This window comes from Hyperoodon ampullatus, assembly GCF_949752795.1.
Source record: "Hyperoodon ampullatus genome assembly, chromosome: 14".
In the NCBI taxonomy this organism is placed as follows: domain Eukaryota; kingdom Metazoa; phylum Chordata; class Mammalia; order Artiodactyla; family Ziphiidae; genus Hyperoodon; species Hyperoodon ampullatus.
In genome coordinates this window covers 50,484,405-50,554,244 of record NC_136927.1, presented here as the reverse complement: position 1 = coordinate 50,554,244, position 69,840 = coordinate 50,484,405, and the positions used below count along the sequence as shown (strand labels likewise).

Here is a 69,840-nt window from a genome sequence, read left to right as displayed (position 1 = left end):
TGGGATCCTTCATTGAACCAAAATCCCTAATTCCAGCTGGATACTTTTGAGGAACTCGATAAACTTACCCTAAGATTTGTATAGAAAACAGATTCATGAATGGCTAGGTGACTTTGAAAAAGAGAGCAAAAGGGGGCACTTGCCTGCCCGATATTAGCACATACAACAAAGCCATTGGGAGGAAAACAATATGGTGTGGGTGCAAGGACAAACACATGGGGGATGGAACAGATCAGCAAACTCAAGGACAGAGGTTAACCCACCGCAGGTCCACCGGGAAAGGATGGAGCGTTTAATAGGGTTGAAATGGGCTCATTTTACAGAGAAAAATTACAACCGGATCCCTACTTGGTATCTCGTAAAAAGGTGACTCCAGATGGTTTAAAGACCTCAATGTAAAAAGCAAGGCTGAATTTGCTAGAATGAACTGTTGGAGAATAGCTTTGTAACAGAGGAGTGGGGAAGGACTTAAAACAAAACCCCCAAAGCACAAACCAGAAGGCAAAAACGGCGGGCCTGCCGCCTTATCCAGAGGAAGTGGCATTTCCTCCCGGATGCCAGCCTCGGCCCTGCCCACCTAGTGAGTCACGGGCGCTCTCGAGGCTGGCAGCCTGGCCCGCCCTTCCCGTCGGTCCCCAGGAGGGCGCAGTGTGCAATGCCCGTCTTATCTCACCCTCGCCCAGGCCCTGCAGACATGAGGTCAGGGCCGGGGATGTGATGGGGGGGTGGCGTGGTGGGCAGGGGACAGCGGGGGGACAGGCAGAGGTCAGGGGTCGCTGGCAAAGCTGCCACTGCCCTTTCAAGGTGGGAGTGGAAAACAAAGCAGGCCTGAGGGATCCCGACAGCCTCTGGGGCTAGGGACAGTGCAAGGCTCATGTCATCAGGGGGTGGCGGGGGTGAGGGGAACAGGGACATGTGGCAGCCCTAGCGGAGCAGAGGGCCCTAGAGTCGGACCCCCAGTCTGGGGACCTCTCTGCACCACCACCCTCACCTCCTAGCATCTCCTCCGGTTTCTCCAACGGCTCTTTGGGACCAGCTCTTCCAGCCAAGACTCAGCCAGACTGAGAACAAGCAAGGGTGTGTCTCCCTCCTTCCATGTGTGTCTGTGCTCCACCTGGGCATCTTCCTGGGGCACTTTGTGTATCTGTGTCTCACCCTCTGGTCTTCCAGCACCAGCACCAGCCCTGTCCCCAAGGCACTCTGAGTCCAGGGTGGGCTGGGTCCCCTCTCAGCAGCAGGATAAACATACATCTGGGTGCCCATGTCCAAGCCTGTGCATGCGGGTCCATGTGTGTCTGTGACCATGTATGTGCAAATGTCCAGCCATCTCTCCCCCTTCCTTTGTCCGTGAGTCTATGCCGGCTGTGTCGACCACTCTTTATCCCAGCAGGTCCCTGATAAGTGAGACAAGATGGTGTGTCGTCCACCTGCCTCTGGGCATCCTGACCGTTACTGCGCAGCAGTCTGCAAGCTGGGCAGTCAGTGGATCAACAAATATTTATTCAGGGGTGTATAGGTAAGACATGAGGGGCTTACAGCTTGGTCTGCCTCCGTCTGCCAGCTTACAGGGACTGGAAGGGGGATGTAGTTGTCCGCTCTGGCCAGCACTGCTGTTTGTCTCTGCAGCTCGAGGGCCCCCTGGGACCCCTTCCCCTTCTGGGGGAGGGATGCCAGATCTGGAGTCTCTGTCCAGGGTGAGCAGGGGAGGGGGGACCTGGTCCACAGTCCTTACCTCCCTCCACCCACCTCCCTGCAGGGAACCCAATGTGCATAGAGAAAAAGTATTATCCAAGTTTTCCCAAATACACATAGCTAAACAATGATAGATAGATAGATAGATAGATAGATAAATAGATGCTAAATAGTAGATAGATAAACAGACATTAGATTTGTATGTACACACACATATATACATACATGTATATCAAATACTGTGATTAATTTTTGAACTCTTTAATCACAGTATTATTTATATAGAAAAGCACAAAAATCATATGTGAACTCTCATCAAATCAAATGTGAATTTTCACAAACTGAACACCTTTGTGTTGACAGCAGATTGACCAGATCAATATATAGACCTTTGCTGGGTCCCCCAAAAGCCGCCTTACACCCACTTCCAGTCACGACTCACCTCCCCAGGATAACCGCTCTACTGGCCTCTCTCACCATAGATGAGTATTGCCTGTTTCTGAACTTGATGTAACTGGAATCCTGGAATATGCCCTCTTTTACGTCTGAGGTCCGTCAAAGCTGTCATGTGTAGCTGCCAGTGTATTTTTTGCGTGTTTGTTTGATGCGGGCAACGGTCTGTGCCCCCCTGCATTCTGCCCTCACCTCCACCTGAGCTCTCAGGAGCCCATACCTGTGAGGAAGATCCCAGAAGGAGCCTTTTCAAGAGAACAAACAACACCTCAGGACCCCTGAAACTGTTGTCCTCCCAGAGATGGGGGTGGCCTTGGGGGCGTCCACCCAGCTGCCCAGACCAGTGCCCCTGATGCTGGGCAGTAGGGACTGAGAGACCAGATGAATGGCCCCAAGCCGTTCCTGGCCGTTTCCAGAAACGTGCAGTGGGAAAGCAAGCCGGGGTTGATAGAGGCACATCCTAGGCACAGCAGGAGACCCCAGCCATTCGCTGCCTCTCTCCAAGAAAGGATGTGCTTGTGGGCCATTCAACCAACAGTGCTCCCTCCCAGAGCCCTGTGTCTGTCCCAGGCACAGGGTCACAGGTGTAGGTCAGATGCACTCTCCAGATGGCCCTCCTCTCCTTCTCCTCGAGGCCCAGACTGAGTGACACCTCCTCTCTGAAGCTACCTTGACCCACTGTTGGGGCCCCTGCTGGACCCCACACCGCTTTCCTTGGTACCAATGGGTGGTGTTCTGCACATAGGATGCGATGCCCTGAGGGTCATTCTAGGATGCAAATCTGGTCATGTGACCCTTCTGCTTTGCGCATCCTATGGCTCCCACTTACCTCTATAAAAGCGTTCAAACTCCTCCATCAGGCATTTCATGCCTGGAGAGATCCAGTCCCACTGACCTCCCCACCTTTTTCTTTCCACTGTCCACTCTCAAGCACCCTACTCAAAACCCAGCCTTGGATTTCTGGCTTGTGTGCTTTCTGAATTGTGGTTACCCTGATTGCAATGCCCCTGTCTCCCTTTAAACTAGCAAACTTCTCCTTGTCCTGGAAGACTTGGCTGAAATATCCCCTCCTCCAGGAAGCCGTCTCTGACTGCTGAGGCAGGGTCAGTGTCTCCTCTGGGCTCCCACAGCCTCATGCTCCCCTCAGAGTACCCCATTCCTCTGATGCAATATTATCAGTCCACATGACTTGGTGCATCTGGCAGTGGGAAGATGTCAGGGGGTCTTGGCCAGGCTGCCCAAGTGAGAAACACCTCCCCAGGGATGAGCTGGCCTCTCCTCCAAGGTGGCTCGGCAGCAGAGAAAGCGGTGTGACCCTTTGGACACAGAAGCCAGTCCTGGACAGCACCTCTGATTTAGGCCTCTTGTGACTCCCCCAGTTGCCCCCCAGGATCCCACAGTCCCCTAACAGGACTCTCCACCTGCCCCAGCTAGTTCTCCACATGGCAGCCAAAGGGCACCTGCCCACATCCAGATCTGACCATGATGCTCCATGTCTCAAACCCTCCATGGCTCTCCAGTGCCTTAGTGGAAAGTCTTGGCCTGATTCCCATGGTCTGTCACCCACACCTCATCCCCAGCACTTCAGTCCATCAGCTAGGCCATGGGCAGGTCCCCAAGCTCTTCCCCCAAGCCTTTGCCCACCACGCTGCCTCTGCCCGGAGCACTCTTTCCACACCCCATCCTGGTCCCAGGTATTCTATAAATGGATCCTGTTATTTCCAGAGAGGACTGACTGCTCTGCCTTTTTCTCCCTGCACTCCCCATACCATCTGTTCTAGATCTTGAGGCGCTTTGGGGAACTCCTCTGTATTTGTCTATCATCCCCTCTAGACTGTAGCCTTGAGGCCAAGGCACTGCTTGGTGTATCTCCATGCCTGGGGCCTGGCATGCAGTAAATGTTTGTCGAATGAAGGAGTGAATGCACCCATTTTATAGACAAGGGGCTTGAAGCCCGCTAGAGCAGTGACAGGGGCTCTGATGCATTGTGGCATGCAGACACAGGCCTCTGAGTTTCTTTTCTTTTTTTTTTTTAAATTAATTTATTATTTATTTAGGCTGCACTGGGTCTTAGTTGTGGCATGCAGGATCTTCGTTGAGGCATGTGGGATATTTTAGTTGTGGCATGCGGGAGCTAGTTCCCCAACCAGGGATCGAACCCAGGCCCCCTGCATTGGGAGCGCAGAGTCTTACCCACTGGACCACCAGGGAAGTCCTGGCCTCTGAGTTTCTAAGAAGGTGTGGGCCGGTTTCCAGCCTCTAGGATCTGTCTGCTCCCCGTCCCACCCCAGATCGGTCCCCTGCAGAGAACAGGAGGCTTGACCAGCCCTCCAGGCACCAGGAAAACGGGGGTCCCCTGGACCAGTCTTTGGAGAATTTTGGGGATGCGTACTGAGAACCAGATCACCAGGACATCTGTTCCGCAGAGCTGGGAGCTCTGGGCAGGTCCTAGGCTCACCTCTGGGCCCTCCTCTGCCTCCCCTGCTGGGTGGGACTCAGGGCAGGTCAGGCAGCAGGGGAGGGTGTGGCAGGGGCAGGGAGGTGTTGGGGAGAAGCAGGCCTGATTTATGAGACAAGCAGCGATGGGACCACTTGGTGAGGTGGGCATGCACGAGAGACCCTTGGAGATAAGAGCCCAGAAGTATGTGAGCAAGGTAGACAGCGGGGTGCAGGCACCCCAGCTCCCCCGTACCAGCTGGAGACACCGAGACTGGGGCAGGTCAAGGTCATCTTGGATGGAAGGAGGCATCAGGACCTTCCAGGGCTGGACCCACCTTTCCCCACGAGCCCGCCTGGACCTCTCGTTCTTCGGGGTTCCACACATCACTTTATTCTCTCTCAAAGCAAACCTGCTCCAGAATTTTCCCTGACTTCTCCAGGCTTTCTTTCATCACTGTCCCCTGGTCAGGTCAGTCTCTCCTCCTTCACGGCTCATCATGGCCCTTTTCAAACTCAGCCTTCCCGACTTCCTGCACTTCCTGGGTGTGCCTCACACTTCTTGCCACCTCGGCACCTTTGCACACATGATGCCTTGACTATAAAGTCCTCCATGCTGATCTGCTGGCAAACTCCTACTCAACCTTCAAAACCAGTCCCATAGGTCCCCTTCTTCAGAGTCATTCTTGCCTCCCTAAGGTAGGATAGGGGCTGCCCTCAGCTTCCACAACCCCCAACCCCTTCCCAGTCCTCTTGGTCACAGTACTCAGTACTCTTGCCAATCTGCTCTTCCTTTGATGGGGCTCTTTAAGGCAGAGGCCTCATGCATGCCTTCTCTGGGTCCCTGACCTCCTTCTTGGGCTGTTGAGGACTCAGAATCTCCAAGGTCAAGGCTAGAGGCTCCCTCCTTTTATAAAGAGGCCAAAAGGATGAGGCCCCAGCATAATGCCCCCTCATACCCACCCACACTCTCTCTGTTGTTCCCCCCAACCTAGTCCTGGGCCAGAGACCAAGAGTGTTCTGGCCATTGCCTCTTATCCTGACCACAGCGGTCATGTGAAGGGAATGATGAGATCCCCTTAAAGAGGAGGAAACTGAGGCTAGGGGCTGGGGGCACATCCTTATCCAAGCTGCACTTGAACCAGCCCAAGCAGATTGACTGAAATGGCCATTTGTCCAGAGCAGGTTGAAGACACACCTACTCCAGGTACAGGGCAGGGGACGCACAGCTGGTACTCGGGCAGGACCCCACAGATGGGGCAAGGCCAGTGGGTGCAAGGGCAGAGGCTGCCCCGGCTGCCGGCTCAGGGCTGAGGACTCACGTGGGCAGGGTCATATGGGTTACCCACGTGGGGCAGGGAGATGTACCAGCTGAGTGCCGGGGGCAGGACACGGAACAGGGAGTGAGCTGCGTGACACGGCTGGTGTCTTCTGGCTGCCTGCACGAGCAGGGCCACAGCTGCCTGCCCACGGCTCAGCCACCCGGCGGCAGACACCCTTGGCTGTGGGCACGGCCCTGGGACCCACGTCTGCAGACAGGACTGCGTGCCTCAGCAGAGGCCCCACTCCTGCCGCCAGCCGAGACCCCTCCTCACAGCCCTCCCACAGGAATGCGTGACTTTGAGTGGAGACTATGTCATCCAAGAAACATTCCATGTTTTCCTTGGTGTGTGCTCTGGGAACGTGGCAAGAACGGCTGTCCACACTGCCGTCCACATACTTGGGCAGCTGCCGGAAAGCTGGGCTGCCCGGGGCCAGCTCTGTCTTCAGCCCCAAGAGGATGGGCCCCTGAGAGGCCACCCCTACCCCACACCTGCCTGGAGACCAGGTGGGAATATCCCTGGGGCTGGGATCTGGGTCGGGGGGAGGAAGGGGAGGTGGCAGGGAACGGAGGTCTACTGCCCCCCACCCAGGCCCTGGGCTCTGCTGGCCAAGCACTGTCTTTGAGTCTGGGAGACAGAAACGTGGATGCCAGTTCCCTTACTGCCACAACCATGTGACTTTGGGCAAGCCACACCCCTCTCTGAGCCTCAGTCTTACCCTCCAGACAGTGGGCTCCCTCAAGGCCCTCTCAACTCTGAGGGGTCTGAAGTTAGAACCTGGGTCTTGGCCTGGACCGCTCACACCAGGAAGATAGAAAGGGGCTCACTAGAATCCCCACACCCCACGACAGCAGGGACATACCAGCCTTTGGTCCTGCGGACATCCTACCTGCAAAAGCATCCCTCCCTCTTCCTACTTTGAGCACAGAGGCCAGCCAGCCACAGGGTCCTCTAGTCTCACACTGGTCCCTGCCCTTGTGCTGCGAGTAACAAAGCAAAGCGGGGGTGACGGGGGGCGTGCTGTCTGCCTTCCTCCCCTCTCGAATGGAGAACCCAGGCCCAGCCCTCAGGTGGCTCTGAAACATCTCTGGGGTAGGTACACTACCCTGGGGAACCCAAGGTGGCAGGAGAAAGTGTCAGGGACCCAGAAGTCCTCCAGCAGCCAGCCTTTCCCTCCCTCACCCCCGCCTTCCCTCAGAAAGGCCTCCCACTGAGGCAGTGGGTCCAGCGGGTCACTGGGCCCAGAGCGTGAGGTTGGATGGCACGGAGCGGCCACCTGCCAGCTAGTCCTGAATGTGCCAGCGATGGAGCCTGCAGCAGAGATGTGCACCTGGACCCCAGCCCACAGCCCCAGGCCTGTCACCGGCTCTGCTGGAGTTAACAGCAGCGCTCCAGCCCCTTCTGCTTTCAATTCGGATGTGGTGGACAGAGCTTAAGGATTTGCACATTTCCTTAAACATTTCTGAGCTGGGGCCCAGGGCAGGGACTGAGGACAGAGACTTCAGGGAGAAGCAGTAGGCACAACCTGCCCCTCCCGAAGGCCACATCAGCACAGCAGACCTGATGTTGTCCTGGCCCACGGGCTCACAGGGCACTGGGGTCCCATGGGTGATGGACGAGGCAGCTGAGGCCCGCAGGGCACAGGCACGGAGCCCGGGGCCTCTGCCTCCTCAGCCTTGGGCTGAGCGGCCTCTGATGTGTGTCTGCTGGGACCCAGAGACCCAGGTTGGAAGGGCCTCTCCATCTGAACTGGGCCTCGGGCCCTCACATGGGGGGTACAGGTATATGTCCGCGTGAGGGGTGTCAAGGCTATGCCCTAGGAGGCCTGGCCCTCTCTGACTGGCGTTCTGATTTGGGGGATTCTGGGTGTGTAAAATGACCTTTCCAGGCCGAGTGACCAACCCTGCAGCTCAGGGCCTCAGCTGGGAGCCCTGGAACTGAGAACCAGGCGTAGGTCAACCTTTGGATCCATTTACCTGCCAGGCCTTTCCTCCCTGCCTGCCCCCTGCCCAGCTGGCGTTTGCCTTGGCACGCCTCTCACCAGCCCCAGGGAGGCCCAAGCGCCTGGAGTTCGGTCACATCCGGCCCAGCCGTCTAAACAGGCCTGAGGCCCCAGAGCCCGCCGGGCCCAAGGGGAGCCCAAAATAACATCTGAGTCAGCATCCTTGCAGACGCCCCCACCCACCTGGGCCCACAGGGAGGCGGCCCAGACAGGGGACTGGGCCAGGTCAAGCGGCCACCTGCTGCAGTGGGGACCCAGCCAGTGACAGGCACAGCCCAGAGGGCAGCAAGACCATTAGGGTTAAGAGGGAGAGGCTGGGGAGTAGAAGGGAGACGGGGCCCTGCACTGGGGCTCCTGTCTGAGGGAGACAGAGTATCTGCAGAGGAAGGCAGTCCAGTGTGGTCATGGTCCCAGAAGAGAGAGAAGTAGGGGGCTGAGGAAACAGAAGGGAGCCCTCAACCCAGCCTAGGGTCAGAGAAGGCTCCCAGAGGCAAGCAAGCCCTGAGGGATGAGTTGGATCTGGACAGGACAGGAAGGGGGGAAACACACTGCAGACAGGGGGGTAAGATGAGCAGAAGCCCCGGGCACTGGGGGACTCATCCCAGAGCAAGTGGAGTACCTCCACCCCTCAGCAGGCAGACGCAGGCACCCCAAGACAGCTCCTGCCCCGGCCCTCTAACCAGGATCTGCCCCTCACACCATGACCCAGCAGGCACGGCAGGGCCGTCGATCCCACACTATCCCAGCTGAGCACAAAGGCGGCCCCAGCAGAAGGGACTGTCTGCCCTGAGCTGCCCACATCCTCCTACACCTTCCTCCAGCTGGGCCCGAACCCCAGGAGACTTAGAAGAGGTGAGATCCCAAGTCTGGGGTAGGGTTCAGCCTGGGATCGGGGACAGGAGCTAGGCCGCTGTCATCCAGGGTCCAGCCTGGCGTGGGGTGAGGCCTCAGCCCGGGCTGGAGGAGAGGGGCTCCAGGCTGTGAGACCCGGGCCTGTTGGGGGAAGAGGGTCAGGAGACATCTGGCCTTGGCGCCTCTTTGAAGGTGGTTCCTGAGCAAGCCAGTCTAGGGGGAATTCTGTCCCCATGTCCCTGGGAGGGGGGCAGCTGTGAGGTCATCCTGCCCCTCATCTCCAAGCTGGGACAAGAGGCGGATACCTGAGTCCCCGCTGGCCTGCAGCTTAATCCCCCAGCTTTCCTGAGAACAGCTCTGCTGTTCTTGGCCAAGTGCCTCTGCTGAGCCTGGCACGGCCCCGGCTTGGCCCTCACCAGCGAGTGAGGGCTTGGCGGGGGCCCAGCCAGGGCGGTGGACATGATGAAAGCACAGAACATGGGGCCCGGGTGGGCGGCAGGGGCCCAGTTGGGCTCTGGTCAGCAGCTCCACCGCAGGGTTGGGTCTCACCTCCTGGGACCCCTCTTGTCCAGTGGAGGCTGCAGTGGTCATTTCCCAGCTTACCTGGTACAGAAGACAGACAGACTCTGTTCCTTCTTGCCTCTGAAACAAATTAGAGCTTCCCTAGAGGGAAAGAACCAGAAGATGGAGAGCAAAACCCTGATCTTCCCTTCCTCCCTCCCTCCTGTAACTGGCCTTGATTGAATCTCTACCATGTTCCCAGCTCACTGCCAAACTCTGCGTGGGGGGCACAGGGATAAATTTGCTACAGAGCCCCGAGGGCCAGGCCACGCCCCTCCTCACTGCCCCAGTTTCTCGGAATAGCCCTGAGCCAGGGATCTGAGCGGGGCTCGGGGCAGCGCTCCAGCAAACATTTGTTGAACAGCTACCCAATGCCTGACATGTGCAATGAGCTCCTTGACATCTCACCACCACCCTCTCTAATAGATGGGGACACTGAGGCCACGGAGGCTAACCTGCCCAAGGTCAAATAGTTCAAAGTGGGATAATGGGAACTTGAACCTAAGATATGGGAGCCCAGAACCTTGTGGGGCAGAGAATGTGTGTCTATGCATACATTTATATATATGTCCCCGTGTGTGTCTGTGTGTCCCTCTGTGTGTGTGTGTCCTTGTGTTGTGTGTGTGTCTGCGTATATGTCTAGGCGTGTGTGTGTACATCTGGGGAAGAGTGGAGAGCCCTGAGGCTGGCTCAGAGGGAGAAAGGTGGTCCAGCAGGGCAGGACTAGGGGATTTGTCATAGAATGCTGCCCAGGCAGTCCCTGAGGACCGTTTTAGAATCCCCAAAGTCCCTCTGGTCCATTTTGTTAGCAATTTCACATCCTTTTGTTACAGGTCTCGTCTGTGGATCACTTTCCTGAAAGTTATCTGGAGAGAAGCACTTCAGCTGTGGAACCCCAAGTATCCATCAAGTTCCATTTAAAAAAAAATTGTACTGTGATCCCACCCTGGGGACTGGGGGGCTGGAGGGTGAAAGAGTGAGCAGTTGTGGGCTCGCTGGATGGCAGATGACCATCACATGAGACCCCTGATTCATTAATTCTGTATGTTGAATATTGGCATCAAGGAAATCATGGAACTAGGGATATACCAGACTAGGGCTTATTCATCATTATATCCTCAATGCCCAGTACAGGACCTGAAATATAGTAGGTGCTCAGTCAATATTTGCTAAATAAATGAGAAAAGGCCTCTTTGCTGAATGGGTAATACCTGAGCTTCCAAACCATCTTTATTAGTTAAGAGTTCAGTGCCCCTGAATGAGTCATTTAAACTCTACTTTTGACTAACCCTAGTTAGAGCCTTAGACTAGATCAGAGGCATTAAAGACACAACGTGTAGGGCACAGCACCCTTCTCTCACTCCCAGGCGGACGTTACCAAGCAAATGTATGATTCTCACCTGCTGAAACTGGATATCCTCAGAATCCTTTTTAACACCATTTCAGGCAGCCATTGCCTGTCAAATGCGGTTGGCGATGGAACTTATTTGCTGTCCTGGGACAGGACAAGCTCCTCCAGCCCATAAATCTATGAACAAGTGGAGAGAAGCTTCTGGGAAAGCCCAGGCTGTGGGGTGGGTTTAGGGAAGAATAAGGAAGGATCAGGTAAGGAGGCTCCTCCCTGGAGATTCCTTATCCCAGTCTGGGGACTCCCAGAGTTGTAGAAACTGGTGAGCTTATCACACACCAGGTAGAAATAGACATGCACATGGAGAGGGGATGGGGGACCCCACTTGCTGCCTGAATCCTGACAGAGGTTGGAAGCAGTCTTCAGCCTAAAAACCACAGGCAGCTCAGAGCTTTTATTAAATCCAGGGCCTGGGGGAAGGTTAGGGGTTAGTGAAAAAGGCAGTGCAGCCGGCAACTGAGGAGGGAAGGAGTTCTCCCAAATGCTGGGGCCACCAAGCTTGGGGAGGGATTGGGTGGGCAGGCTGAGGCCTGGCCCTGCTGAGACTTAAAATGCTCTGTGTCAAAGTAGATCAGAGACCTAAAAGTGAAAGGTAAAAGTATAAAGTTTCTAATAGAAAACATAGGAGAATATATTTAAGACTTTTGAGTAGACAAAGATTTCTTCAACAGGAGAGCAAAAGCACTGACCACTAGAGAAAAGATTGATAAATGTGCTTTCACTAAAATCAAGGACTTCTGTTCATCAAAAGACAACATTAAAAGAAAGGCAAGCCACAGAGTGGGAGAAGATCTTTCTAACATGTATAACTAATACTAATACGTATTCTAATACATATCTTTCTAATACATATAACTAACCACAGAACTGTATCAGCATATATAAAGAATTCCTACAAATCAATAGGAAAATATCAAACAACTCAATTTTAAAAAGTGAACAGGGGCTTCCCTGGTGGCGCAGTGGTTGAGAGTCCGCCTGCCGATGCAGGGGGCATGGGTTCGTGCCCCGGTCTGGGAAGATTCCACATGCCGTGGAGAGGCTGGCCCCTGAGCCTGCGCGTCCGGAGCCTGTGCTCCACAACGGGAGAGGCCACAACAGTGAGAGGCCCGTGTACCGCAAAAAAAAAAAAAAAAAAAAAAGTGAACAGAAGTCTTAAATAGGCACTTCACAAACAAGGATATTCAAAGGCCCAAAAGTCATATGATAAAGTGCTCACCATCATTACTCATCACGGAGATGAAAGTTAAAACCATAATGAGATACCCCGATACACCCACCAGAATGGCTAAAATTTAAAGACTAACAATTCTAAGTGTTGACGGGATGAGGAGCAACTGGAATTCTCCTAGACTGCTGGTAGGAATGTAAAATGGTACTACTTTAAAAAATGGTCCAGAAGTTCTTCAAATAATTAAACATATACTTACCAGAGAAGCCAGCAATTCCACTCCTGGCTCTACACCTATGAGAAATGGGCACATATTTCTACAAAAGATGGGGATGTTTCTAGCAGCATTATTCATAATACCAAAATAATGGAAGCAACCCGAAAGTACATTAACATAACCATAGGTGAACACACTGTGGTATATTTCTCAAATGGAATACTACATAGCAATGAAAAAGAATGAGCCCTAGCTATACACAACAACAAGGATAGATCTCCTAGTCACAATATGAGCAAAAGAAACCAAATGCAAAAAAGTACACACTGTGGGATTCCATTTATATGAAGTTTGTATTAGCTTCCTGAGACTGCCATAATAAATTACCACACACTTGGTATGAAAACAACAGAAATTTATTCTCTCACAATTCTGGAGGCTAAAAGTCCAAACTCAAGGTGTTGAAAGGGCCATGCTCCTTCTGAAGCTCTAGGGAAGAATGCTTCTATGCCTCTTTCTAGTTTCTGATGGTTGACAGCCATCCTTGGGAGTTCCTTGGCTTGTAGGTGATTCATTCCGATCTCTGCCTCCGTCTTCACATGGCCATCTTCTCCCTGTGGGTCTCTGTGTCCCTGCATCGTCACATGACCTTCTTATGAAGACACTAGTCACTGGATGTAGGACCCACCCTAACCCAATAGGACTTCATCTTAATTTGATTACATCTGCAAAGACTCTATTACCAAATACGGTCATGCTCACAGGTATCATGGATTAGGTCTTGAACATGTCTTTTGGGGGACACACTTCAGCCCACTGCAAAGTTGAAGAACAGGCAAAACTAATCTGTGGTGAGAGACATCAGCCAAGTGGTTATCTCTAGTGGGTACTGACTGGAGGGACACAGAGGAAGCTGCTGGGCTGGAAGTGTTCTACATGTTGATGTGGGTGGTGGTGACATGGGTATGTACCCAAGCTACCCACCTACCCTCTGTGCACTTGGCTCTGTATGTGTTATTCTCACTTTAAAATGCCTTTGTGGAGCTGAATTAACTGTTGGGTGAGTGAGCGGATGTCATTATGTAGGTTAGTATGACAACACACACACACACACGCACACAACGCTACACAACCACAGACAGGCAGACACAGAGACACACATACAGACCCACTCATCCTCACTGATACCTACCCCAAGGCCTCAGTCTCCTCGTCTGTCATCAGCAGGGGTTGGCAGGAGTGTGGAGCTCAAGGTGGAGGAGGATGCTTCTCCCCCAGAGCTGAAAGCCAAAACCCATTCTGGGGGTCACAGTGACCACCCCACCAGGCATCATTCTGGGGCCTGGAAGGTGAGTTCAGGCAGCCAGGTCTGCTCAGGATAAACAACTTAATGCAAACCCAGGGACCTGAGAGCCTCAGGTCCAGTAAGAGTAAACCCCTGAGAGGCAGAGAAAGATGCAGGCAGGAACATGTAGAAACCAGGAGAAAGAGAGAGACACACGGAGAAAGAGGTGGAGACACACAGAGAGAGTGAGACAGAGACACAGAAGGAGCGGGATGGAGAGAAGGGGGCATTCATCCATTCACTTCTTTCCCACCCAGCCACCCCCAGCATGTGTTCTGGGCCAGGCCATAATGAGTGCTGGGGACACAGAGGGCAAGACATAGCATTACCCACAAGGAGCTCCTGGCTGTGAAATAGAGACTCCAGCTGATCAAAGGGAGTGGGGAAGGCTTTAGGGCAGGTCTGCCTCCTTCTTTTCCCAAGGGAGTTTGTGTCCCATCCTCCTCCCTCCACCCCTTGTTCAAGAGTCCAGAGAGGGGACGTAGCCCAGAGAGCAGTGGAAGTGATGGGCCAGCCTGGAGAGGGCCACAGGCTCAGCAGGGACAGAACCCCACTGCAAAGGGCCAGCTCCAGGAGATGTGTCTCAGCCCCCTCTGCATCCACACTCTTCTTCCTCCCCACTTCCTCCCAGGCCTGCTCTGTCTAAGGACAGGGGCCAGGGACAGATGCTGGGCTTGAAATAAGATTCAAAGCCCAACTGCTATTATTGGCTTTGGGACCTTGGGTGAGTCATTTAATTTCTCTGGGCTTCAGTTTAGTCATTTGAAAAATGGGAAGAGAATGTTTTAAAATATAAGTTCTGTTATTATTCAGATATGGTGAGGCCAACAGATCAGGAGACCACTGCCATTGAAGAGGTAGTTTGAAATGGATGGCTAATGGGAAGCTGCTGCATAGCACCAGGAGATCAGCTCGATGCTTTGTGATGACTTAGAGCGGTGGGAAAGGGAGGGTGGGAGGGAGGCTCAAGAGGGAGGGGATTTGGGGATATATGTATGCATATGGCTGATTCACTTTGTTGTACAGCAGACATTAACACAACACTGTAAAACAATTATACTCCAATAAAGATATTTTAAAAAAGGAAAGAAAACGTAGTTTGTAATACTCAGAGATCCCAAGAGAAGAAGACATGCCATTCAGGGCCACACAGGGAAGCACCAGGGCCGGTCAGGGGGCAGAGGGAGGGGGACGCATGAGCAATAGCCTTTGTTGTGGTTTCTGTGGGAAGGAAGAGGGGAGGCAGGGTGAGCAGGGTCAGGGTTGGCTACTTTGAATAATTTCAGCAGGCTCTGGGGCATAGGGCTGTCCCTGGTTGTCTGATACCTCGCGTGAGGTGATGAGGGTCGGTGGGTAGTAGCCCTGAGTGTGAAAGCTCCATAAGGGAGGTGGTCGAGGTGTGAACTCTGGATTGGTTGGTTTATATATGAAAGGCCCTCTCCCAGGCAACTTGTTTATTACCTCTAGAAATTGGCTAACCCTGGGAGGGGTGGTCCCTCCAGAGTCAGCAAGGTCCCAAGATGGCAAAGCATCAAAAATACAGAATAAGGGCTTCCCTGGTGGTGCAGTTGTTAAGAGTCCACCTGCCGATGCAGGGGACGTGGGCTCGTGCCCCGGTCCGGGGATACCACATGCCGCGGAGCGGCTGGGCCCGTGAGCCATGGCCGCTGAGCCTGCGCGTCCGGAGCCTGTGCTCCGCAACGGGAGAGGCCACAACAGTGAGAGGCCCACGTACCGAAAAAAAAAAAAAAAAAAGAACACAGTACAGGCTGGAATCCAAAGCCACATCTCTCCTCCCCTGAGAAGCCTTCCCGAGCCGACCACACCTGGTATCTCTTCTGCTTGATGGCCCCCAGTTCCCCATTAGTGTCATCAGATTTTTTTTTTCTATACCAGTGAATTCTACACACACATGGTTCTGGGGTACCAGGGTTCTCACCAGTCTGGGTTGATGGGGAAAGAGTGGGCAACTCAGCCTGAATCCAAGGATATCTTAAAAGAAATGGATGAGAAGAATCATACAACCGCCTGGATACTCGACTATCTGGTAACACAGTGTGACCAGGAAAGACCCTTTGGAGAAGTCAGTACAGGAGAGGGGACTTCCCTCCTATATGGGACATTTTGAATGTTGTGTCAGGAGGTACACACACTTCCTCAAACCCAGGCAAGAATCAGAACCAGAAGTTCTGCTCTCAGGAGAGGGTGCAATGAACACGTTGATGCAGTGAGCATCTGGAGGTCTTAGTTCCAGAATGTTCCTTCACTGTACGTGGGGCCTGGGAGGAAGAAGGTGGCCCCCTCACCGGCTCCCACAAGTCCTTTGTTATGGACTGATTTGTGTCCCCAACCCCAAAGTCTTATGATGAAGCTCTGATCCCCAGGACCTCAGAAGGTGACTGTATTTGGAGACAGGGTCTTTAAAGAGGTAATTAAGTTAAAATGAGGCCATTAGGGTGGGCCCTAATCCAGTATGACTGGTGTCCTTATATGAAAAGATTAGGACACAGACACACAGAGGAAAGACCACGCGAGGACACGGGGAGAAGACGGCCTACAAACCAAGGAAAGAGGAAAAACCAACTTTGCCCACACCTTGATCATGGACTTCCAGCCTCCAGAAATGTGAGAAAATAAATCCCTTTTGTTGAAGTCATCTGGTCTGTGGTACTTTGTCAGGGTAGCCTGAGAAAACCCATACAGCCTCTAGAAACCTCTGGTGGCTCTGCCTTCTTTCCAGAAGCAGAAGCTGTGGTTGGGAGACAGGTGACCCTTTTTGCAGAGGACTCTGATGGTCAAGATTAGGCCAGTGGTTCTCACAATGGAATGTGCATCAGCATCACCTTGTGGGCTTGGTAAAGCTCAGATCACTCGTCCCACCCACAGAGTTTCTGAGTCGGTAGATCTGGGGCGGGGCCTGAGAATCTGCATTTCCAACAAGTTTGTTCTCATGTGGTGCTGCTGGTTCAGGGACCACACTTTGTTCTTGTTTTTGTTTTTTAATTTATCTATCTATCTATCTATCTATCTATCTATCCGGCCATGTCTTATTTGCAGCATGCGAACTCCTCCTAGTTGCGGCATGTGGGATCTAGTTCCCTCACCAGCGACTGAACCCAGGCTCCTGCCTTGGGAGTGTAGAGTTTTATCCACTGGACCACCAGGGAAGTCCCAGGGACCACACTTTGAGAACCAATGATTATGATGCTCATTAAACTCTGAGAACCACTGGCCTGACAGCCGGAGTCCCCCGTGGGAAGGTCACTTTTAGAGATGGGCCATTTAGCCCAGTGTTTCTCGAAGTCTGCTGTGCATTGGAAACACCTGAGAGGTTTTAAAAATACCAACACCTGCACACTCCCCCAGAGATTCCAGTCTGGGGTATACAGCCTGGGCAGTGGAATTTAGAAACTCCCAGGATTCTAATGCGCAGCCAGGGTTGAGAGGCGTTGCTCCCGTCTACACGCCCACTGTTCTGCACGCCCTGCACCCTCCGGCCCAGAGCAGGGAGAAGTCACCCAGGATAGCACAGCGATTGGGGCAGGTCAGAGAGTGGAACGCCAGTCTCCTGGGGACCCTGCCTTCCCACCAGAGTGGTGGCTTTCATGATTTTTCAAGCCCCAGAAGCCTTTCTTCAAGTGAAATGTTACTCAGAACCTTAGTATATAAACCAAACACAACTAGGTCTGCCTTGGTTGGAACCAGCTGGGTGGGCCTGGAGCCCTGCCACCCCCAACCCCCAGCAGCCCCACCTCTGTCCTCAGGTTCTGAAGAACACACCCTAAGATCGCTGAGCTCTCCAAGGTGTCCTCTTGGGGACCTCTGGGGAGTCTGGAGGGCTTTGGAGCCAGAAGCAGGCATAGCACCCCCCTGAGAACAATGGTGACCCAAGCTTGGGGGCCAAGACCTCAGCTCTTTTTTAAAAATTTAATTAATTAATTAATTGATTTTTGGCTGCATTGGGTCTTCGTTGCGGTGCGCGGGCTTCTTCATTGCGGTGGCGTCTCTTGTTGCAGAGCACGGGGCTCTAGAGCGCAGGGCTCAGTAGCTGTGGCGCACGGGCTTAGTTGCTCCGCGGCATGTGGGATCTTCCCGGACCAGGGATCGAACCCATGTCCCCTGCACTGGCAGGCGGATTCTTAACCACTGTGCCACCAGGGAAATCCCAAGACCTCAGTTCTTATCAGCTTAGCAGGAGCCTAACCTGTGGCCAGACAAGGGGGTCAGGGAGGTGTGTAGGAATGGGGGTCTTACTCCCCACCGTTCACTTGTCCACCCGGCCATCACTCAGCCACATCGTGGGTGCCTCCTTCCCACGAGCAGGAGGACGGCCCCCAGCACAGAGTGTGAGGACGATTTGTAAACACTCATGGTAACAGTGTCTCTCAGACTTTCTGACCGTGACGTGCAAGAAAAAAGTTCATCTTCATCTAGTACTCCCATGCAAACACGTGAAACTTAGACAAAAGATTTAGGACAGAAGGTTGATTTGGTCACATGTATTACACTTGCATCTCTTCTATTCTCTCATTTTAAAATTCTGTTCCTGACCCACTAAATCAATTTCATGCCCCACCAACGGGTCACAGCCTGCAATTTGAAAAGTGCTGGTAGAGTGTGAAAGGCTGAGCAGGAAGGGCCAGCGTCCTCGCGGAGTCAGTTACTGGTGGCTTGAAGCAGGGCAGGGCAAGCTGGGATCTGTGCTTTCGGAAGCTCTCCTCCCCGTGCCCCCACTGCAGGCAGGTAGGCAGGCAGGCAGGCAGGCAGGCGTCCTGTGGGTGCGCTGAAAGTTACAGGCCTTGGTCAGGGCTTTCAGCCTTCCTGCTTTTGCAGGTGCCACCCAGAGCGCATCTCCCTTTGAGAGAAGGGTACAGGATGCAGCTCTGGCGTCATCTCCTCCAGGAAGTCTTTCATGGACTTCCAGCCTCCAGATCGCTCCTCTTTCCCAGGATTGCTGGTGCTGGTGTCCTGTGTGTCCCCCACTCCCGAGGCTTGATGCTCAGCCAGAGCAGGCAGCTCGGGAATGTGGAGGACAGCGTGAACGAGGGAGTAGATAATCCAGGCCCAGCAGGAGCCCCTGGCCTGCTCTCGCCTGCCTCCTACCCTGCGTCCTGGCAGCTGCCCTGGCCGCCCCGTGGGACCCTCCCGGAGCCACAGGGATCAGGCCAGCTGAGGGCTCCGGGCATGGGTGGAGGGGTCTGCCTAGGGCAGGGAGTGGCCACTGGCAGAGCCCAGGAGGAAGAGAACTCCCTGCCTGGCAGTGTTCCTGGGTCAGGCTCTTGGAAGGACTTCTGGGCATGGCGGGCTGGGGGAGGTGAGGCAATGAGGGCGCGTGCAGGAGCGAGCACTGCTGTGAGCCAGGCAGAGGCAGCACGGAGGAGGGCGGGGGCGGGGGGGCCGGACAGCTCTGCGCACCAGCTCCCGGAGCCCTGTGGGAACCCCTGGGGGCAGGCAGCTCGGCCCCAGGCCCTACTCTGTGCCCAGCCCAGGGAAGAGAAGGCCCTGCTCTCCAGTTGCTGAGTGTACCCCAAAGCTGCGGCCATCACCCCATCAGAGAATGGTGGGGCTGGTGGAGTGAAATACCCTGAAGGCCTCAGCCCCAGGCCACAATGCTTTGGGGTGACCTTGGGCCAGGGGTGTGCTTCCTCAAGACTCAGTTTCCCCACCTGGGGAGCAGGATAGTTTATTCGGTCGTGGATACCTGTGTGTGTCAGTCCTGTATCCCTCCCTTCCTGCAGCTCACCATGCTGCCAGCCAAAGCAGACTGAAGTCATCTTCTCTCTGAGTCAGAATCCCATAGGAGCAGGAGACCCAGAGGAAAGGTGTCCTGCTCTGGGATTGGGACAGTCCCCTGTGAGTCCCATGAGTGGATCACCCCTTGCAGGTATCCCCAGAGGCGGCCCAGGCCCCAGGCTCCCCCGCTTCAGCACAGTGTCAGGGTGCACAAAGGCACAGAGGCTCCCACAAGGGAGTGATTGAGGCTAGGACTTAGAGGAGACTCCTGGATTTGGGCTGGGGACGGACTGTGGAGGCCGAGAGACCCAGTAACTGGGATGGAATTTACTGCCCCCGCCCATGTGACAGGGGCTCTGAGTTAAAATTAAATAGATCTAAAGGAGATAGGAGTGCTCTTTCTGGTGGCCCGAGTTCGTAGACAGGGCTCCTAACCCCTGTGTTTATAAGCTTGGCTAATAATATCTCCGATTGAAAATGGAGATGTGCTTTGTAAACTGTCAAGTGTCAAAGCAATGAGAGGCGTGCTCTGCACTCCTCTGTCCTGGGTCCCCTGGGGAGGGGTGCACAAAACACCTGGCTCACAATGCTCTCCCCAGACCGCAGCAGACAGCCCGTGAGGCAATGTGGGAACAGCACGGGGCAGAACGGCCCGTCTGGGACACCCACCCTCCCAGCTCGCACGGGCCAAGGACCCAGACTGACAAATGACTCAGACACACAAACACCCAGGCCTGGTCAGAGGTGGCTGGATCAGAGATGCGTGCCTCGGGAGCTGGGACACCCTGGGCCAGCGGTGGAGCTGGCGCTCATGGGGAGGGGACTTCCCCCTGGGCCTCCCGCTCCCCCAGCTTCAAACGTCTGCTTCAGTTGCCTGAAATGGTGTCACGGACCCCGTCCCACTTTTGAGCACTTGCTGTATACCAGACTCGTACGGACACGAGTCATTCATCTTAAAGGATTGTGAAGACCCCTGTCTCCATGAGAGAAAGTGAGGGCTGCTGAGGGTTAATTACTATTAATGTCACCATTATCGGTTATTAATTACTAGGTGATCCATCCAAGCTCACACACTAATCAGCGTTAATCCATGTCACAATGATGACCGCTGGCCCCTTTGCACCCCCAGCCTGCTCCCGACACCCCAGCCTGGGGGTTGCAGAAATTCTAGCCCGCCTCCCCAACTTCCAAACCCCGCTCTGAGCACAGCCTGTACCTCCCTTGGGCTGATCCCGTGTGATGAAATGAGATTCCATGAGTTGCCCAGATCTGCCGCGTCCGATCTCTTTCAGCTACAGACACTTTACCTCCAGTGAGGTCCGCTGAGGAGGGCCCAGTCGCCTCTGGGGAGGCCGAGATGCAGAAGGCTTTTCTCCTCTCCTGTCTGAAATGTTGGCTCTGGGCCGAGGCTGCCTGGTACCCCTCAGTAGGAGGCCGCCCCCTCTGGCTCGGTCATCAGCACGATGGCCTCTCCCCTGTGGTGTGTGCGCCTCAGGCCTCCCCCTGCGGGCCCTCAAGGACTTCCCTTCGTCCCTCTGTCCCTCACCCTCATGCCCCGTCCCACCTGTAACCTTTCAGTAGCAGGAACCACCCTCGATATTCCCTCCTCGCTTGTCCCAAGTCGGGCTCATCCCCACCAGACCCCTCGTGGTCTCACCCTGCACCGTCCACCCTGCAGCCACTGGCCACATGTGCTTACTGAGCGCTTGAAATGTGACTAATCCAAATCGAGATGTGCTCTGAGTGTAACCTATGTTCCAGTTTTAAGACTTAATACAGGGCTTTCCTGGTGGCGCAGTGGTTGAGAGTCCGCCTGCCGATGCAGGGGACATGGGTTCGTGCCCCGGTCCGGGAAGATCCCACATGCCGCGGAGCGGCTGGGCCCGTGAGCCATGGCCGCTGAGCCTGCGTGTCTGGAGCCTGTGCTCCGCAACAGGAGAGGCCACAACAGTGAGAGGCCCGCGTACCGCGAAAAAAAAAAAAAAAAGACTTAATACAAAAAAGAATGCAAAATACATCATGAATAATTTTTATATCTGTTCAAGTGATAATCTTTTAGATATATTGGGTTAAACATAGCTTATTATTCACATTAGTTTTACTTAAGTTTTCTTTCATTTTATGTGGCTACTAGAAAGTTTAAAATCAAAGGGGAAACCTTGGACTTAATGTCCGCAGCTGTGTCTCATGGATGAGATGGGATGGGCCAGAGTCCCTCACTCTGCCTTCCTGCTAATTCTCTCTTGGAGCGTCTACACTGGAACCTATGCTACCCAACCAGCATGCATTTCCTTCCCAAATCTCACTTGGGTCCATATGAGAAATTCATGTCTCCCCTATTGGTATAACCTGGACCTTATTTCCTGTGGGACCACCTGGAGGGACACTCACCCACACAGAGGCGTAAATGACTGACAACAGTGGCCCCCTCACTGGGAGGGACCCCAGTAGGGGTCCCAGGTCTGGATGACACCCAGCTCTTCCCAGCCTAGCCCAGCAGTGCACGCTTACTCTCTCTGGTCCAAGGTCCCATGCAGACAGCGCATCCTGCATTCAACGGATAAAAGGACCATATGAAGACAAGGAAGAAAACAGAAACCACACCTCCCAGGATTCTGGAGCTCTGTCCATACCACCAGAACTCTGCTCACATCTCCTGGCGTGCACGTCTGTGTTTGTCATCCCATACTCTTGGACAACGAGGGAGATAGAAATGGGTCTGTCCTCAAACTGCCTTCAGTGATGGCCAGGCTGGTCAGTGGGGGATAAGATGAAGCACCAAGTTCAACCCAAGAAGCATCAGAGAGGTTCCAGGGGCAGGGATGCTGAGGGGCACAGACCTGGAGGAAGCTGAGACCAGGGAACCTCAGCAACAAAGGTCTAACACCTAGCCCTCCAGGACAAGTCCAGGCTGCTGGGGAGCAGCTCCACCAGCCAGAAGGAAGGAGGGAAGCAGAGCAGTGGAGTTGGGTCAGGCAAGGCCTTGAAGGCCGTACTCAGAAGTCTGGACTTTATCTGAGAAGCAACTGAGGGTTTCTGAGCAAAGCAATGACATGCTGAGAGCCAAGTGGAGGCTGGGGCTCTTTTTTTTCTAAACGGCTACACCTGGAGATGCTGGTGGACAGGGACAGCCTGTCAGTGACTCACCTGGCTGCCCAGGAGCAAGTGGGTGGGTAATTCTGAATTGAGGCCCCCTCTTGAGGTGTACAGAAGCCTTGTCGGATATGAGTTCATGGAACTCCCGTAATACAGGATGCTACGAAGAAGGGGGGATGCAGCTGGGGGACAGGACACGGGGCCCTGGTCCTGTGGGGAGCGGCCTGGCCCAGCAGCCTCAAGTCTATCCCTGCAAGCGCCCCTCCACACCTCTCCTGGATCCCCACAGCAAGCCCTCTCCCGCTGGCACCAGCCTCTCTCCCAGTCCTGGAATTAATAAAGACTGAGCAGACTGCGGTTTGAAAGTCTGAAAGCCGGTTCCTGCCCACGTCACTGCTCCGAGAGAAATGGGGCCCAGCTTCTCCCCAGCACCCCCTTCCTCCCCCCTCCCCGGGAGGGGGCAGGCACGCAGATGCACCCCTCCCCTCCGCCTCCCCTCCCTTCCCCCAGCAGGCACAAGTCAGGCCCTGAGCCTCAGACCCTAACCCTGAGCACCGCTCCCCACATCAGCAAGGGCTGGCTTGGACTCATAATCTCCATGAGCTACCCCCAGATCACCACCAAATAACACACATAGGAAGTAAGAGCTGTACACTTGCTGTGCACGCACAGCTTCAAGACAGTTCTGCTAGCATGCATGCCCTTCCAAACTCTTGAAGCAGCTGCCGCCTGAGACCAGGGAGAGAAAGGGGTGGCCCAGGGTCCCAAAGTGACCCAGCATAGAGCCAAGCCTAATACCTACACAGGAGTGGTTCTTGTAGAACTAATGTAGTTACGGTAGCACTATAGGACTAGGACTAGTGTACAGAGCATTTTGGATCTGCAGACACAGTACAGAAATATATGGCCACATCTTATCCATCTTTGCAATAACCTCCTAGGCGGGAATATTTATCACCATTTGACAGATGAGGAAGCTGAAGTTCTCTGGAGAGGTTAACCTGCTAGAAAGTGCTAGAACCAGAATTTAGTCCTAGGTCCTACCGAGGCCAGTGCCTGGCCTTTGACATCTGCACTCCTGGCTGCCCCTGCAGGCCCTGCAGGCCCTGCAGACTGCTTCAGTGCTCCTGGTTGGAGGAGTCCTTTAACCCCTTTCCTCTGACTTGTGGCTGTGTCCTCCTCTCATTCTCCATCTGGGTGCAGGGAAAAGCTCCCAGAACTCGTGGCCTCGACTTTTCCCCCCTCACAGGCTGTGATGAGGGCAGGTACCAGTTTCCCTCTCCTATCCTCTGGCTCCCAAATTTCTTCCCCACTTGGGTGAGGCGGCATGACCCCCTCGTTTCCCACCCCACCCCATCCCCCAAATCCCCAGGGTCCCCATACCGCACAGTCAGGCGGGAACAGCCCGAGTCCTTCTGGAAATGCTGGTCCCTGTTGTTTTAGCGCAGGGCCGCCCCCTCCTGGCCACCAAAGGAATGTCAGGCAGGGGAGTTCTGGGGCAAGGAGAGAACCGGCAGTCTGGGGGCTCCTGAGTCTGGTCTGGGTGCTAAGGATGCTCAGCATTGGGACAGGTGGGGGCCAAGTGATAAAGGGGGGCTGGGCCACCTATCAGTCTGGATGGGCTCCCCAGCCCCCTGGTTCTCTGCAGGGCACCTGGGGATCCAGCCTGACCTTCACCACACACTGTGGCCCCCACAGGCCTGCATGGGGCTGCACCTCGATCCATGACGGATGGAGCCCCTGTGATGTGTCAGAGTCTCCCATATGTACCCAGATGCCCCGGGGAATGACACCAACAGAGTTAACTCCCAGGCTATTCTGCCCGCAGCCCCTTGGCCTCTGCAGACATGGATCCCAGACTGACCCATCACACCCTCCCCAGCTTCAGGCAGGAGGCTGTGACCTTAGCCCACAAAGAATGGAGCCCTGCAGTGCCTCAGGGCCCCCCTTCCTTTCCCCAGTTGCCCCACGGGGCAGCGCCAACATGATCTCACCTTCCCGGCCATTCTGCCCACAGGCCCTCGACCTCTACGGATACTGGCCTGGGCCCTGGACCCCAGATCCACCAACACCCCTGTCCCCAGCTTTGGGCAGGGCTGTCTCTTGCCAGGTCTGGGAGTGCTGAGGGAGTCTGGAAGGCTGGGGTGAGGGCAGAGGCACGGGACAGCTGGCCTGTCTCCCCACACTGGGCCCGGGGCCCAGCCGCAGGGGCGGGGGCCTGGCCACTCAGGCCTTGGCTGGGGCCGGATCTTTGGCCGGGCTGCAGGGCCCTCCCTCCCGCTTCCTCTCCCGAGGGCTGTCCTGGCAGGGGCCCCCCTCGCACTTTCTGGCGGGGAACGGGGCCAGCAGTGAAAGAACAGCCACAGAGGGAAAGCAGGAGAGAGATGGGGGAAACTCTGTGTGTGTGTGTGTGTGTGTGTGTGTGTGTGTGTGTGTGTGTGTGTGTGCACGCACGTGTGTTTTAAGGAAAAAAGCCCACAGTCCAGTCCAGTCAGACCCAGCCTGGGAGGCTGCGAGCCGGCCTTTCGTAATTGCCCCCTCCCCGCGGCCCCCTCCCCGCGGCCCCCTCCCCGAGGCCTCCCCCTTCTCCCGCCCTCCCGCCCGCCCTCTCTCCCTCCCTCTTTCCCTCGCAGACCGACAAGGCAGCAATTACGCTTTGGGGATAAAACGAGGCGCAGAGAGCGGGCTAGGGCATTTCTCCCCGAGATGGCGGGTCTGACAGCTGCAGCCCTGCGGCCCGGAGCCCTCCTGCTTCTGCTGTGTATTCTCCACCCCTCGCAGCCCGGAGGTAGGCCTCACCCTGTTCCCTGACGTGCCCGCAGCCCTCGGGCCTCCCGCTCAGGTGGCTGGACCGACGGACGGACGAGAGGAATCTCTTCACCCCCAGCATCCTCCAGGGGGTCCCAGGCAGGAGCCCCTCAGCCACTGGATCCTTGGAACTGCCCCTCCCGGGAGCCAGCCGTGCTGAGCAGAAACCTGTCACACGATTGCCCCACGACTCAGGGTGACCCCAAATCAGCACCGGCTTCTGCTGCCCCAAGAGGGCTGATGGGCCCTGCTCTGTCCTGGGGGATCTCCCGGTATGGGGGTCGCAAGCATGCTGGGGAAAGGCCAATGAGGTCCCGTCGGGTCTGTGGGCACCGGCAGTTTGCACACCTGTGGACCTGCTGGGTGTGCGCGTGTGCTCTGGGGGCAGGGGACCTGGGCTGGAGGCCAGCTCAGCGGCAGTGAGCTCTCTGACCTCCACAGGTTCCTTGTCCCCTGGGAAGTCAGGACCCGCTCGGATCAAAGTCAGGGTTAAGTTGATTATAGGGTTGCGAGTTGGAAAGCTGCCGCTGTGGTCTGTCCCTGGTGAGGAGGGCTGGGAGCATGCGTGTACGCATGTGAGTGTGTGTGTGTGTGTGTTACATGCTATTGCACAGGTGTGCATGTTGTGTATATGCCCAGACGTGTCACCAAATAGAGGAGGAGGTTTCTGTGAGGGGATGAATGTTCACAGGTTCATCCTTGGACAGGTGTGTGTGTGTGTGTGTGTGTGTGTGTGTGTGTGTTTTGGGGAGGACGGGTGTTGTAGGTACATGAAAGTGCCTGTTAGCATGTGTAAAAGTCTGCCACCCAACAGGCATGTATACGTGGGAGATCTGGTGTCCAGGTGTGTCATTGGGTGTGGTTTGTCACTGTGCATGTGAGTGTGTGTGTATATGTGTGGTATGGAACACAAGCGAGCACAAGGAAGCTGGGGAAGGTATCCGTCTCCTGGCAGAGGGAGAGTGGTGAGTGGCAGGAGCTTGAGTGGACCTTGGGGCACTCCTTGACCACCTGGCATGTTCCCTGCCTTGGGTCCCGAGGGTGCCCCCCCAGGGGGGCTGCTAGCACCTTGGGGGACCCTGGGAGTGGCCTACCACGGGTCCCTGACGGTGCTCCTGGCCACGGGAAAAGAGAGGTGCAGGCAGCCTCACGAGCCTTTGGTGGGGTAGCCTGGGTGGGGTCTGGTTTCCGGGAGAGTCTTCCTCGCCATGAGAATCAGCCCTTCAGTGGCGGCCAGCGTGGGGAGGTGCACCGGTTGCAGCAGGGCCAGGCCGGAGGGCTGGAGCAGGGGACTGGGCAGGAGCAACAGCTCTTTCCGTGAGATTGACCAGCTGGGCAGGACCACTGGGAGCAGGGACTTCCTGCAGAGGTCAACTCCTGGGTCTGGACGAGGCCAAGGGATGGTGTGCACCCTCAGATGGGGCCCGTGGGGGGCAGTGAGACAATCCCAGAGGAGGAGCCACCCCCATGCCTGAGAGTAGCAGCTCTGGTCCTGTCTGATCCTCCTCCCCGGAGTTTGGCCCCAGAACATCTGCCTCCCCAGAGAGAGCTCCCACCTGGAGCATGATGGTTAGTCCCCACAGGAACCCTGGGAGTAGAGGATGTTTATTTACGCTTTTCACATGGAGAGACTGAGGCTCAGACAGGCTAAGGCAGCCCCAGGGGGATTAGTACCAGCCAGCTCTCTGCCCTGGGCCAAAGATGAGGTGGCCAAAGATCCAGGTTCTGAGCAGCATTTGGGGAGGGGCAGGCTGGGGACCAAGTACTCTGGGGTGGGCCTGCCCTAAGAAGAATGCATCCTCAATGACCGGGCTAAATGCTCCATTGGTCCTGTTCTTTCTTTGCAAACATAACTCTCAGCTCCGTCCCAGGTCGTAGAATAGCTGGGTCCAAGTAAGGGGTGTGTGAATTGATGAGGTCTTCTGGGGTTTGTGCCCAGAGCCTCCCAAAGGAAGTCTAGAGAGATGGGAGGTGGGAGGGGCCCCCAACCCAGACACATATACGCACACACGCACACACCTGCCTGGCTGTCCTGAGGGAACCCAGCTTCCCCCATCCCAAGAAGACATTACCCTCATGCGTTCCCCAGTTCCAAAGAACTGTGTTGCCAGGGGAGACAAGGAAGGGGCATCCCGGGAAGACTCTGTGATGGTAAAAGTTGTTTAGACCCATTTAAGATGGGTCAAAAGTAGCTTTGAAGATCAGCTGCCACAAGAGAGAGAGAAATTAAATCAGTTATAATTGGGACCAGCTGCCCCAAACCCCCAGAAATTTTATCATTTTGGTTTTGGGTGGTTTTTTGTTTGTTTGTTTGTTTGTTTTCTTATTTCGGAACTGAAGACGGTTTGCAGCAGGGATTTCCAGCCCTGGCTGCATAATTGGAGTTACCCGGGAACTTGAAACAATTCTGATGTGGGGTCTCACCCAAGAATTCTTGCTTTATTTGGTCTGGGGAGGGACCCAGACTTTTAGGTCTTGTAAAAAGCTGCCCAGGTGACTGAGGCGCCTCCGGGACCGTGGACCTTGGGGTTAGGGGTTGATCCTGCTCCAAGTCTGCTGGGGCCAAGGCAGGAGGGCAGACATGTCCAGGGGAGGGAGGAGACAGAGTCAGTCACTGGAGGATTGTTTTTGAAAAACCCTTGGCGGCCTTTCTCCATGCAAACGACAAACAGCTTCGTGTGGTCTTATCTGCGCCCCAGGCTGGCCCCCTGGACTTGGAACTGGCAAAGCCCCCTGCCAAGGCCTGCTGGATTGCTGCTCACTCCCAAACAGCCATCTCCCAGATCTTTGAACCTAGATCAAAGAATCTGGAATGCAGAATGCCCTGCGTGTGATTGGGGTCAGATGTGGTTCCTGGGCCAGGCACTTCATTTCTCTGACTCTTGGTTTCCCTGGCTGTAAAATGGGGAGAAACATCCCTGCCCTACTTACTGCCTAGGGCTGGTGGGAGGCTCCAACAGTGTACCATTGCAAAAAAAAAAAAAAAAAAAAAAAACATCAAGTAAGAGGACTGTGGGAATGCAAATTTTAAAAACTGTACATTCTCTTATTCAGAATTTGCTATCTTGGACTGATCAACCCTTGTAAATTCGTGCACGTTTCTGAGGTTTAATTTTCCCTCTTGCTACTCATGCCACATTTTGTCCAGTGGGGAGAGAGCCCGTGTGTAAACAGAGATGCAGTAATGGAGGAAGCTGACAAGACTGGGAGAGGGGGTGGCCTAGAGGAGTCCCAGGAAATCCAGAAAGGCTTCACGGAAGAAGTGACATTTGAGTTAGACCTTGAAACAAGGTAAATGTTCGAGGAGCTTCTGTGGATGAGAGGTGGGCCTCAGTCTTTGGGGCTCTGGGAGGCAGAACGAGAGAGACAGAGGGGCAGATTCTATCTCAGTAGGAGGAAGATCTCTCTGCAGGTAGAGCAGACAGCATCGGGAGGTGGGAATTTGCCTGTCACTGGAGGCGTGCAAGCAGGAACACAATAGGATGTTTGCAGAAGGAATTTCAGCCCAGGCCAGAAGACAGTTATGATCCCTGAGAGTATAGGATCATGATTCCAAGACGCAAGAGACAAGTTCCACCCTGGGCTAGCCGGTGAAACAAGCCAAACCCACATAAAACAAGACAAGTATGCTCCAGGCCAACTGCTTTGGGCCAGATGAGCAGTGAGAACCACAGGCTCAGAGACGGCAGGGGGGAGAAGCTGAGCCCAGTCTTGGTGGAAGGGTAGGACTTGGATAGAGGAGAGGGCATTCCTGGCAGGAGGAACTTCTCAGGCCAAGGAGGGGAGGTGGGAAGGAGGATGCCCCTTCCCATGATGGGGCAGGAGAGGAGGCTGCTGCCTTTCGAAGGCCTTTAATCAACTGCTGTCTTATTCTATTTTCACCTCTCCTGCACTTGAAGAGAGGCCGGGCGCGGATCCTTTACACCCACTAAGCCTTCCCTATTTCCTCAGTGCAAAATAGGGATCAAAACCTCTGGCTCCCCAGGCCGTCATGGTTCAGGCACGGAGTCTGGCAAACATTGTTGGGATCTGAATCATGGGGGTGGAGAGTAGGGAGAAGAAAGAGCTGGGGACAGAAGGAGCAGAGAAGGAGCTGGCAGGCCCAGGAGGGGCCTGGCCACTGGTCAGGGGACAGAACCCCAGGAGAGGAAGTGGGGCTTCAGCCAGGCCAGCCCGAGGTGGGGACACCCCGAGGCGGGGAGACCTTAGGCTGGTTGGGGATGGAACAGGTCAGACCACACCCACAGGCAACCTCCTTGCCTCCCCTCCACCTAACTCACCCATCCTTTATTGAACACCTACTGTATACCTGGCCTCAGGCCATGTACTGTACAGTGAAGTAGAAACAAAGTGTCACCTTTTTTTTAAGCGTTACCCAGTGCCAGGCCCAGGGTAGGACAGGTCTCTTGAACTCTGACAGCTTGCAACAACCTGGCAAGGCAGCAGTTATCAGCCCCACGTTGCTACAAAGGAAACTGAGGTTCAGAGAGGTTAAGTGACTTGCCTGAGGTCACACAGATGGTAAGAAGTGGCACAGCTGAGATTAGAGGCCAGATGGGTCTATCCTGAGCCCCTTGCTCCCTCCACCCACCATGTCGTTCCTGCAGTCTGCCCTGGAGCAGAGGCTTAGAGAGAGAGGAAAGGGAGGAGGGAGAGAGGCCGAGGCAGAGAAAGGCCTGGAGCACAACAGGGAAAGGCACATAAGAGACAGAGCTCAGAGCTCGGAGCCGGAGACCAGAGCCAGAGAAGGCATCAAAGGCCTGGGACGGACCATGTGTGCACTTGGCAGCCGATGACAGGACCCAGGCGCTCATTCCCAGCAGGCCCAGCCTCCTGGGGCCACTGCCCTGAGCCCCTGAGGCTCTGAGCAGATTGCTTAGACACCCCAGGCCTGGATTGCAGTGCCTGGGGGGCCTCAGGCCCTGGGGGGAGGTAGGCGGGTGGCGCCGGGGCTTTGGCACGGGGTGGCCATGACAGCTTGGCATCCTCCACCCTGCTGGGCTGTGGCTTAGGCTGACAGGGCCCTGGGGCCAGCGGGCCAGATGTCTGCTGGTCACACTGCGGAGCTGCCCAACACTGTCCCCCAACCCAGTCCACGCCCCATTCAGCAGGGTGGTGCTGGGGCCCGGGCTGGGGCACCGGCAAGGCGGCTTGTCAAGGCTGGGGCTGTTCTGTGGCAGTGGAGTCGGGGCCTGGTCTGCACCAGGACTGTCTGTTGCCATGACTACGTGCAGGCTGGGTCTGGAGCCCTGCATCACAGTACTCCCCGGTGAGAGCTTCACTGGTCCGTGGGGACTGAACTCGTGATCTGGGCTGGGCAGACAGCCCCTGGACTGGCCAGTGAATTAGCTTTTCCTTAGGAAACTATTCACTTTGCTCATTCATGGTGTCCCCCTCTGGGCCCCGGCGCCTCTTTAGGCAGCTCTGTGTCAGACAGCCAGAGCACCACCCAACCACTGCTTCCCGGTTGCTGAGGACGCGGCCGTCCTCTCAGCGTGGGAATGGCTGCACTTTTGTCGGCAGCAGCCACAATTCCTTACTGCTCACTGTCACAGTCCGGCCTGCCCTCACACAACTCTGGCCCCCTCCCGTGCCGCTCAGGGCTGGAGAGGCTTGGCTGCCCAGCAAAAGGTGCTCAGACCCGGCCCCATGCCAGGCTCTCTCCAGGTAACGCAGTGCAAACCGTTATGCTCAGAGGAGTGGCCTGGCTTTGAATCCAGGCTCCATCTCTTTCCACCTGTGTGACCCCCCTGCACATCCCTTAACCTCTCTGAGCCTGACTTCACATCTGTTAACATGAAGATAATAATCCCTGCCCTTCCAACCTCACCAGGCCAATTTGAGGAGCATGAATGAGAAAATGCTTTGTAAACATTATTTGCTTAGTCAACCTAAATTGCTTTGCAGACACGCAGTATTATTATCATCATCATTATCTTTATCATGAGCGTGCTTTTATTCATTCTGGCTAATGGGGGACTCTACCTACTTCATTCCAGGGGTCCCAGGGGCTGTTCCTGGTGGAGTGCCTGGAGGTGTCTTCTTTCCAGGTAAGGTACATGAAATTGTCACACTCCCAGGTAAGACAGATGGTGATTTCATTTGCAAGAGATGCACATTGTGACACTGCAGAAGGGAAGAACATTGGCACGCCTACCCCAGAGGACCCATAAGTTACTCCTATTTTAAAAAGCAGTTACATGATGCTATTTTACAACTATTAAGAGCACAAATTTTCTGAAAGATGAAACGCAATGCTTGTGAGACTGTCAGAAAGTGGCCGCCTCACCAATCCCTGCTGTTTAGGCTTCAAACCATTCACCTCACTCTTGGAAACCCATTCAAAGGAAATAATTGAAAAGAAGGGAAAAAGAACCATCTGCCCCAAGGTTCGTAGGAATGTTCTTTGCAAAAATGCAAACAAGAAACCCACCTGACTGTTAAATAAACTCATATGATGCAACTACTAAAAATTATGAATATGCTGTCTGTCGGGTAACGTGGTAAAGTGATTTTCAAGTAAAAACAATATAAAAGCAAGGACTAGGTACAGATGGACATTGGGCCCCCCTCCAAAAAAAGAAAATGGGCAGAATATTAACTCAATGGCATGGGGGGCGGTGGGGGGCATATTTTCTTTTTTTTAACATCTTTATTGGACTATAATTGCTTTACAATGTTTCTTTTAATTTAGAAAAAAGCATAATGTTTTAAAGTAGGTTGAAACATCAAAACTAATATTTTCGATACTTACAAAGTGTCTGAGTGTTCAGAACCAACGTGGAAGTGAGGGCAGCTACCAGCACACTCCCAGGTACACACAGGCACACAGCTGTTTCCCCGATGAGATGGATGAGGAAACGGAGGCTCACAGAGGTCAAGACTTGCCCGAGGTCATATGCCTAGGCAGCGGTGGATTTGACCAGGGTCAATGGATGGCTTCCTGGCAGGGGCCCTGATGGTTCTCTCTCTCTCTCTCTCTCTCTCTCTCTCTCTCTCTCTCTCTCCCCTCAACACAGGGGCTGGTCTCGGAGGCCTGGGAGGAGGAGGTAAGCTCAGACACCAAACTTGGTTCCTCAGCGATGGGGTCTGGGTCTCACTCTAGTCCACATACGTGCGCAGACCTCAGAACCTCAGAAGGCCCAGACATTAAGGGACCCCTCATTTCATAGACCGAGCGTCCAGTGGGGAGGGATTTGTCTAAGAACTAGAACTCACGAGTCCCCTAAGCCCCTCCCCCTGGCCTCTTTCCCTGGAGGCCCTGCCTTCTTTCATATTTCTTTCTTTTTTTTTCAAATTAATTAATTTACTTATTTTTGGCTGCGTTGGGTCTTTGTTGCTGTGTACGGGCTTTCTCTAGTTGCTGCGGGTGGGGGCTACTCTTCATTGAGGTGCGTGGGCTTCTCATTGCGGTGGCTTCTCTTGTTGTGTAGCACGGGCTCTAGGTGCACGGGCTCAGTAGTTGTGGCTCGCGGGCTGTAGAGCGCAGGCTCAGTAGTTGTGGCGCACTGGCTTAGTTGCTCTGCGGCATGTGGGATCTTCCCGGACCAGGGCTCCAACCCATGTCCCCTGCACTGGCAGGCAGATTCCCACCAGGGAAGTCCCTCTTTCATATTTCTTTTGATCCTCAGTAATATCCCTGCAAAGCCAACTGTGCGGGAAGCATCATCTCCTTCAGAGGCTGGGAAACAGTGTGAGAGAGGGTAACCCCAAATCAGGGCCAGAGCTGGGCTTCCCACCCAGGCATGTGGACACTGAGCCCCCAGCAGCTCCCTGTGCAGAGGGGAGGACCATTCCTCACCCCACAGTGAGACCCCGCAGTGCCCTGGGGGATCGTGGTAGGTCAGGTGGGCTGGGACTCCCCATTTACCACCATCTCTTCCCTCTGCAGCACTGGGCCCTGGAGGCAAACCACCCAAGCCAGGTAAGACCCATGGCCTCAGAGCACTGAGTGAGTGCCAGTGGGGCAGGGGAGGGAAGGGTCCGCAGAGCTGTGAACCTAGCCTATGGATGGAGGAGGGAGGGAAGTGGTGGGCGGCAACAGCCTCTCTGCCCCCTAGTCAGCCCCACCTATGACCTGGCTAGGGCCAAGCTCCGGGGCATCCAGGGTCAGGAGGCTGGAGGCAGCTTGCTGTCCTCCATGTGTGAGGGCTGTCTGGCACCTACCCTGCCAGTGCCTATGTGCCCAGCTGCCCTGACTGTCCCCTGTGCACAGGGTCCCAGAAACAACCCTGGTGCTGGAGTCAAAGGTAGGAATTGATGTTCCAGTGGCCACAAAGCCTGTGGGCTCAGACACAGATGGTGGGCCCCATACTCTGCCTGAATGGCCCCTGACCACAAACCAAGCCCTCTCTTACTCCAGGCCAAGATCCTAGATGTCCCTGTCCTTAATGACAATCTGAGCCCTTATCCTGACCCCGGGCTGAATCTTGACCCCAGACCAAGCCCTGAACCTAACCCTAGGCTGCACCCTGATCCTGACCCCAGATGAGCCTCCTTCCCAGGCCCCTTCCAGCTGTGTCCAGACCAAGGAGTTTTCCAGTATGAAGATGTGGCCAGATCTATCCCGGCCTTGCCCATGGGGCTTGGATCTGCCACTAGGGTCCACCATCAGCCCCAGAGAACACAACCCCAGGAAAGAGGGAGGGCGGGTTCCTCCTCCAGGAGGCCCTGATGGATAAGGATCAGGTGGAGGAAAGGGCGTCTCTGTCCGGATTTATGGCCCTAATAGCATGAGATGCTTCACATGCAGCTCTGGCACCCCCCACCCTGATCCGTGTCTCCCTGGCTCTGAAGCCTGGGACTGCAGGACAGTTTGCATGTCCAACAGCTCTTACAAAATCCAGATGTTCGATGATTCAAGTGCAAGTGAATCTACAAGACCCAGCTTCCCCTTCCCTGCAAGCCCATCTGGGTTATGAAACTACAGGGCTGGGGCCAGGCGAGAGAGATGCAGGAGGGCAGGAGGCCTGGGCAAGGGGTTTGCTGGGGTCTGTTGGGGTCTGCAAGGCTGGAGCCCTCGGGATTCACTGCTTATCCCACCTGAACCTGTTTCCTATCTTCTCCGAGGGGTGAGTGATCTTAGCAGGGTCTTTGACGGTAGAGAGAGAACAGGGAAAGGCTAGATGAACAAAGGTGTGGAATTAGGATCGTGCTTAGCTGCGAAGACCCAAATGGTAGCGGTCATGACTGCAGAGCTAGAACAGGGATTGATTGATCCCACTGGCAGCAGGGGACACATGGCAGGTTGTGATGAAGAGAAGATTGTGAAAAATGCATTCAGTTGCAGTTGATAAAGTAAAGCTTTTATTGATGAAATGTTTAGTTTAGACTTCCAAAAGAACTTCTGGCTCGGGGTAAAGGCATAGACCGAGAGGAAAGTCAGAGCATCTGCTGATGAAAAGGGGCTGGACTCCATGACCTCCCTGAGGTCATCTTTCAGCCTTAGGACTCTGAGCTACAAAGGCCTGGACAGGGCCACAGTGTCCCCCACACACAAAGGGCAGCTCCCCACATCCGGGCAGCAGGGACGCCTGGACCTGCCCAGATGGGATGGAACCGGGCACAGACAATGCATGTCATGCTTGGGAACAACTAATCCGTTGGCGAGTGGAGGGTGGATGGCCTGGCAGCTGCTCCACGTGGGCCTCGGCCGGTGGCCCTGCCTGGGCTCTCAGTGGGGGACCAGGCAGCTGGGAGCCAGCCCCACCTACACCCCCAGCACCGGCTGGAGGCCAGTCACCCACGCAAGAGGACAGGGGGGAGCAGGGGGGCCACCCACCGGTCACCCCGGCAGGCTGCAGACGCTCTGCGCCCTCTGCCCACGAGCCCTCTGGTCCCAGGAAGGTCGGGAACACGCTGGCCATTTTGTAAGTGGGGAAACCTGAGTCTCAGAGAGGTGAAGTGACTTGCTCTTTCATGCAAGGAGGAGCTTGGGACAGCGGGATTTGAATCCAGGGCTCTCTGACTCCAGGGGATAGAGATGGTTGGGTAAGCCAGGCCCCTGGGCAACCAACCGTGGTCAACTCCTCGCCCCTCTCTCATCCTTTCTAGGGGCTGGACTCCTTGGGGCATTTGGGCCAGGTGAGTCCACAGGAAGGAGGGCATGTAGCTGGTCATGCTACAGGGTGGCCCTGGGGTCAGACAACTCTGGGGGAGCACGGAACGAGGGCAGATGGCCGCACAGGGGCTGCATGCCCCACCCCACGCACCCAGCCTCTTCTCACTTCCTGTTCGGTCCCCATCCTCTCCTCCCAGCCCCTCTGTGGTCAGGAAAGGCCCGAGCGTGTCCGCTGCCCTGTCGGAGCTCAGGACACAGGCCTGGCTAGAGAGAAACTCCTGCCAGAGCTGAGGAGGGGCAGGGCCTGCAGTCCTGGGCAGTGGACCCAGGCACACCCCACGCCCAGCTAGACCACACCACACCTGCCCGGAAGGGAGACTGGCCGGAGTCAGAGGTCCATCTACAGAGGGGCTGGCTGGGCTTCAGATGGGCCAGCTCACAGAAGTAGGAAATGGGGTCGGGGGACCACACCCAGTGAAAGCCAGGTGGACTCTCCAGGGCTCGGCAGTCCTGCATGTTTGAGGTCGGTCCCCAGAGAGGCCACCCCTGAGCTTGGAACCCTGGTGGCCAGGACTGGTGCTTGTGGGAGAGATTCTCACATAATTGGAAACAAACCCGGCACGGTTGTGAACTCCAACCTGATTGCCCATCGGTCCTGGCCAAAGCCGTGGAATGTCTCCTGGAGGGGGAAAAGGAGAGATTGAGCCCAGATGTGGGAAGGAGAGAGCCAGAGGGACCCATTTGGCTTTTCATAAACATTTTAGCATCTGTCTGCAGGGAGGCTCCCGGACTGCAGGGCAGGCTAGACGGATGGACAAAGGGGCTCCAGATACAGGGGAGAGGGTGTGGCCTGAGGCAGGGGACCCCTGCGAGGAAGCCAATGAGAGGCCTGGGGTGGGGCAGCTAACGTGGGAGCAGAGCAGGGCCTGGCCTGGGTGAGGTCTTGCAGGCAGCTCCTGCTCAGCCCCAGCCCTCACAGAAAGCCCCTCTGGGTCCCTCGTTAGGTGGCGGGCCTTCTAAGGGAAGTGAGGTCTGGTCAGGGAGTGTTGTATGGAGTCAACACAGTCAGTCCACATGGCACATAGCAGTTTGCTTGCTAAACAGCAGCTGCTATTTTATCAGATTGGCCCCTGAGTACTAAAGGTTTGAGTCCAGCTTAGGGCCCTGAGCGGCCACACGCCGACCACAGCACCACCAGGGTCCTGCCCCTGCTCCACGAGACCCTTTCCACCCTGGGCCCAGGAACGATGCCCCACACCAGCCCCTCACCTGGCTGTGTCTTCTTCTCCCTGCTGGTGCCGGAGGGCTCGTAGGTGCTGGCCTTGGGGCAGGTTAGTGTTGACACGAGGCAAGATGCCCCTCTGGGGGCCAGAGCATCTGCCCAGTATGGAGGGCAGTTGGGGGTACAAGGATGCAGACCGGGCCTGTCCTGGGCACTGGTGTAAGGGGTGGTGCTGAGACCACCTGCCCCGAGCAGCTGTCCAGGGCACAAGGGAATCACAGCTGGGTCCTGGGTGCTGTTATAACCTAGTAACAAGAGCTGGAGGAAAACAGCCCCAGGAACCCAAAGGAGTCGCCCACCTCGGCGGGGCTTCAGGAAGGCTTTTTGGAGGAGGGAGTTGTGAAAGTTAGACCCCGAAAGATCCCTGCGGTTTGTCAGGCCGAGTGGAGCAGCCTGCCCCATACTGCCCGCTGACACCGCATCCCGTCCTGGGAGCAGCAGTCACAGCTTTGCTTGGAGCCGAAGAGCCTCAAATGTACCTCGTGGGCAGCGCGGGCCAGGGAAGGGCTGCGGGCAGGACCTCACCCCATCCTCCTCTCCACAGGGCTCGGGGCCTTTCCTGCAGGGGCCTTCCCAGGAGCTCTGGTGCCCGGCGGCCCAGCTGGCGCTGCTGCAGCCTATAAAGCCGCTGCCAAGGCCGGTGAGTGTTACCCTTTGGGACGTGCCATAAGCCCTCTGGCCTCCACAGGCTCTCCACTTGGCAAAGAACCTTTCCTGAGGGGCAGGCAGACGGGAGCCTCAGCTCCATCTCCCGAGTGTGGGGAGGTAGCCAGCTGTGCCTGAGTCTCAGAGGTGGTGACAGGCTCAGACCTCAGGCCCGGGCCCTCCTGCCTTTGACAGTTCCTGGTGTGACCTCTCTCCTCTCCCACTCCTGGCTCTGTAGGTGCTGCGGGGCTTGGTGGGGTTGGCGGCGTTGGTGGCTTAGGAGTGCCTACAGGTATGGAGGCGAGACCTGGGTGGCCCCGGCGAAGGCCACGGTGTGTGTGGGGGGGTGGAGCCCACTCTGACGTGACCCCTTCCCTACCAGGTGCAGTGGTACCTCAGCTTGGAGCAGGAGTTGGAGCTGGAGTGAAGCCCGGGAAGGTGCCAGGTCAGTGTGGATGGGGTCCCTGGGGGTGGAGGGCAGAGGTCAGGGAGGAGCGAGAGCTTCTAAGGCCCACGGGGCAGGAAGGACAGGGCCCGGCTGCAGCAGGGCAGGGGGCATAGCCAGGCCCAGAACATGGTGCCGTGTCCCAGATAGGGGCGAGGGGCCCTGGTCTACCTTCCGGGCCCTTCTTCCAGGACCTTGGAGCAGACCTCAGAGACAGACTCTGTGGCACCCACATTCAAGCGACAGATGGGGACGCTGAGGCTCAAAATAGGGAGTCGGGGCTTCCCTGGTGGCGTAGTGGTTGAGAGTCCTCCTGCTGATGCAGGGGACGCGGGTTCGTGCCCCGGTCCGGGAAGATCCCACATGCTGCAGAGCGGCTGGGCCCGTGAGCCATGGCCGCTGAGCCTGCGCGTCCGGAGCCTGTGCTCCGTAAAGGGAGAGGCCACAACAGTGAGAGGCCTGCGTACCGTAAAAAAAAAAAAAAAGGGAGTCGGCACAGAAGGGCCCGCCAGGTCCTGCACAGCAGGGGTGAGCCCGGGGTGGGCCGACTCCCCATCCGGTGCTTGTTCATCTGCACCAAGCCCTTGAGGAAGTGACTTCAGGTTAAACAAAAGGCTGCCTGAGTCCACACAGCAGGGAGGGAACATCTGGAAGCTGTTAACCCAGAGGTGGGCTGGGCCGGCCATGTAAACAGGCTCCAGGAGATGGGACAAATCCACGCACAGGAGGGTTTGCAGATGACTTCCGGAACTTACGGGAAGAGGGCTGCAGCCACCGCACGTGTCCCTCGCCGCTCCCACCGGGCATCCAGGTGGCTGGCTCGGGAGCCCCGGAGCTGCCACGGCGGGAAGGGCGGGGAGGGGCCCCTGGAGTCCAGGCTGCCGCTCACTCTCCTTCTTTGGCCACAGGTGTGGGGCTCCCAGGTGTATACCCAGGTGGAGTGCTCCCAGGCGCAGGTGAGAGCAAGGAGGAAAAGGGGACCCTGTAGCAAGGAGAGCAGACCCTGGCAGCCTCCCGGTGGCCCCCCGCCTCCCCCGAAGCCGAGGCCACCAGAGACCTTGGGCCCTGACCGGCATTTTCTCCCTAAGCATCAAAGCTCAGGCTACAGACATAAGATCTCTGGTTGTCTTTTCCCTACGAAGATCAACAAGCTTCCCCTGGCCCCCCCGAGCCCTGAGCCCAGGCCCAGACCCAGACATCATCACAGCCTGCAGTGGGCCCCCAAGGACAGACCAAGTCCCCAGTGTGGCCAGCAGTTTCCCAAAAGCCATAAGTCACCAGGGGCCCCACCCAGTGCATCCGCCCTGCAGGAGACCCTCGGAGCTGCCCTCTCAACCTCCTTTCCCCACCAGGGCCCGGCCACCCCACCCAACATATGACCTCTTGAATTCCCCCAAAAGCCCAGACTCGGGCTGCTCTGCGGGATTTGCTGGCAGAGTGTCCCTCCCTCGGCCCCTCCCTGCCACGGTGGCCCAGCCCCAGGGGAGACAGGAGAGGTGGCAGCACTGGACACTGGCAAATGGAGTGTCACCCAGCCAGAGCAGATGACTGCTTTGTGTTTGCTTGTGAATCACATCCAGTGAGAGCCCCCCAAGGTCACAGGCCTCCCCGACCTGCAGGCTCTTCCCACTTCTGGCAGGCTTCTACCGTCTGCCTTCTCTGATGAGGGTGAGCAGGGCGGCGGGAAATTAACTCCAGTTTAGAGACAGGCCAACAGAAACACAGAAGCACATGGCTAGGAAATAGGATTAAAACTTCTGACCTTGGGTCAGATGGGGAAGAAAAGTCACCACCAAAGAGGCCCTCCCCCAACCCTGTGAGCCATGCCAGTAGCTGACAGTCAGTGCAGAAGGAGGCCAGCTGTGTCACTGACGGGGGTGTGGTGCCGGGTTGGACCTTCCAGGCCGGCCTTCCCACGCCCACTGCGAGCCCCCTCTTTGCCCCTTCAGGAGCTCGGTTCCCAGGTGTAGGGGTGCTCCCTGGGGTTCCCACTGGAGCAGGAGTCAAGGCCAAGGCCCCAGGTATGTTGCCAGCTGGGCTGGGGACCCGTGGTGGGAATCTCCATTCACCCTCAGTCCCCTCCGTCCTGGGGTGAGGGCGGGGACCCTGGGCTCAGCTGGCTGAGATGGACGGCACATCTCTCAGAAACCCCCGAGTGTGTGCGAGGCAGCATGAGCTGGGAGGTCTGGGCAGAAGTGGCCACGGCTCGTGTCAGCCCGCCCCTCAGCACTGCCATTGGTGCGTGGGTGCCCTGTGCCCGTGGTGGCAGGGCTGCAGTGATGGCTCCTTGTCACTGCAGGTGGAGGCGGAGCTTTTGCTGGAATCCCAGGTAAGGCAAGGCTGGGTCCCCCAAGCCAATGAGGGCGGGCAGGCCAACGGGTCGGCCAGCCGGGCAGGAGATCCTCTCCTGGGAGGGGCTGGGCGTGCCTACTGCTCCAGACCTGGCTTCCGCACAAAGTGGCGTCAATCACAGGCCTGCTTCCCCTGTCCCAACCCTCTGTCTGGGAGTCCACATGAGCCCAGAAAACCCAGCAGTCTGTGCCAAATGCCACAAGGGCTACAGGCCCTGAGTGTGGCCCAAGCCCCAGGAGGGAGAGTGTCCGGCAGCTTCCAGGAGGAAGGGGCCCATCACTGGAGGTTGCTCTGCTGGCCGATGAGAAAGAGGCAGGAAGGCCCTCTAGGCACTAGGATGGTTTCCGGATTCCGGATGCCATGGGAGCTCATTCTGTCTGAGCAGAAAGTGGAGCGTGAGGCTGGGGGCTTCGCAGGGGCTGCTGGCCCGAGTGACTGGGACCTGATTTTGCTCTCCTTGTTCCCACAGGAGTTGGACCCTTTGGAGGTCCGCAGCCTGGAGTCCCTCTGGGGTACCCCATCAAGGCACCCAAGGTGCCAGGTAAGGCAGAAGGAGGATTTGAGAGACGCCATTCACTGGGCCTCCCTACTGGGAAGACAGCTTGAGAGGGGACTTGTTTGGCCACCCGTGTCTTGGGGTGGATGGGGATAGTCAGGAAACCTGGTATTAAAGCCCATTTCTGGTCGCCAGCAAAGGGAAGCAGGGGGAAGCCATCCTGCAGGTGTTGGTCTCACTCCCATGCACACACATGCACAAGTGTGCACACACATGCACAGAGACCCATAGCCCTGATGGGAAACCGCTTGTGTGGATGGTAAGAAACACCATTCACTGGAAAGACCCCTCTGATGTCAACCCACCTCCACCCCAGCAATCAGCTCACATGATGAGCTGTTTCCTGATGGGGAGGAGAGCAAGGAAGATACTTAGACCCTACGGCCATGGCAGGGTCTGGGTTGGTAGAAGAACGGGTGTCCCATCATGCCCTGGGGCAGGGGTGTCCTCTCCCTTCTCCACCAAGGCCTCTGCTCTCCCGAGAGCCTCTGAGAGCAGCTCACAGCCCTGGTGGAGGCGGTGCGGTCTCGGGCTTCAGTACCTGTGGGAATAGGTCTGTCTACCCAGGTAGTGGGGGCCCAGTGAGGCATGGGGCCGCCATGGGGCAGCCCCTGATCCCACACTCCATCTCCTCAGGTGGCTACGGACTGCCCTACACCACTGGGAAACTGCCCTTTGGTAAGGCCCTCTTAAACTGGCGGGCTTCTGGCTTTCTCCAGCTGCAGGGTTCTGGCAAGGGAGCTGTGGCCCCAGCTCAGGGCTAAGAGAGCACCAGCTGGAGGGAGGGGGGGTGTGGAGTCTCGGAATGGGAGTCCCCGAAGGAGGGGACATGGAACTTGGACTCAGACAGCCTCGTTCTCAATCCTGGCCCTCGCACTTATCACCAGGTCTTGGGAGAACCAGTTTCTTCTCTGAGCCTCAGTGTCTTTGTCTGTAAAATGGGAATAACCATCCCATACACATTTGTATTTAACTCTGGCTCGGGGGTGGGGAGACAGGTGGAGACTCTGGGTGGCCTGGCCCTTGAAGGGCAGGGGAGGGGGCAGCCACAGTGAGGTCCACGCGGATGCCCAAAGCCTCTCGTTTCGCAGGCTATGGGCCTGGAGGAGTAGCTGGTGCCGCGGGCAAGGCCGGATACCCGACGGGTACAGGTAAGGAGAGCCTCACCCCACTGCTAGCCAAAGGGGGCACTAATTACCGAGGCTCCATAAAGCAGGCCTGCCCACCCTACATCCAGACCCCGGTCTGAGCCTGGAGAAGGATCCTCAACCTCTGCATGCTATGAAACCCCACATCCACACCCAGATGTGTGAACCAGTTGGTTTTCTTTTTTTTTTTAATAAATCTATTTATTTATTTATTTATTTGTGGCTGCGTTGGGTCTCTGTTGCTGTGCGCGGCTTTCTCTAATTGCGGCGAGCGGGGGCTACTCTTCACTGCGGTGCAAGGGCTTCTCGTTGCGGTGGCTTCTCTTGTTGTGGAGCACAGGCTCTAGGTGTGCGGGCTTCCGTAGTTGTGGCACGTAGGCTCAGCAGTTGTGGTACACAGGCTTAGCTGCTCTGCGGCATGTGGGATCCTCCCGGACCAGGGCTTGAACCCGTGTCTCCTGCATTGGCAGGCGGATTCTTAACCACTGCACCACCAGGGAAGTCCCGAACCAGTTGGTTTTCTTGGGGCTGGAATAGGTGGGCTCTGGAGATGCAGGGGCACACTTTCCAGAGTCTCTCTCCTTCCTCTCCCCCAGGGGTTGGCACACAGGCTGCAGCAGCAGCAGCAGCAGCTAAAGCAGCAGCAAAGCTTGGTGAGTACGCCTGGAGTCCCTGCCTGCTAGCTGCCAGCCCCCCAGCCTCTCCATCCCTATTACCACTGAGAGCCTTCCTCAGAGATAACTAACTAAGGCGGCCCCTCCCCACTCCACCCCCATTTATCCAACTTTTGCAACGCCACCTGTTCCTCTCTTCTTCCATCCATCCATCCATTCATTCTTTTTTCCATCCATCCATTCACTCCACCCTCCAATCCTCCATTCCTCCATCCCTCCATCCATCTCTCCATCCATCCACCCATCCCTCCATCCATCCATCCATCCATTCATCCATCCCCCCCTCCATCCATCCATCCATTTCAGAGACCGGGGACAGATAAGAGCTCTGCTGGAGAATGTTGGCACTGCTGTGGGAGTCAAGAGGGAGACGTTGTTTCTACCTGGGGCTAATCAGGAAGCGTTCTCAGAGAAAATATTTGATTCAGGCCTTAAAATATAGATGGAGTTTGCCATGTGGTTAAAAAAGGAGGGAATGGATAAAAGGGTGGTTAGAATGATAATTTTAGGTGGTACCTATATGAGCATTTAAACAATTTAATAGTTTAGTATCAATTTAATATGTACTATAAAACTTTTAACTAGCTCCTCGAGCGCATGATCCCTTGGCTAGTAGATGTGGCATGGCCTTCTCTATGCCCAGACAAATGGGGAGCAAAGTGGGCATCTGTCCCACTGTCCTGGGTGATTCCCCAGTTCAGAGTCAGATCATGGGTGGTGAAGTCTTCACCTCTACCCCAGTCCCAGGGGAGCCCTTCCTGTAGCCTGTAGCACTGAGCTGGAGGCCCGCCCCACGGAGGCCCCACAAGCCCTCCCTCCAAGCCCCCAAGGCTGGAGGGGATGGCTGGAATGTGGGAGCAGGAGAGTGGGACAGCAAGGGGCTGCCAGAGCCAGGCAGCCAGGCGCTTGGATTACAAACTTGGCCGCGTCTTCGGAACACAGGGAGAGGAAGTCTTGAACATTCTTGCAGGGGCCCCTCTGGCCCGGGGAGCGGCCGCTTGTGGTTTCTCAGTATGTGGCAGTGATTAGAATGGGATTTGTCTGAAAACATACAAGTCCCTTAATGAGGGTGTTGAAATGGACACTTTGGGGGTGAGTCAAGGAACAGTAGGGTGGGGGCCTTCCCAAGCCGGCCCAGCTGGAGATGCCTGGGCCTCATTCCCAGAGGAGATTGCACTGTGAAAAACACCAGCATCCAAGTAGCCTCCTGCCTGGCTTCAGGAGGGGCCCCTGGGAGCCACATTTGCACTATCCCCCTCCTAACAGGTGCTGGAGCGGGAGTTCTCCCTGGCATTGGTGTTGGAGGTGGTGGCATTCCTGGCGGGCCCGGCGTGATTCCTGGCATCGGAGGCATCGCAGGTCGTGTCCATTCCAGCAGGGGGTGGAAGGTGTCCTTGAGAATGCTGTAGGGGAAGGGCCTCACCTTCTGTGACTCTCTCTCCAGGGGCTCCAGATGCTGCTGCTGCTGCTGCTGCTGCTGCTGCCGCTAAGGCAGCCAAATATGGTGAGTGTCCCCACAGGGGGCAGGACCAGGGCTCTGGCCAGCCCTGGCCTCTGCGTGGGCCTTGGAGACCCTAGTCCTATAAGGCTGGATGGACTTTGCCTTTGTCCATCTGGGGCACCGTCCCTCGCCAAGCGTCCCTGTCATGTCTCCTTGCTTGTGCCCATTCTGGCCGCTCTGCCTGGGAGACTCTCTCCAGTGCTCTCCACTGACTGACTCAGCAGGGGGCAGGGACACTGTGGAGCATCTGTCTCCTCCCACTTTACCCCCAGGGCCACCCAGAGCTGCTGTACCAACTGCCTGGGTGTCCAGTGGAGCGTTCTGACTCTGCTTTAGAGCTAGATTGTGCTCTTCCCAAACATAGATCCAAAACCTTAGAGCTCTGTCGGGGTTCCCTCACTTCCCTCCCCTTCTCTCGGATGACTTGGATCCATGCAGATGCAATGCCCGCTCACCTGGGATCCTGCACTCAGGACCTGCCACTCCCATAGTTTCCCAGAGTCATGCCCCTGGAGGTCCTCTGAGATTCCCACAGGGTCCAGGCCAGGGGAACAATCCTTTCCTTCCACAGGAGCTCCTGGAGGCTTAGTGCCTGGTGGGCCAGGCTTTGGCCCAGGAGCAGTCGGCATCCCAGGAGTTGGAGTCCCAGGTGTTGGGGTCCCAGGTGTTGGAGTCCCTGGTGTTGGAGTCCCAGGTGTTGGAGTCCCTGGTGTTGGAGTCCCAGGTGTTGGAGTCCCAGGTGTTGGGGTCCCAGGTGTTGGAGTCCCAGGTATTGGGGGTCCGGGCATCATGGGTGGACCAGGTGAGCTTGGCTCTGAGAGTGTGTGTGTGTGTGTGTGTGTGTGTGTGTGTGTGTGTGTGTGTGTGTGTGTGTAAGAGAGAGATGTTGAAATTATTGCCAAGACTTTTGTATTCTCCCTGACACCTCCCCACTCTATCCTCTTCTCTCCACACCCTTGGTCATCTTCTCTCCCTTGGGATATAACCACCTCCTAATTAACTATGGCCAGCATCATCTTGAATTCCCCTTTTGGCTGTCAGTGTGCTCCTGGGGGCAGGAACCATGTCTTTTTCATCTCTGTGTTCCCAGCCCTTAGCTGAATATGTGCTCAGTAAATGGTTCATAGATGGGTGGGTAGGTAGATGGGTGGATAGATGGATGGGGGCATGGATGGGCAGAGGGACAGCTAGGGAGGTAAGTGAATGGCCATGTGGATGAGTAGGCAAATTGATGGATGAGAGAGTGGGTGGTAGGTGGATGAAGGGACAGATACAAGGATGGGTGCTTACATGGATGGATAGATAGATATAGGTAAAATGGTGGATGGTGAGATAAATGGGTAAATGGAAAGAGAGATGAACAGGCAGGTGGGGGACAAGATAAGTGGTTAGAAGGATGGATGGATGGATGGATGGATGGATGGATGGATGGATGGATGGATAAGCACGTGGGTAGATGAGCAGATGAATGGGTGGGTAGAAGGCAAACACAAAATGGATGGGGAACTTCCCTGGCGGTCCAGTAGTTAAGACTCTGTGCTCCCAATGTGGGGGGTGAGGGTTTGATCCCTGGTCGGGGAACAAAGATCCCACGTGCCGTGGGGCGCTGCGAAAAAAAGAAAATCAAAATAGTTGGTATCTAGATGAATGGATAGATAGACAGATGGATGGATAAATTCGTGTGTGGGTGGACAGAGAGATAAGTGGTTGAGTGGGTAGACTGAGGTCCAAAGATAGACAAATGGACAGCCATATGGGAAGGTCAGCAGATGGATGAATGGGTGGCTGTACAGACAGATGGACAGATGGGTTGATGGAGATACGTATGGGTAAATGGATGGACAACTCTGTGTTGGCTCAACAGATAGAAAGAAGATGGACTGAAAGACAGATGGGTGGACAGAGGGATATATATAGCGCATCTCTGCTCCATTCTCTCCTGAGCATTTGTGTTTCCCTTGGTCTCTCCAGGGGCTGTGTCACCAGCTGCAGCTGCTAAAGCAGCAGCCAAAGCAGCCAAATACGGTGAGTCCTGTGCTGATAGCTCCGCCCCACCCTATTATGGCCTTTACTTGCCAGAGCTAAAGGACCGTCATCTTCTAGTCCCTGTTGTACAGCCCAGAGAAGGGGAGTGACTTGCCCAGGGTCACACAGCAAGTCACTGGCAGAGCTGGGACTTAGCCCTGTTGGGCCCCAGGACTATGTCTCCCCCAGTTGTCTCCCACCATGAGGCCAAGGGACTGGGTGATAGGAGAGTCCCAGTACAGCATTCCCAGTGGAGACAGTGTCCCTGACCCTCCCTGCTCTGGCCAGGACCCTCTCAGAGGAGCCCAAGCCTGGCTGGGGATAGGGGACCTGTACGCAGTCTTTCCATCTTCAACAAAGAGGCCCTTCCCCAAGCGCTCAGAGAAGAGAGGGGCTGGAGACACACTGGGGGGTGTCAGTAGGGAGGAAGTTGGTGGGGGACCCAGGTATCTCATGGTTTCCTGTCCTTCATGGACCAGACTTGGGGGAAGCTCGCATCCTCTTCTCCAGTCCAGCATCCCCCAGAGCTCTTCCCAGTCTCTTCTCACTGAGATCGTTTTCCACTTGCTTCTCTTCTCTCTGCAGGGGTCAGAGGCGGAGTGGGAGTTGGAGGTATTCCCACTTTCGGCGTTGGTGCTGGGGGCTTTCCTGGTTACGGTGTCGGAGTCGGAGGTGTTCCTGGGGCTGGCATTTCCCGTGAGCCTTAGTTCCATGCAGGGGAAACAGGGAAGGGGCGGGGGCTTGGGGGATGGGGGTGGGAGAGGGTAGACTGGGCTTCGCCGAGCTCAGGGAGGAGTTGGGGGACAGCGCAGGGAGGGTCTCCAGTGCCTTTGGGGCAGGAGCGCTGTCAGCACAGCCTGGCTGAGAGCCAGCAAGGTTTCTGAGTCTTTCTTTCTCGGCTCCTCATAGCTGCAGCCCAGGCAGCCGCCGCCAAGGCAGCCAAGATCGGTAAGTGCCCCAGCCCTGCCTGTCCTCACGCCCAGGGCCACGCCCTCCCCTCCTCCCCACCGCAGCCCTGCTCTCCTGCAGGGCCCAGGCTCAAAGCTCAGAGCAGTTCTCCAACACGAGGGCAGAGCAACCTCACACTAGGGCCTCCAGGGCTGAAATATCCTGGGTCAAGGTCGGAAGCCCCTGGGCCCATCTTCCAAAGCCACAGTGAAGTTTTCTGCGCTTTTCAATTGCGCACCATTAGGATCATTGGTGCCTGCCTTATCACCCCCAGACCAGCGAGTTAAAGGTGCCAGTCCATACACAACCATTATGCCATTATGCAACCCCTACCTCCACCCTCTGCTCCCCCAAGAAGGGGCACTTCAAGGGCAGAGCTGGATGCTCTTCACCCCTCCAGGTGCTGCAGGGCTGGTGCCAGGTGTCGGTGTGCCAGGCGCTGAAGTGGTACCAGGTGAGCTGTGTCCCCAACCCAGACATGGGTTTGGCTTATCTCATAGAAGGGGCCCTGGAGGTGGCCTATGTCAAGTGTACCATTTTACAGATGACAAGACTGAGCCCAGAGACAAGGGTAGAGACAAAGCAATTTCCCTTAGTTTGGAGGGAAGAGCCCACATGGGATTCCAGATTGCTGAGTGAACCCGGCAAGTCCCCTACCTGCCCCAGGGACGCTCAGGATGTCAGCCCAATAGGCAGTGGAACTCTGCTCTACCAGGGTTGGGGGCCCTCATTCACCCGTCACGGGGCCTTTCTGGTTTCTGATCAGGTGGGAGGGCCTGTGTCAGCCTTTGTTTTCCAGGCACTCTTTCTCCAAGGGGAGGAGATTAAGAATTACAATGAGATTAATTTACAGCCTTCCTTGATTGTTTTTTTCCCACCAGATTTCTCTTCTGCATTTCTCCTTTCTGGGAGGAAATTCCCCTTTTGAGCTTCCCTCCAAGAAATGTGGCGCTTCCTCTAATAGTTTTGGATACAGGCGTGATTAGGATTTTTAAAAACTAACATTACCTTCAGCAGAAAGCTCCAGAAATCTTTTAGACTGAGGTTTAGGAGAGACAGCTTCGGGCTGCCCTCCACCATGGGCAGAGCTAGAAGGCCACAGTCTCAGAACTGCTTCTCAGGGAAGGGACGTGCCCAGGACGGCTGGTGGGCCATCTGAGAGTGGGCCTCCCTCACGCTGGGTTTCCTGGGTGAGGGGACAGTTCCCTAGAGGTGGTCTCTGAGAAGCCTTTCCACCGTGGAGGGTGGGTAAGAGGGGGAAGGGGTGCTGGGAACCACTCCTCACTCTTCACATCTCCAGGGGCAGGGATCCAGGCAGCTGCAGCTGCCAAAGCAGCCGCCAAAGCAGCCCAGTTTGGTAAGTGAGCCCCCTGCCAGTCCTGTCTTCGATCCTCAGCCTAGAGCACTGCTCTCTTGTGTCCCTGCCTTGGGGTCTGGCAGACCCCCCTCCTTAGGCTGTCATGTTCTGGGCGTGGGCCTTCCTCACAGCTTTTGGCCCAACTGACCACTTTGAGGGGTGTGGATGAAGTTTCTGATTAGGAAGGCAAAGTGAGAACAGGTTCTGGCGAGCCCTCCAGGACACACCTCCTACCCTTCCCAAAGCCACTGCTGCCTTCCAGTCCAGCTGGGGCCTTGCCCTGCTTCTGGAACAAATGCTGGGTTCTTCTGGGCTCCCACCTACCCCAAGGGACAGCCATGTTCTTGCTCCCTGACAAGATTCTCCATGTCCTGCTTCATCTGAGGGCCACCCTGGCAACCCCAGGTTCCCATACTTTCCTGAATATGGCATAGCGAAACAGCTCACTTTAGAGCCAGAGAAATCTTAACTTCAGGTCTGCTGTCCCCCAAACTCACATATGACAAACAACTCTTTTTTGTAAAACTATCATTTGCTGAGGTAATCATTACACCAGCCTTATGAAATTGGTACTCTTATGCCCATTTCACAGATGTGGAAACTGAGGCTCCAAGAGCCTAAGAAAATTGCCCATAGTCACACAGCTAAATGGTGGCCGAGCTGAGCTTGGAAGCCAGTCCTGCCTGTCTTGCAGAGCTCCCTTTACTACATAAGTCTGCCTCCATCACCCTCAGGAGTCTCAAAGGGGCCCTTGTGATTCCAAAGTTTAAGAACTCCTGATCCTGCCCAGACCTCATATTAGGGATGAAGAAGCTGAGGCCCATCAAGGGAAAGTAATTTGTCCAAGGTCACACAGCAAGTCTGTGCCCGGCTAAGGACCCAGGGCTCCTGACCTCCAGCCCGCTGCTCTTTCCATTAGCTTCTGCCCTCCTTGATCAGGACTTGGTTAAGGATGAGCTCTTCTCTGTCTTGCAGGGTTAGGCCCGGGTGTCGGTCTGGGTCCTGGAGTCGGCGTGGGTCCCGGTGTTGGCATTGGCCCCGGTGGTATCATAGGTAAGCAGTGTGAGCAAGTGGGCCTGAGGGGCCTCTGAATGCTCCATGGGTGCCGTCCTTGAACGCCCTCTCTCTCCTCCCAGGAGCAGGGGCCCCAGCTGCAGCCAAAGCCGCTGCTAAGGCGGCCGCCAAAGCCCAGTTCCGTGAGTGCCCTGCCTGCCTTCTCTCCTCACCCAACAAGCTCAGGCCTGGCCCAGCGTGACCCAAGCCTAAACTGGACCCCAGGACATGCCATATCTCAGGCCCGCCCTGCAGCCTCGTGAGGCCCCCAAGGCGGCAGACAGAGGGATTGGAAGTGCAGATTTGGCCTGAGGGAGACCCGGGTTCGAGTCCTGAGCCACACACTAGCTGAGTGACCTCTGAGTTTTCTGTCCTCCCGTGTGGGTACCGATGGCACCTGTCACAGAGGCTTGTTAGGAGAATCAAATGAGTTCATCCAAAAGGGAGGAACAGGAGGTTAGGCTGAAAAGGGCAGTGGTGTCCAGAGTGTGTCTCCCTGAATGCCAGCCTGGGGAAGGGCTGGACTTGGTGGTCAATGAGAGTTTTAGGAAGACCATTCTGGTGGCAGCGCAGAGGGCAAATTAAGGGGGTCTGGGCCCCTTCCTTGGGGCCTGACTCAGCTCCCTGAGCCGGACACCCCCAAAAGGGCCTGTTCCCTGCCTGCTGCCGCCACCCCACTCCCCATCTCCCCCAGGGGCTGCCGCTGGGCTTCCTGCCGGCGTTCCCGGATTTGCAGCCGGTGTTGGAGTTCCTGGACTTGGAGTTGGTGTTGGTGTTCCTGGATTTGGGGCAGGTGCAGGTGAGGGGCCTTCTAGGTGCTGAACAGAAACGCCCCTGACCTCAGAGGAGGGAGACCTCTCCTCCCAGCACGTCCCCTCCACTCAGAGGTGTGCAATAAATTCCCCATTAGGTTCTCCTGAGCAGTTAGAGACAACTGGGGTAACAGATGCGGGCAGGCCAGGCGAAGGGTCCTCTTCTGCCAGATTTCAGAGTTTCTGTCTCCTCAGTGGAAGGGTGCCAGGGCTCCAAACTGAGAAGAAGCCCACCATCCAAGGAAGGAGGCTGGAGGTCCCTGGGGTCAGTGGTGTGGGTGGGCTAGCCCGGCTCCCCTTCAGCAGTGTGCTGTGGCAAGGGGGCCACTAGGAACTCTAGCTCTTCATCTACTAGTTACTGAGCCTGCTCTATGTCCAGCCTCAGGCAGACCATGCCGGGCCTAGAGGAGACGGGAGGGGACAGATGGAAGGAGGAGGCACAGTTCAGCCCTCAAGCGCCCCCAGATCAGACTGGTAGAGGCACAGTTAGACACTGAAGCTCTGTACTTGGCTGGGTGAGCTCCTGGCTGCAGAGCCACAGCTTCAGGGCTTTGAGAGAAGCAAAGAAGGCTGAGGAAGTCAAGGAGGGCTCCCTGGAGGAAGCAGAATCCCCAGGCACAGAGCTCAGCTGCTGACCACCCCACTTTTCCTTTTGCCCTTTTCCGCAGTACCTGGAGCCCTGGCCGCAGCTAAAGCTGCCAAGTATGGTGAGTGCACCCCACGCACCATCCCCGATGGCACCTGGTCACCCAGCTCCCCTCTCCCTGGGCCAGGGCCCAATGCCTGGAGCCTACAGCGCAGGGCTGGGATGGTCAGGATGGAAAAAGGCAGCTTCTAGGAAGCATTAATGATGGTTCAGCAGACTCTGGTTCCTGCCCACTAAATGCCTAGCATGCCTCCAGCCCCAGGACAACCAAAACCGCCCTTCACATTTCCAGCCCCCCTGGGGGCAGTTTCACTTTGGTGAGGACCATGGTCCCTAAGACCCCTCAGGCCCTGACAGTTTCATGGGGCCCAAGGCCAGGGAGGGGCCAGGGCTGCTGTCCCAGCAAAGCCAGGACTCCTCATCTGGGCCCCCGCCTCCCTGTCAGCATGACTGTGCCCGCCTCGAGCCACAAGGACGTGGCAGACCTGCCCTCCCCCCACACTTGGCACTCGGGCAGCCCCGCCTGGCCAGATCCACACCGTCTATGTCCCCCTGCATTCCAGGCCTCCTGGGATCTGGGCTGGGGCCTCCGCCAGGGAACTGCCAACCAGGCCTGGCCGGTCCACGTGGGGCCAGTTTCCACCTCGGAAAATCCCAGCTTCCTCAGCCCCCACCCACGGCGGGCCTGATGACCCACCGGCTCTGCTGGCCTGAGTTCGGCAGCCATTGCCAGGGAAACAGAGCAGTTAAGGGCTCTGGCTCCGAAGTCATTTCCTGCCCATGAAACCTTGAACACATTGCTTAACCACTGCTGTGCCTCAGTTTTCTCATCTGCGAAATGGGGCTAATAGTACCTACATTTCCTGCTGCTCGGAGCAGTCTGATAAGTGTGACACACGGACCATGAGTGTCCCCGAGGGTCCCCCTGAAGCGCTAGCTATAACTCCTGCTGCTGCTGCTTCTGGCAGCTCTGTACTGGACAGTGGTTCACACTCAGAGGTCCTTTCACTCTTCAAATACCTATAGGTGAGCAGGAGTAAGGATCATCATCTCTTTTATAGAGATGCAACTCTGCGGCTCAGAGAGGTGACAGCTATGATGAGTGGAGAAACCAGATTCAAACCCAGGGCTGTCAGAACCTGAGACTAGTCCTCCACCCTTGGCAGCCTGTGGCCACAGCCACCACTGTGACCACCTGCAGGTCCCAGCACCAGCCCGGGAGGAAGGAGAGGAGACAGGCAGGCTGAGGCTCAAGGAGTGTGCCCTTGCCCAATGGGTCAGGGCAGAACCGGACCTCAGACCCGGGTGTCTGGTTATGGACTTCTGTCCAATACTCCTTCCACTAGGTCACATGGCCTCAGCCACCTGTCTACTTGCCTAGTAGCCCTGGGGCCGGGAGACCCCGTCCTTCAGAAAGGGGAGGATTGACTTTTTGTCCTCTCTCCACAGGAGCAGGAGGGGTCGGGGCCCTTGGAGAGGTTGGAGATCTTGGCGGAGCCGGTGTCCCAGGTGGTGTGGCAGGTGAGTTGAAACCCCAGGACAGGCTGGTAATTGAGGGAGACTGACCCACGGAGAGTCCCTCCCTGAGCCCCCTCTGTGTCCCCAGGAGTCGGACCTGATGCTGTGGCTGCTGCCGCCAAAGCTGCTGCCAAAGCCGCCCAATTTGGTGAGCACAGGCTTGAGGCGGGGGCTGCCGCCAGGTTTCTAGGATTTGACGGGAGGGGAGGGGTTCTGACCACGCACTGTGGAGCGCATATTCCCTGACCTGTCCCTGAGGCCCTCAGGGGCATCGTCTCCCAGGGCCCGGCCCACCTACTGGCCCCACTAGCCCTCCAAGGTCCTGGGGGCTCAGGCTCCACCTGGGTCCTGGGGTGATCTCCGCACCCCACCGCGGACAGACCAGCTGCTCTCACTTGCGGGGATTAATGTACAGCTCTCTCCTCAGGGCTGGGGGGAGTCGGTGGGCTCGGAGTCGGAGGACTTGGAGTTGGAGGGCTTGGAGTTGTCCCAGGGGCTGGGGGCCTTGGAGGTAAGGGGTACTCTGGAATCAGTGAGTGCATGGCCGTCCCCTTCTCTGGGCTCCTGCAGCATTTGCAGGAGCCTGAGCAGGCTTGGTGAAGGCTGCCCCTTGCAGTTGGGTGTCCCAGTCCTCTCCCTCTCTTTCAATTCACCCAACTACCTCAAGTGGGAGTTCACTAGGATAGTGATGGTTATGCCCACTTTCCAGAGAAGAAAAGCAAAGCTTGGAGGGAAATTACTTTCCCAAAGTCTCTGCCATCATGGTGGACCTTATGTTAACATTTCTCTCTCTCTTGGGTCATCATTGTGTCTCCCTACCTGACCTGGCCTGAAGTCTCTTACCCCGTGTACTCCACAAGACTGGCCACACAGTAGGAGCTTAATAAAGACTTCTGGAAAGATGGACAGATGAAGGTGGGGTGGAGGGATGGTGGAAGGATGAGTCAGTAGGCTGATGGCAGATCGGTGAGCAGGTCAGGAGGAGGACATGACTTGGGGAGGGAGGAGATATTCCTGAGCCCTCATGCGCCCCATCTCCCCAGGTGTGTCCCCAGCTGCAGCTGCTAAAGCAGCCAAATATGGTGAGTTGCTCCCGATGCCTCCCCCTGCCCAGGCCTGCAGGCTGCTTATACCCCACCCCCACTGCCCTGTCCCCGCCCCGGTGCAGGCCTCAGTCCTGCTCACAATACCCCTGAAGGCCCATCCAGGAGATCCCTGACCCCAGACCCCAGAGGGGATGCTCAGGGTCCCTTAAACTGTGGCTCGTCCTCACCCCCATCTGCCCTCTTCTCAGGTGCCGCTGGCCTTGGAGGTTTCCTAGGCGCCGCCAGGCCATTCCCAATTGGAGGTAGGGACCACCTCTGCTGTGAAATCCTCAGCTCTGCCCAGCCCTGGAGGAGGCCTGGCTGCCTAGCAGCTGGGACTCTGAAGCTGCATCTGGCACAGGGACACAGAGAGAGGGTGGAGGGGACAGTCCAGAAAAGGAGGCATCCTGGGCAGAGGGGCAGGCCTCAGGGTCAGGTGGACACATGTGCCTCAGACACCAGGCGGATGAGCTGAGGCTATGGAGCTGCATCCCAGGATGCCAGGAGGGGACCAGCTGTGTTAAGAAAGCTGCTTTGGGGCCTCCCTGGTGGCGCAGTGGTTGGGAGTCCGCCTGCCGATGCAGGGGATGCGGGTTCGTGCCCCGGTCTGGGAGGATCCCATATGCCGCGGAGCGGCTGGGCCCGTGAGCCATGGCTGCTGAGCCTGCGCGTCCGGAGCCTGTGCTCCGCAGCGGGAGAGGCCGCAGCAGTGAGAGGCCCGCATACCACAAAAAAAAAAAAAAAAAAAAAAAAAGAAAGCTGCTTTGGCAGTGGGGAGGGGGCAGCGGGAGGAGGTGGTCCTAGTCAGAGAGGCAATAGGTGGCAAGGCTGGGGTGGGCCCTGCCCCCCACCAACCCCAAACCCCTCCTGCAGGTGTCGCAGCAAGGCCTGGCTTCGGACTGTCTCCTATTTTCCCAGGTATGACCAGGCTCCCCTGCCCTGGGCCCCATCCTTCCTCCTTCCCTGGTTCATCTCCTGCTCAGAAGGGCTGAGCCAGGACCCGAAAGGTACCCCAGGCCCTCAGATTGCACAGAGTTGGGTTTCCCCTTCTCCTCTCCCTCCCATGCCAGGCCAGGGAGCATCAGCTCTTCCAACACGCCACGTTCATATGAGGCAAACTGAGGTTCAGAGAGTGCCAGGGACACGTTCAAGGTCACACAGTCACTGGTAGAGGCAGAGCCAAGGGCTTCCAACAGCCAAGCCCAGAACTTGGCCCCTCTCAGACAAAGCCCAGGCTGTCCGGGAGGGCTTGGTGGGCACCCCAGAGGTGGGCACACTCACAACCCCTCTCCTTGCCTTGTAGGTGGCGGAGCCGGGGGTCTGGGAGTTGGTGGTGAGTCTATCATAAGAACAAGGGGCCCCATTTCAAGCAGGGCCCTGAGCTCCTTCGCAGGGCGGGGGTCGATCCTGCTGAGGGAGCGGCTAGTGCAGCCATGGCCCTGGGCTGGTCCTCTGGCGTGGGGACCCGAGGGAGAATCACAGAAGCTGAAGTCAGCCCTGGGATGTGGGGATAGGGGGACCCCGATTCCTGGGGCTCCCAGCCAGGCACTCGACTGGGCACCAGGAGTGAGACAGGGACCTGGGTCAGCCCGGGTCTTAGGGTCTAACCAGAGAGGTTGACAAGGTCCCATAGAAAAGGAAATAAACTGTAGGGAAAGAACAAGGCCTGTTCAAGCAGGTGGTCAGGGAGGCTGAGCCTGGAGCCTGTCAGTGGGGGTAAGGCTGCCCCTGGGAAGCGTGGCCAGGGTCTGTCTGTGGTGGGAGAAGGCGCCGCAGAGCTGCTCAGTCCTCCACAGGCATCAGGCCATCTGCAAGGAGCGAGGTTGGACAGGAGGGTCGGGCCGGAGTCAGAGAGGCCTTTGGAACCCGCTGCTACAAGATGGAGGCGCGTGGAGGGGCGGGGGGAGGCGGTGTCTGGGAGAGGAGGGAAGGCCTGGCCTCCTCCCCAATCCCCGCGTTCCCTCCACAGGCAAACCTCCCAAGCTCTACGGAGGGGCCCTGGGAGCCCTGGGATACCCAGGTGAGTAGAGACTCAGCCCCTGGAAGTGGGCGGGGGGTGAGGGGGTGGGTGTCGGGCAGAGGCGGAGTGATGGGGCCCGTCAGCCTGGGAGAGAGGGCAGCACGTCAGACGAGGCCTGGCAGGGAGTGGGGAGGCTGGGGCAGAGCTGGACACCTTACCCACCCCTTCTTCTACCTGCGACACAGACACGCAGAGCTGAGAGGGGGCCCAGGACCCTCCAGGCTCATCCAGGCCAGGCCTGGCCGCCCCTCCCTCCCTGGTACCCACACCCGTCCCTGCGGGAGGAGCGAGGGGATGGGAGGGGCAGAGAAGGAGAGAGAGGATGGAGGCGACAACAAAGGGAGCCCCGGAGTCAGGGGATCGGAGGGGCGGACCCGGCAGGGTGGGCAGAGGCGGCCCAGAGCCACACCCTTGCTCCAAGATGCAGATGTGTCTCTGGCAGTGTGTGGGGTGGGGTCTGATCACCACCCCCCAGGCATCTCCCAAAGGTGCCCAAAAGAGACCCAGAGAAGCCCCAGCTCTGCTCCTGTGCCCAGCTCAGGCTGCGGATCCCCTTCCCCCCACCCCCCCATCCCCCGCCACCTGCTTCCCACTGAGCAGATGAGACAGCCCAGGCCAGGGCAGGGAGAGGCAGAGGCAAGAGCAGCCTGACCTCATCCAGGACGCCCAGCTCTCAGTCAGGCACCAGCTGGTGCCTATGGCCCTGTCACACAAGCTTTCTTTTTGTTGGCTTTCTTTCCCAACAAACACCCTGGGTAAGCTTCACAGAGAGAGAGAGAGAGAAAAAGATGGTGCTCGCTGCCACCAGGTGGCAGTAAGGAGCCACATCCAGCTCCCCCAGGGCTAGGCGCTACCCCAGGCCCTACTACCAGACTTCGGCACCTTGATGATTTGAAATAAGGTTAACCAATCAGACCCTCCGCCCGAGAGGGCAGGGGTCCTGCTACCACCCACCTGCCCAGTGGGAGTTTGTACAGCCGAAGAGCTCAGAGAGTAGCCTGGGGTCGTGTCCAGGCTTCCCGTGGCTTCTTGGAGCCTCTGTTCCCCGCTGTGATGATGTGGGTGTTAAGAGCAGCTTGGAGTTGGGGGGTGGGGGTGGACGAGGGCTTGAGAAGCAACCAAGACTGACGCTTGCGTGTGCCGCCCCGCACCCAGGTGGGGCCTGCCTGGGGAAATCCTGTGGCCGGAAGAGAAAGTGAGCTTCCCAGGACCCCTGACTCACGACCTCATCAACGTTGGTGCTACTGCTTGGTGGAGAATGTAAACCCTTTGTGACCCCCCCCATCCCATGCCCCCTCCTAAGTTCCCACCCCAGGAGGGAACAGGGCAGGCAGGGTGGCCTTGGAAATCCACAGGGCAAGGAAACAAGAGAGTGGTGGCCAGGTGGGCTCCTGGAAGCCCCCTCCTTCAGAGGCAAGGGGTGGGTGGGCTTGGCCCCTGCCCCCACCCCCTTCCCACCCAGGAGCTCTCCCTCCACACACTCCATCTCCAGGGGAACTTGGTGCTACGTACTGGTGCTCTCATTCTCCCTGCGGGGAGGGAGGAGGCAAGGGCAGCCCCTCAGGGAACCCCTTCCCTGGGGCTCCTCTGAAGATGGTGCAGACACTTCCTGGGCAGTCTCACCTCCCCCTGCCCACCAGGACCCACCTCTGGCTGCAGTCCAGCTGGTACCCAAGCATCGAAACCCTCAAGCTGGATTCGGTCACACATCTCTTGGCCCCCTTGGCTCCCTCTCCCCTACCAATCACTATTCCCCATGTCTGGGGCACCTTCAGGTCAGAAGATTCCCCCCATTGGGAATAGCCCTCTTGCTCTTGTGGAATTCATCCGCCCATATGCCCATCCGTCCATCCGTCCTGGTCCCCATTTGGCTGCCCGGCACCGCTAGCTGGCTGGGCGCCCCTACCATCAACTCGATTAACCTGTCATGGCAGCCTGTGCCCTGCCTCTGCCCCACCACACACACCCCTACGTAGGGGCCCCGAGCCCAGGTTGTGAGGAGCTGTCCCGACTGGGGCAGCAGGAATCTCCCCCCCAAACTGGGTCTCCCCCCACGCAGTACTGTATCCCCGGTCCCCCCCCTGGAGCCACTGTACTTCAAAGCATTTCCCCCCCTGCCCCGCCCATCTCTTTGTGTCTCGCTGTGATAGATCAATAAATATTTTATTTTTTGTCCTGGATGTTTGGGGATTATTTTTGATTGTTGCTGTTCTCCTTTGGTTTTATTTTTGTGGTTTATGGGAAAAAAAAAAAACAACGTTTTTTGTTTTTTTTTTTCTGACCTGGGGAGCTACATCCCCAGTAGAAGATTCATTTTAATCACTTTGGTATAACTCTGAGTGAAACACACATTTTTTTTTTTAAATAAGAAAAGAGAATTAACTGCTTCAGAAAAGACTAATAAATGAAAACCTTTGAAAGGAAACTATGTCTTGGCCTCCTCTGTAATCCCTCATCTGCCTTCAGCTCCTGGTCCGGGTAGGGAACAGGGCTCGGCCTTGGGGAAGCTGTTCAAAATGTATTTAGGGGGCTGCCAATCGCCTGCCATTGGCTTCTGGTGAATTAATCCTTCTCCTAGTTCAGCCTGTCCTTTAATAATGATAATCCCTTTGTAGGGGAAGCAGAGCGGCCAGCCCTACACATGTCCACCCACAGTGGGTCTCATTCCTCTGAGGATGTGGGTTCACCCACCCAGACACTCCTTCCCCAGCCCTCACCCCTTAGGCCCAAACCCTTGGCCTCTAGATGCTGAGAGTACAGCTGGACAGATGGAGGGAACAAAAATGACCCTTCTGTCCAGACCAAACCCTTGGCCTTGGTGAACAGCCTTGCAGAGAGAAAAGAAATGGCCCGACCTAAGAAAAACAGATGGATGTTTCCCTCCTAAACACCCCCTTTAAGGAAGACTCACTGTCACACATGGCCACTAGGGCACCACTTTACTTCTTTACAAAACAAAGCAAATGACACTCTGCAAGTGGCCACAGGAGACTCAGTACTACCCTTGGATGCACCAATTCCCTAGGGTCGTCCCCCTCCCCTCAGGGCTACAAATCCACAGAGCATGGGGATGTGCCCCCCTGGAGCCCACAACTCCCTTCTAGAGCACACTCTTGGGTACCAGATTCTGGAATTTCCTCCCCAGACCACCAAGTCCACTTCCAGGGCCCACATGGCCTCATGTGTGCATCCGTCCTCCTGAGAGCGAACCCCATGGCCAGTGGGCACTCGTGGAGGCCAGAAGGATGGCGAGGGAGCTGTTTGTTGGGAGTGCGGGTGGAGTCTGCCGTGCAGACGGCAGCAGACAGGCAGTATGGGTATCCGTGCACCTGCGCACAAGGACCCTGTGGAAAGAGCAAGGGGGTGGGGCGATGCTCAGGGACAGCTTCCCAGAGGACAGCAGAGCACAGGAAGCAATCTACCAGGCAGAGAATAGAGCAGAGAGTAGGGAGGGTCAGGCCTTTCAAGTAGGAAGGGCAGCCTTGTGAAGGTTCCGAGTGCCGGGTGGGAGGGAGCAGAGCTGAGGAAAGGCGAAGGATGGGTCAGAAGCGGGTCGGGGGTAGGTTAAAGGAGACCACGGGGTGGGGGGCTGCCGGGACAGTCAGTGAGGAGTGACAGCCTGCCCAAGAGTCGTGGCAAACCAGATTCATTCATTCGTTCACTTGTTCAGCAAAAAGATCCCTTGCTCATCTTGGGAAACCCCTCAGCCCCAGGCAAATTGGGATAGTTGGTCACCCTCCCTTCCAGAGACATCTATTCATCATACACAAACATATACACATATTAGTTGCATTACTCAGCATCTTGGTGTTATTTTAATCAAAACTATGTTTCAAAGATCATTCCTTATCAGCTGTATATTCATTTAACAAATACTTATGGAGCTACCTACCATGCACTAGGTACTGTTTTAGAAGTTGAATATACAGTAGTAAACCAAATGGGCAAAAATCCCTTTCCTCATGGAGTTAACATACCAGTAACTATATCTGTTGTATTTATTTAATCACTTTGCTATTATGACCAATGCTGTCCTGGACATTTGTGTATCTTTCCTACATGTCAGTGTGAGTTGGTCTATAGCAGCACCATCCACAGAACTTTCTGTGATGACGGAAATGTTCTCTCTCTGCTGTGTCTAGTGTGTAACCACTAGCTACGTGGGCTCTTGAGCTCTAAAAATATGACTAGTGAGACTGAGGAATTGAATTTTTAATTTTGTTTTTTAATTTAAATTTTTAAATGTAAATAGCCACAGTACTGGATGATGCAGGTCTATGGGAGAAAGTCCTGAAAATAGAAAAGATAAATCAAAAAACAAAACAAAACGAAAGATCCCTTGCTCATCCCTCTGCAGCTCTCCAGCCTCCGAAAGTTGGCCAGCCCCAGGATTCAGCCCTGGCGCCTCCCTGCTTCTATTTCTCATAATTCATGGCTTTAAATACCACGTATGCGTTGGCAGTTCCCAAACTGACACCTCCAGTGCAGACCTCTCCCCTGAACTCTGGACTTGCACGTTCAAGGCCAGTTCTTAACATCTCCACCTGGAAGTCTCATAATTCTGCGTAGCATGGGTCCGCCCACCCCCACCAAAACCTGCTCTCTTCCCCACCTTCCCCGTCTCAGTAAACAGCAGCTCCAGTGGTTCAGGCCAGCAGATTTGGAGCCCTCTTCTCTTCCCACTGCCCACACCAGATTCACCAGCAAATCCTGGGACACTGCCTTCAGAAGATAACCAGAGTTCAACCACGCCTCCCAACCCCAGGCGCTGGTCCACCAAGCAGCTCTTGCCCGGGTGACTGACACAGCTTCCAGACTCGGCTCCCTGATTCTGCCCTGGCTCCCCTTCAGCCTTCTCTCCACCCAGCAGCCAAAGCAATCCTTTTAAAACATAAGTCAGCTCAGGTCACACATCTGCTCAAACTCCTGCTGTGGCTCCCGTCTCATTCGGGGCCCAAGCCAGAGGCCTTTCAATGGCCGAGGAGCCCCTACCTGAGTTGGCCCAGCTGTTCTGACCAGCTGTTTGACCAGCATCCTGCTACTCGGCCCCCTGCCAGGCCGTGTGGTTACACTGCCCTCTTCCCTTCCCTGCAGGCAGCAGGACACCCCTCTGCAGCCTCCACATCTGCTGTCTCTCCTGCCCAGAAAGCTCTTCCCTCCGTTATCAACGTGCTTGGCATCCTTACCTCTTTCAGGTCTTGATTCAAATGTCACCTTCTTAGAAAGTCCTTCCCTGACCCCCTTTCTAAAACTGCAAACTATAGGGGGTTCCCTGGCGGTCCAGTGGTTAGGATTCCGAGCTTTCACTGCAAAGGACGTGGGTTCACTCCCTGGTCAGGGAATTAGGATCTTGCAAGCTGTGTGGTGTGGCCAAAAATAATAATGATAATTAAATAAAATTGCAAACTATACCTTCCTCCCCCACTTGGGAGACCAGTGACTTGGCCCTGCCTTCTCTTTCTCCAGAGCATCCATCACCAGTACCCATCATGTCACCACATAGCAGAGTATACTTTGCGTCTTTGTTTATTGTCTGACTCTCCCCACCAGAATGCAACTCCCTAAGGATGGATATTGTTTTGAGATCAAAATAGTTTAAACTCCCTGCTTTCATTAGTTATACACTCTGGTAGAAAGACGGTAATGGCAAGCAAATGTGCTAGGCTGATAATAGCTTCAAAGATATCCAGGTCCTAATCCCTGAAACTTTGTAAATATTACTGTTATTAGTCTTCTCAGGCTGTCATAGCAAATTGCCACAGGCTGGGTGGCAGAAATTTATTTTCTCACAGTTCTGGAGGCTGGAAGTCCAAGATCAAGGTGTCCACAGGGTTGGTTTCTCCTGAGGGCTCTCTCCTTGGCATGTAGGTGGCTGTCTTCTCCCTGTGTCCTCACATGGTCTTTTCTCTGTGCATATAAGTCTCTTACTCTCCTCTTCTTATAAGGACGCCAGTCATAGTGGATTAGGGCCCATTCTGATGACCTCGTTTTAACCTAATTGCCTCTTTAAAGATTCTATCTCCAAATACAGTGACATTCTGAAGTGTTGGGGGTTGGGACTTCGACATACGAATTTTAGGGGATGATGCAATTTAGCCCCTAACAGTTACCTTATATGGAGAAAGAGTCTTTGCAGATGTGATTAAGTTAAGGATCTTGAGATGGGGAGATTATCCTGCTGGGCCCTAAATGCTATCACAAGTATCCTTAAAAGAAGCTGGAAGAATTGTATGCCAACAAATTGAATAACCTAAAGAAATGAATAAATTCCTAAAAACACACAACCTGCCAAGACTGAATTGTGAAAAAATGGAAAATCTGAAGAGACCAATGACAAGAAAGGAGAATGAATCAGTAATCAATCCTCCCAACAAAGAAAAGTCAGGACCAGATGGTTTCCACTGGTGAATTCTACCAAATATTTAAAGAAGAATTTATACCAATTCTCCTGAAACTCTTCCAAAAGATTGAGGAGGAGAAACAGTTCCAAGTTCATTCCAAGAGGCCAGCATTACCCTGATACCAAAGCCAGACAAAGACACTACAAGAAGAGGGCTTCCCTGGTGGTGCAGTGGTTAAGAATCCGCCTGCCAATGCAGGGGACACGGGTTCGAGCCCTGGTCCGGGAAGATCCCACATGCTGCGGAGCACTAAGCCTGTGCACCACAACTACTGAGCCTGCGCTCTAGAGCCCACGGGCTACAACTACTGAAGCCTGCGCACCTAGAGCCTGTGCTGCATAACAAGAGAAGCCACCGCAACGAGAAGCCTGTGCACTGCAACGAAGGTAGCCCCTGCTCGCCACAACTAGAGAAAGCCCATGCGCAGCAATGAAGACCCAACGCAGCCAAAAATAAAATTAATTAATTAAAGAAAAAAAATCAATACACTACAAAAAGAGAAAACTACAGAGAAATGACATTAGTAAGATGGCAGAATAGGAGGTCTTCAGTCCATATCCTCCCACAAACAATCCTCAAATTCATGTAGAACCACAAAAGACCCCAAATAACAAAAATAGGAAGAATAAAGCTGGAGGCATCACACTTCCTGATTTCAAAATATATTACAAAGCTACAGTAATAGAGAGAAAGGGAGAGAGACCAATGAACAGAATAGAGAGCCCAGAAGTAAATCCATGCATTTACGATCAACTGATTTTCAACAAGTGTACCAAAAACACACAATGGGGTAAGGATAGTCTCTTCAATAAATGGCGCTGGAAAAAAAATAAATGGTGCTGGAAAAACTGAATATCCAGATGCAGAAGAAGGAAACTGAACCCTTATCTGACACCATAACACAAAAATCGACTCAAAATGGATTAAAGACAAACGTAAGACCTGAAACTGTAAAACTACTAGAAGAAAGCATAGGGAAAAAGCTTCTTGACATTGGTCTGGGCAATGATTTTTTGCTTATGACTCCAGGAGCACAGATGACAAAAGTGAAAATGGACAAGTGGGACAGCATCAAACTAAAAATTTTCCACAGAGCAAAGGAAACCATCAACAGAGTGAAGAGACCACCTATGAAATGGGAGAAAATCTTTTCAGACCATACATTTGATACAGGTTAATATCCAAAACATATCTAGAACTCAAGAAACTCAACATTTAAAAAAGAAAAAGAACTGGGCTTCCCTGGTGGCGCAGTGGATGAGAGGCCGCCTGCCGATGTAGGGGACACGAGTTCGTGCCCTGGTCCGGGAAGATCCCACATGCTGTGGAGCGGCTGGGCCCGTGAGCCATGGCCACTGAGCCTGCACGTCCGGAGTCTGTGCTCCGCAACGGGAGAGGCCACAACAGTGAGAGGCCCGCGTACCGCAAAAAAAAAAAAAAAGAAAGAAAAAGAACTAATTTTAAAATAAGCAAAGAACTTGAGCAGACATTTCTCAGGAGAACACATATAAAGAGCCAATAGGTCTAAGAAAAGGTGCTCAGCATCACCAATCACCAGGTCATGCAAATACAAATCAAAACCACAATGAGATATCACCCTCTACCTGTTTAAATGGCTATTATCAAAAAAAAAAAAAAAAAGATAAGCATTGGAGAGGATGTGGAGAAAAGGGCACCCTTGTATACTGCTAGTAGGAATGTAAGTTGGAACAACCGTCATGGAAAACAGTGTGGAGGTTCCTCAAAAGAATTAAAATAGAGCTATCATATGATCCAGCAATTCCACTTCTGGTATATAACCGAAGGAAATGAAATCACCATCTTTTTTTTTTTTTTTTGCGGTACGTGGGCCTCTCACTGCTGTGGCCTCTCCCATTGCAGAGCACAGGCTTCGGACGCGCAGGCTCAGCAGCCATGGCTCACGGGCCCAGCCGGTCCACGGCATGTGGGATCTTCCCGGACAGGGGCACGAACCCGTGTCCCCCGCATCGGCAGGCGGACTCCCAACCACTGTGCCACCAGGGAAGCCCGAAATCACTATCTTGAAGAGATATTTGCACTCTCATGTTTATTGCAGCATTATCCACAATAGCCAAGCTGTGGAAACAACCTACGTATCCAACAACAGATGAATGAATAAAGAAAATGTGTTGTATATCTACAGTGGAATATTATTCAACCTTATAAAGGAAGGAAATCCTAAATAAATAAATAAATAAATACAGGAAGGAAGGAAGGAAGGAAACCCTGCCACATGCTACAACATGGATGAACCTAGGGGATGTTATGCTAAGTAAAATAAGCCAGTCACAGACAAATACTGTGTGATCCCACTTATATGAAGCATCTAAAGTAGTCAAATTCATGGAAACAGAAAGTAGAATGGTGGTCACAAGGGCCTGGGGGAGGGGAAGAAGGGAGTTTGTTTAATGGGTACACAGCTTCAAATTTGCAAGATGAAAAATTTGGGGACTCTGTAATGACCGATATGGGAAAACAATCTTTAAAAAAAGTGGATAATGATTAGTATAACTGATTCACTGTGCTGTACGCCTGAAACTAACACAACACTGTAAGTCAACTATATTCCATATAAAGAAAGAACTAAAGAAAAGGTTAAAAAAAAAGTTTTGGAGATCTGTTTCACAACAGTGTGAATATACAGTTTACCCTTGAACAACGCTGGTTTGAACCGGGAGAATTCACTTATATGCAGATTTTTTTCAATAAATATAACACCTGTATCTTCATTTTACAGGTCTTTAAGTGTGGGAAAAAGTTTGTGTGTGATTAGAGATCACAATATGTAGAATCAAAAGAACAGGGGGTTGAGTCTTGATTCTCTCTAAACGGTTTCTGCTTCCTGGCCTTGGGTGAGTCATTTATCAATTCCTTTGTTTTTGAGGCAGAGATAGCAGCGTTCAGATTTTCCACTGTGTGTGTGTGTGTGTGTGTGTGTGTGTGTGTTGAGGACAGCGGGGGGAGGAGAGTGCGTGTTGGTGCCCCTAACCCCTGAATCATTCAAAGGTCAACTGTACTTAACACTATTGAAACGTACACTTAAAAATGGTTAAGATGATACATTTATATTATGTGTTTTGATGACACAGTTTTAAAAAGAAAAGAACCCGGAAGGGAGAAGGAACTGATTTCTCCTCTAGAGACTCTGGAATGAATGCAGCCCTTGTTTTTAGCCCAAAGCCACTGAGTTAGGACTTCTGGCCTCCAAAACTGTGAACAAAATAATTTGTGACCACAGCCACAGGAAACGAATACAGTGAATAAATGATTAATTCTAACATCAGGTGAATCAGTGTTATGAGGATTAAAAGCCAGGGAAGGAGACGGAGAGTGAGAAAGAATGTTAAGTTAGCTGGGATGGTTGGGGACGCCTAATCTCAGGTCAAAGGCCCTGTGACGAACACATGCTTGGGAAGTTAGAAGAGCAGAGAGGTGCCCCGTAGTTAACTAGAAAGAGCAAAGGAGAGAAGAAATATGAGCAAATAAGTAGCCAGGGACTAGGTCCCATAAAGGTTGCAGTAAGGGCTTTGGGTTTGAAAGCAAGGAAATGTCACACTTTGACCCTCCAGAGGCTCTGGAGGGTCACAGGGGTGCATGACTCAGGGGCTGTCATACTGTACACCCAGTTAGACCAGGGAGGGGAGAGGAGTGGAGGGAGAAGTGGTAGAATTCTAGATCTGCTTTGTACAGGGAGCCAATAGGATCTGCCAGTAGGATCTGCTGATGGATCGATCAAGTGCAAGGAAAAGGAATAGGGAGAGAGGAGAGAAGTCGAGGATGCCTTTAAATTTTGGCTGAGCCACTGAAGGACGGGGATGTCATTTCCTGAGATGAGAAACACTGGGGAGCAACAGATCCAGGCACAAATTAAGAGCTCTGATCCGGATGCATTAAGTTTGAGGTGCCCGTTTGCCATCCAAGTGGAGATGCCCAGTAGATATTTGGGTTCTCGCATCCGCAGCTCAAGGAGAGGGCAGGGGAGTCAACGAGCCACGTGTCTGGGTGATGTCACGCAGAGTGGGCAAGGAGGAGGCAGGCTGCATCTGACAGCAGGGATCCCGTGATGCCAGCTCTCTTTTCCTCCCTAGGCTAGGACAGTTCAGGCTCTGGCCCCTGCCCTGGGTCACAGTCTTGGGCTAATCCAGTGAGTATCCCCACGGAGCCTCTTGTCGCCAACTTAACACATCCAAGCCAGAGCTCTTAATTTGCACCCAAATTAATATTTGTTCCCCAACACACACATAGACACATTCACTTATAAATTACATACATAATTGACTATATAAATAATAAAAAATATTTCACATAACAATGCAAGAGCAGAGTTTGTTTTTTTTTTTGTTTTGTTTTTGTTTTTTTGCAGTACGCGAGCCTCTCACTGCTGTGGCCTCTCCCGTTGCGGAGCACAGGCTCCGGACACGCAGGCTCAGCGGCCACGGCTCACGGGCCCAGCCGCTCCGCGGCATGTGGGATCTTCCCGGACCGGGGCACGAACCCGCATCCCCTGCATCGGCAGGCGGACTCCCAACCACTGCGCCACCAGGGAAGCCCAAGAGCAGAGTTTAAGAAGAATGTTCGAAAGATGAAATGAACAACAGTTGAATGCTTTTATTTATTAAAAGTACAAAATTGAATTTTTCCTTCATTTAAAAAAAGGCTTGGGCTTCCCTGGTGGCGCAGTGGTTGAGAGTCCGCCTGCCGATGCAGGGGACACGGGTTCGTGCCCCAGTCCGGGAAGATCCCACATGCCGCGGAGTGGCTGGGCCCGTGAGCCATGGCCGCTGAGCCTGTGCGTCCGGAGCCTGTTCTCCGCAACGGGAGAGGCCACAACAGTGAGAAGGCTCACATACCGCAAAAACAAAACAAAACAAAACAAAAAAAGGCTTAATAACTTGGATGAGCAATGTGACCTAATATGTCAGATCTGATGAGTTGGTCCTTGGTTTCACCGGGAAACGGGAAACGTGGCTGACAAGGAGCTCCGACAAGAGAGGGAAGTGCCAGCTCTGTCTTTTTGCTCGTCTTGCAGCATCAGCATCATCTTCAACCTGCTTTCTTTTCAAGACTCTTTTGCAGCCACAAGTCTACTCTGTAAGGGTTAGTTGTGTTATAAAAGTGGGTGAAAGGGGCTTTCCTGGTGGTGCAGTGGTTGGGACTGTGCCTGCCAATGCAGGGGACACGGGTTCGAGCCCTGGTCCGGGAAGATCCCGTGTGCCGCGGAGCAACGGAGCCCGTGCGCCACAGCTGCTGAGCCTGCGAGCCACAACTGCTGAGCCCACGTGCCACGGCTGCTGAGGCCCGTGCACCTGGAGCCCGTGCTCCACAGCGGGAGAGGCCGCCGCGGTGAGGGGCCCGCACGCCGCGGCAAGGAGTGGCTCCCACTCGCTGCAACTGGAGAGGGCCCGCACGCAGCAAATATATATATAAATGAATAAATTAAAAAAAATAAATACATTTAAAAACAAAAAAACAAACGGTGAGATCCTCTACTTAACCAGGCACAGGCCCACGGCCCCTCTAGGTCCACTCAGTATCACCCTGTACCATGCACTGGGGCCCTCTCCCAAGCCCCTTCACCCAGGGGTGCTACCTGCTGCCACCTCCTGAGGCCGTGAGTGTCTTCATGGGTTTCCCTTAATGCTGCCCAGTCCGTTGTAAAATCCCCTTTATTAAACTCTCCTCAATAATCCCTGCTGAGCGCTTCTCTGTTTCCTGCCAGGACCCTGCCTGATATAGACCCTACAGGAAAGCAACAAACAAGCAAAACACGGTGCTGTCCAGCCTCCAAGGACCTCCACACCTCCTTGGGACACTTTACTGTAACTGCTTTAGGGCCATCTGACCAGCAGACAGAATGAGGGCACCAGCATCAATCTGAATATTAAGAAAGGGGGGAGGGAGGGAGGAAAAGAAAGAAGGAGAGAGGGAGGGAGGAAGGAAGAAAGAAAAATTACATTTTGTTCCCTCCCCCAGGTAATTGTTTTGCACCCAGGGGTGAATGCCCCACCTTGCAGGCCACTGGACCCAAGCCCTGACCAGAGAAAAATCTATACAAACTTGATGGCTGGAGCTGGAGTGTGGGCAGTTCTTGTTCACTGGGTGAACTTAAGCATGTGGCTCAACCTCTCCCCGAATAGGCTCCCAGGCAGTAGGACGACGAAGTGGGCGGTGGGCCTTGCGGAGATAAGATTCTCCACTTGTTGGCAGGGTGCTCCACGCTTCCAGTGCTGGACTGAGCACCTGTGCGTTGGGGACCACCCAATTCCTCTGGCCACTTCCCTCAGCCAAAACCCCATTCAGCCGTGCCTCCTCCGCAACGCCGGGCAGGGGGGCGCCGGCTCCAGGTCTCCAGCACTGGGAGCAGCAAATCCCTGAGCACGGTTGTCACAGTCTCCCCCAGAGGCTGCTCCTTTAGCGCCCTGCCTAGCTGGTGAGAGCCTGAGACGTGGGCCATAGCCTTCCCCCCCAAACCCTGCTGGGGCCTGCCCTCCCTGCAGGCCTCAGAGAGGGAGAGGACCTGGCCGGCGCCCCTGCCCAAGGCAACCACTATGGTCCTCAGGGTCCATCCACAACGTCTCCTCCGGGTCGGATCTCGGTTCTTGGACCCCATACAGCAGGCTTGGGTCTAGGGGCTCCCCGCAGGGAAACCGAGGCCCCTAATTGGCGCTTCTACACCCCCTAGGTTGCCGCGTCAGAGCACCCATTCCACCTAAGCCGCAGCTTTGAGCTTATGCGTCTTGGCCAAGTGGCGCGGAGCAGTGTGTTGTCACTCCAGGAAGAATGAATGAAAGGAGGAGCTGAGCGGGGCGGGGCGCCGCCGAGGGCACGGGGCGGGGCCGCGCAGGGCAGTTCGGCCGCTCGCCCGCGCCCCGCCCCGCCCCCGTGCCGCAGCTCCGAGGCCCCGCCCCGGCCCGCCTCTCCGCTTGCTCCCCAGGCCGCCGCGGCGCGGAGCCGGTGCTGGAGCCGGTGTCTGAGAGGCGGCGGCGGCGCCACGAGCTCCGAGCCCATCCCGGCCCGGCCCGCGCTCTCCGCCCCCGCCTCCCGGGCCGGCGGCGGCGGCGGCGACTGCGGGCGAGCGTGCGGGGCCCGGGCCGCCCCCAGCCCCAGCCCCGCCGGGCCCCGCCCCCCGCCGAGTGCATGAGGTTGACGCTACTTTGTTGCACCTGGAGGGAAGAACGTATGGGAGAGGAAGGTGCGCGGGGTGCGGGCCGGCGAGGCGCCGACCCAGGGACCGGGCGGGCGGGGACGCCGCGCTGGGGGAGACGGGGAAGTGGGGGGCACGGGTGGGGGCCGGGCCTGGCCGCCGCGGAGGCTGGGTCTGCCGCGAGGCCGCGCCCCTGTGTCCTCAGGGATGAGCTCGTCCTTCCGAAGCCCGCAGGCCCCTCCCTGAAAAGCACCCACCCTGTTTCCCCCTCCTCGGCCCCGGTGGGCTGCCCTCCCGCAGTCTGAGGGCCCCTCCTCCCTTTCATCCCCGCCTTCTCCCAACCCCCGACCGACGACCACCCGGGAGGAATCCCAGGCACAGCCCGCCCAGCCCTGGCCTCCATCCGCGTGCTGTGTCCACCCGGGGCTCGCCCTTATCCCGTCTCTAACCGCCCTTGGAAGAAAGAGTCTCTGGGAAAGCCTCAGCCCTGACTCGCAGCCCAGCGTTTGGCCGGCTCCGTGACCTTGAGCCAGGTGCTGCCTGCTGGGCCTCAGTTTCCTCGTTTGTACAGTTGAGGGCCGCATAGTTGGCCCGTGGTGCTGGTGGTTGGGAGCCTGGGGGCAGGATGGACAGAGCAGAGATGCGCCTCTGGGGAAGCTTTGGATGTATGCTGGGGCCCCCACCCCCTCCCTGCACCAAACCCAGTGCCTGCCATCAGTCTTGGCTGGGAGGATGACTCTCATCCTAGCCTCCTCTTCTGACCCTTCCCCCTACTGGGGCCCAAGGCTTGGGTTTGCAGGACAGTTAGGGTTATGAAGACCCCAAGATTCCTTCCCTGGGGGTCTCCTTTCCTGGGTTTCTTCATCTGAGCCATCTCATAGGTCCACCAGGTTCAACAAAAGTCCTATTATGCCAGCTCCTCCAGCCCTGCCCTCCCCTGGGGCTACTGCCAACCCTCCCCCAGGTCCTTGAAGGCCCACTTGGAGCAGGGGCCCACCTTACGGTAGCTCCTAGGTCACTGGGTCCTCATGGAGGGGCAGACTGTGGCCTT

The 69,840-nt window shown here is 55.5% G+C and overlaps 2 protein-coding genes across 2 annotated transcripts in view; both read left to right on the top strand.

The window, feature by feature from the left end:
* Positions 1-24,994: 24,994 nt before the first annotated feature.
* On the top strand, positions 24,995-57,403 carry ELN (elastin; the record flags this gene model as incomplete). The annotated part of the gene is made up of 36 exons (XM_079719051.1): positions 24,995-25,076; positions 31,096-31,146; positions 32,116-32,145; positions 32,988-33,020; positions 35,150-35,179; positions 36,983-37,078; positions 37,322-37,375; positions 37,466-37,528; positions 38,437-38,484; positions 39,478-39,549; positions 39,828-39,857; positions 40,350-40,421; positions 41,073-41,114; positions 41,528-41,587; positions 42,181-42,237; positions 43,525-43,620; positions 43,712-43,762; positions 44,331-44,561; positions 45,731-45,784; positions 46,370-46,480; positions 46,694-46,732; positions 47,133-47,186; positions 48,033-48,089; positions 49,071-49,142; positions 49,226-49,285; positions 49,837-49,941; positions 50,623-50,661; positions 52,050-52,121; positions 52,207-52,266; positions 52,546-52,629; positions 53,162-53,200; positions 53,413-53,466; positions 54,077-54,121; positions 54,507-54,536; positions 55,173-55,223; positions 56,379-57,403. 36 exons carry the CDS (start codon positions 24,995-24,997, stop codon positions 56,420-56,422), a joined length of 2,268 nt encoding a protein of 755 aa, XP_079575177.1. The 3' UTR covers positions 56,423-57,403.
* Positions 57,404-68,614: 11,211 nt separating this feature from the next.
* LIMK1 (LIM domain kinase 1) overlaps positions 68,615-69,840 on the top strand; it is a gene marked incomplete at its 3' end in the record, with an annotated part of 23,384 nt that continues 22,158 nt past the window's right edge. Inside the window, exon 1 of the mRNA XM_079720058.1 lies at positions 68,615-68,837. Coding sequence (XP_079576184.1) covers positions 68,783-68,837 — 55 coding nt within the window. The 5' untranslated portion in view covers positions 68,615-68,782. The remainder of the gene's footprint in view (positions 68,838-69,840) is intronic.